Genomic DNA, 72,089 nt, shown 5'->3' on the forward strand with positions numbered 1-72,089 from the left:
AAGCATTTAATTAGGGCTGGCTTACAGTTCAGAGGTTTAGTCCATGGTCATCGTGGTGGTACACAGGCAGACAGAGTTCTGGAGAGGTGGCTGACAGTTCTACATCCTGATCGACAGGCAGCAGGAAGAGACACTGGGTCTGGCTTGAGCATATGAGACCTCAAAGCCTACCCTCAGGGACCACTTCCTCTAACAAGGCCACACCTATTCCAACAAGGCCACACCTCCTAATAGTGCCACTTCCTGTAATGAAAATGGAAGCCATTTTCATTCAAACCACCACAGCAGGGATGAGCTGGAGTAAGATGGCCACTGGAGGCATGCCTGCGAATGTTGTATCACAGTGCTGGGTTCTCAGTACTTGTCTTTGACTCCTGACTGACTACTTTCCTACACCACCGCCTTCTTCCATGATCTATTTACCTTGCCATGGGCTGAAAAGCAATGGAACCACTGACCATGGACTCAAACTTCCAAACCTGTGATCCCAAATCAATCTTTCTTCCCTTAAGCTTTTTCTGTATTTATTAGAGGGACAAAAAGTCCGATGGGCACATTTTCCTTTAATGAAAGAAGATGCAGTAATTCCATGCCTTTAAATATTGTACAAGCATGAGTCTGTATTTCTCTCTCCACCTTTCTCTTGAATATGGAGGTATCGTGAGGCATAAGGAATAAGTCCTAAGAAATAGAAGGAAAAAAAGGTAAAACTGGCACACAGATGAAGGCGTCATGCTACCAATTCAGACTATTCCCCTCTGTCCTGTTTCACTGGAGTGAGAAAAGTTCACATTTGAAAATAGCTTGACCATGGTTCTGGTTATCATTGCAAAGTCCTGCTTTGTGCCTGTTGTTCTGGAGTAACTACCATTGGCATTTTTTTTTCACATTCAAAATAAACTACATGCAAATCAGTGCATCAAGGCACCTCTTTATATCAGCAGTTTTGGTATCTTTGCAACAAATACAAGAATTGAATCTGTGCCTGGAGCCTGTGTTAACTCAACAGGACCTGGAGTCTGTGTTTTAAGTCATCATGGCCTGGAGCCTGTGTACGAACTCAACAGGGCCTGGGGCTTACATTGTAACTCAGCAGGACATGGAAACCATGTTCTCGGAAATGAGGTGAGAAATCTGGCCATGTTAAATATTGCTTAGCTTTGCTTTGCAATGAGTTAGCTTTGCTTTGATAAAATAATTATCACATATCTCAAAAGGCCACATGTACCTACCAAACCAAAAGCTATTGTGCCGGAATGTGAATTTGTGTGTTTTTGCATTGGTGGTGGTGGTGGTGGGGGTACTTGAATTCTTTAGGGCAACAACATAGAAGAAATCAAATCAATCGCGTTAGAAATATCTTCTTTGATTTTTCAAACATCAGTAGGTGAACACTCTCAGTTTCTCAGAGTCTTTCTCAAAGGCCCCCGTAAGCTAAAACAGACTAGATTTGGTTAAAAGTATAACTTCTGCACACAAATTCGAAGTTTAAGATTCCCTCAAAACAGGTACCTTTGAAATGGAAGAGAGAGTATATCCTAGAAGCCATTAAGAAGGTGGGCATAGGAAGTATTTATAGGAAGGGGTTCTGTGTGTGTGAGGAATGGAACTTCAGAATAACTAGAGAACAGCAACATACTATAAGGCTTCTACATTCTTGAAATTACAGACTTGTCAGACTAAGGCTCATAACGATTTGACCTTAAGTGAACATATGCAATATGTATGTATATGTAAAAATATATACACTATATGTATGTATTATATCATATATTGTATTCTCTCTCTCTTTCTCTCTCTCTCTCTCTCTCTCTCTCTCTCTCTCTCTCTCTCTCTCTCTCTCTCTCTCTCTCTCTCTCCAGTTCAGATATTGGCAGAGAAACATTGAGTGTTATGGTTAGTGTTAAATGTCAACTTGCCACAACTCAAAATCACTTGAGAAAATAATATTTTTTTTAATCACACTGGTCTGTGGCCATGTCTATGCCTTGATTGTTACTTGACAGATGAAGATGTAGCCCATTGTGAATGGCTTTATCTCCTAGGGAGGACGTTCAGAATTACATAGGGCAGGAGAAAGCTAGGTGAAGGCGTGTGTTTCTCTCTGCCCTTGACTATGGAGGTGCTGTGACTATTTGCTTGGGGTCCTGCCTTGACTCCCTGAAACAATAGACTGTAACTTGGAATTCTCAGCTAAATAAATTCTTTCCTTCCCTATGCTGCTCTTAGTCAGGATATCTTGTCACAGGAACAGAAATAGAATTAGAACACTGAGTCAGAAGGGGCTTTCTACAAAAGGCAAAACCAGGCATCTAGGAAGATATCAAGACAGATATTAGCAAAGGAAAACTGGTCCTGCTGTCGGGAACCAGTCAGAGACACACATCGGTCAAAGCAATGGATTAGTAATTCCTGGGGGTGAGCATCCTTCCTGGGTTTCATTTTTGTTCCCCTCTCTGCTCAGTTGAGATCTTTATTGACAGGCTGCTGTTCACACTCCACCATTGGGGGCTTGTGAACAGGGAAAGACATAGACAAGTGGACCAGATCAAGATAGCACCATCCAGGTGTGGATTGGACTTGCTTGACATATCTATAGCCATTTTAGTCCTAACTGACATTTTGTTTACCAGTAACCAAGGCATACATCTCCTATAAAGTCACTAAAATGGTTGGTCAAATTATGGAGTATCAGATTGTTTATTAGGTGATATTTAACAAGTAAATAGAATTTTTAGAAAGGCCGATCATAGTTCAGCTAGTAGCGGCCAGCTCAATGTTGCCTAGACTACCTGCTATGGAATATAGTCATCCTCGTCTTTTCTTCACCCAACATCTGTGACTGTCTGCAAGCCATGTGACTGTCTTCATGCCATAGTGGGTCCATCTCCCTCTTCTTTGGCCACTTGCTGCTGTCTGCCTTTGCTAGTTGGTTCTCATATACTGGAAAGCAGGCTTTTCAAAAATGAACACCTAGATTTTTGATATGGGTCCAGTATAGATAGGACTTAGGGTATTTCCAGTGTGGGGTGAGTTAATGTGTCCCAGTGGGGGATTTAATATTTGTGTGAGAAATGGAGGGGTCTGGATAAACATAGCAGTTATATATCAAATTCATTCCCTTTTTTTTTTCTTTACACATTTTACTGCACCCTGATTCATAACTGGCCTTTTAGGGACATTTCTGAGCTGCCTTTGCAGATGAGGACAGCCTCTGACTAAGATTCCTCTCCTGCAGGAACCAGAGTGGAAGTGACATTTATCAGATCAAGGCTTTCAAACAGAGTCTAAATAGCCCTTGAACTCTTCTCTCCCCAATGCTAGAGCCTCGGACTCATGTTATCCACAAACATGAGGATTTCCTGGCAGGATGGATGTGACCTTGCTCTTTGCAAGCTTGCATGACTCAGCTAGGTAAGAATGCTATAAGTGAGGAAGTTCAGAATTTTTATATCACGGTTTCAAAGGATTTACTTCTTATGTGCGCCAAGTCTTGCTAACCAGTCACAGTGATTTGTAAACTCAGTTCACCTATCTGTAAAGGTAAATTGATGTGTAGCGATCACCAACTGAATGTCAGACATGGGCCTAGATCGTTGGGCCACTGTGCCATGGCCACCAGCCAGTCATTGGTATTCCACCACTAGGTGTGGGCCATGTCCACTTGTAGTCTCTGGCCATCACTCAACTGGAAGTGGAACCCAAGGCCATCTCAATCTAGAATTGCTTGTCTTTCCATTTATCGATATTTAATGCCTGTATCTTGTAACTGATTTACTAACATACTAAAGTCTGTCTGGGATACAGGGTATGTGTCTGTGTGTTTGAGTGTGTAAACATACCAGATGTGTTTCTGTTGCCTTTCTTGTCATGCATTAAAGTTATTTTGCCCATACTTTGGGTGCTTGATGTTGTGTTGACATGAATAAAGGCAAGGATACTCATTTAATTTCCTTTGTTTAGGGACTATGAATTTTCTACATATTTTAAGTCCCAATTGGACTTTTGGTAAAGTGATGTATTAGAACTCTGGGTACCATGACAGAAATTAATACCAGGTATGTGGTATCTTTTCATGTCTTGGCATGTATTAATCTTGGTGAAGAAATTATAGTTTTAAGAAAAAGCACACTACTTGAGGAGTGTTCTTGGGTTCACCTTAGTAAATTCACTGAATCTCTTATGATGGGTTGTTTATTTATTTATGAAGAAAAAGCAACACATACTATAGAAGACATTTTACCTCACAATAGATGATGTCCCAAATTGCTTCCGGTGTTATTAACATCAGTCAGGAATGGAAGAAGAATTTACTAATTTTAAGGTATAAGAGCATGCTCTAGAAACATCCATTCACTTTTGCTTAGCTACTACCTACAGAGCAGGTATTATGTACCTGGCACTCTAGTTGATGCTAGGGTCAACAGCAGAAGGCCTGGAGCCTGCCTGTGGGTTACTCATAGACTAGTGCCTCTCTTCAATGCTGACCCTTGGGCTGGGACAAACAATAGCAAGAGAAACAGAGCAAGCCCTTGGTCTCAAATGCATAGAGATCTCCTTTGAAGGCACAGGCTCTAGGTTGCAAGCTGGGACACCGCAGGAGGAAGGGTGAGATTTTAGCTCTGAGCTCTGACCTCTTGGCTTTCTCTTTTACATTGTTTCTGTGTTTCTTATTTAATAAGATGGTTGGTTACATCTACACTAGGTTAAACAATTTCCTTTCTTGCATTATGGTTATCGTATTCCAGTGCCGGAAAACAAGCATCAAATTGTTCACTTTTGAGCTTTTCTCTTCAGACACACGTAGTGTATGCCACTCATTGTTCACTCTGCTCAGTGTTTGGATCTGAACTCTGTGCTACTTCCTTAGGGAAGGGTGTCCTAAACATGTTCTCTACCCTGTCTCTCTCTCCCTCCTTCCTTTTCCTTCCTTCCTTTCTCTTCCTTCCTTCCTTCCTTCCTTTCCTTCTTTCTTTCTTCTTTCTTTCTTCTTTCTTTCTCTCTTCCTTCCTTCCTTCCTTCCTTCCTCTTTCTTTCTTTCTTTCTTTCTTTCTTTCTTTCTTTCTTTCTTTCTTTCTTTCTTTCTTTCTTTCCTTCTAAGATAAAATTTCCTCATATATCCCAGGCTAGCCTTGAACTCTCAATCTTCCTGCCTCAACCTCTTGAGTATTGGGATTATAGGTATGAGCCACCGTGCCTCCTACATCAGAGCTGCAGAGATCCCTTTTTATTTATCTATTACAATAGTATTAAAAAGTGGCATCTTCATGTATATATAGTAGCTCAAAGTAAGTAAATGCCTTAAGAAATATCACATAGCTAATATAAAGGATATCCTAAATTACATTAAAGATTCCTAAATTAAAATAGTGGGAGACAATTAAAGAGGATTGGAAAGAACATGTTTTTAGTGTCTTCTTTCTCTTTATACTCTATTACTGTCCAGGTTAACTTCAGCTCCTTTTACAATTTTATTTGTATGTATTTCCTTGTTTATGTGTATGTGTGTGCCATCTATATGCAAGTGTCTCCAGAAGCCAGAAAAACATGTAGGACCCCTGGAGCTGGAGTTATAGACAGTTGTGGGCTGCCTGATATGGGTGCTGGGAACTTAACTCAGGCCTTCTGCAAAAGCAGTATGTGTTCCTAACCACTGAGCCATCCCTCCATCCCCAGTATCAGACTATTTGTGGGGTTATCCCCAATGATCTCTCTATTTGTGAACAAATCAGAATGGCTGCAGGTTATAAGGAGGACGAAAGTGTCTGCTGGTACAGCAGCTCTGACAGGTAAATTCAGAAACGAACAAACAAGCTAACCCCTCTGGGCTTCTATTTCTTCATCGTAAAATAATTCATAATGTATACATTAAAACCTAAAATAGGGACCGGGGAGATGATCTAGTTTGAAGAGTGCTTCCTAGCTATGCAGCCATGAGTTCAATCCCTAGCAGCCACGTGAAAAGCCAGTGCAGTGACGCAGACCTGTAATTCCAGTGCTGGGGGGGTGGGGACATGAAGATCCGTGGGGCTCAGTGGCTGTTACGTCTTCCCTAGTCAGTGAGCTCCAGATTTAGTGAGAAATTTTTCAAAACTAAGATGAAGAGTAATGGGGGAAGATACCTTACATCAACCTCTGGCCTCCATTCTCTCTCTCTCTCTCTCTCTCTCTCTCTCTCTCTCTCTCTCTCTCTCTCTCTCTCACACACACACACACACACACACACACCACCACCACCACCACCACCACCACCACCACCACCATTTTCCTTTATCCAAGTTTTGTTTTCAAGCACAATGACAATTGCATAATTATAATTGGCTTATTTTTAAGTTATTGTCATTTAATTGATCCATTTCTCAAATAGTTACTAAATCCTTATTGCATACCTATTGCTCTAAATGAATTGTAGATACAGAGGTGAACAAAGAGATCTGAAACTTGTCATCTGAGATCATAAAAATCTAGCTGAGGAGTCAGCCATTAACAAAAGTACAAGGAGAGATGTTTGCTTCATGGTTTTAACATTGGTGTGAAAGATAACTGATCTTGCACCATAAAGATACAGAGCAAACCATCTTAAATCAGATCTTCAAAAATATTGACAGTCTTCAGAAAGAAATTATACAGCAGTGTTCTTCGCTTGTATTGAACGGCTACTTTCAAAGAGTGTCAGAAAAAAAAAATAGAGATTTTTAGTTTAAAAGTCAACAGTACACCTTGCAATTGATTCATATAGTTTCAATTAGGGCTGGAGGAAATAGCTTTTTCTTGGTGTCATGAACACACTCTTTCCTCCCTTAGCATTAATGAACTCTTAGAGAGTATCCTAGCTGGAAAAGAAAAAGCACTTGATTTCTTTTTCCAGGAGTGCTGAGTTGTAGCTAAAGAGAGAGACAGACAGACACAGAGACACACAGAGATAGAGAGATGGAGAGAGAGAGAGAGAGAGAGAGAGAGAGAGAGAGAGAGAGAGAGAGAATATGAATCAGGAGAGTGACTCAGTTGTTCAGCTGAAAGCCATTCATGATGATTTACATTCCACCCTTTTCTATTTCTGCTGTTGCTTCAAAAGCCCTGAGTGTTTTCTGCTGATAAAACCAGTGAAACTGGAGCTAAAGAAATACTCCCACCTACATCTCAGAATCCTATAACCACAGCTAGTTCCCACAGCTGGGAAAGTATTGATAAATAATAGATAGAAGCGTCACAGCCTTTAATTGGATCCCATCTCTGAAATATACTTTTCATTTTCTGCAGGATTGAGGACCAGATGGCTCTTAGAAACCATTTCCAGTAAAATCAGCGATTACTTGGTGCTAATTCTTCAGCCTTGATCATCTTCCAAGCAGGATGAGATTTTGGTTACCGTGGGCATGAGCTGCTTATTTTGTTTGAAATTAAGGGACTAAATCTTTTTCATGTTTCCATCATGTTAATCTTGATGCATCAAACATCACTTAGTTTGCAGCTACAGGAAGAAAAAATATAAAAGAACAAAAACATCAGAAAAATGCTGCTAGGATTTTCCCATGCTTGAAATTACTGTGATACTAGTTTGCAAATGTTTTCTATTGGAGACATAACCACGTGGAATGGACAGAAAGCCCAATTCAAAGTGACTTGAAAAATGCCCATTAGCCTAACTTCATCTTGACATGTCAGGAAACGAAGACAACTCTGAGTTTCAAGTGCTATTTCATTAGCTTAAATCTGGTGAATCATCTAGCAGAGCTTCATTGAGAAACTGTTACTTCAAAGGGCTGGATTATTCTAACATGTATACCAGAGGACCATCTGTCCTGGGCCGTTATGTTACTGCCTCACTTGGAGATGGCATGGTTAGGGAAATACAAACTGTGATAAAGGAGTACTTAGAATTATATTATCTTTTTGTCAGTCCTGGTACTAAAAGAGAAAGTGACCCTCTCTCTGAGACTTAAAAATCTAAAGTTGAAGCATTTCGAGGACCTTAGGGTTGTGGTAAAATCTCAGTACCAATTCCCTACTAACCTGAAGTCTTGTCTCTTATACAATGATGATGTTCTTAACTTTTATTAAAGGGCTGGTTTCAAACATATTGAACATCTATATTACAGAACTTTCTGTTGACATCTAGAAATTCAGAAAATTCACTGCTTTATTTTCTGCTCAATTTTCCATTATGTGATTCTTCAGTTAGATATGCAAATACTTTTTTGTCATAATCTAAAGGATTTCATATTTTAGAGGCATTTTCCATAATAGCCAACCTATAATATTTTGGATAACAGAACTTCATATTTCAATAATATATCTTTATTATAATTATGAGAGGTCACAACTATCTCTAATCCCTTACATTCATGACTATACACCATTTACAAATATTATTTAAATATTCCTTAAAGGAACTTGACTTTAGACCCCTGGCATCATTGGGAGCATAATACATTTATGTCTTATTTAAATGTGGTCTGGATTTCCTCATTCTCATTCTGTAGCTTTGTGGTAGCTTGAATAAGAATGGCCCCCATAGGCTCATATATTTGAATGCTTGGTCACCAGGGAGTGCCACTATTTGAGAAGGATTAGGAAGTGTGGCTTTGCTGGAAGATGTGTACCACTTGGCAGTGGACTTTGAGGTTTCAAAAAGCCCACACTAAGCCCATGTCCTCTTCCTCTCTGCCTGTGGACCATGATGTAGCTCTCAGTTACTGCTCCAGTGCCATCCTGAATGCTAACATGCTCCCCACCATGATGATAATGAACTCTTCTCTTTCCTTATAAAACTTTACAGTAAAACTGCATGTTAGAGGAATGAGTAGTTGCTAAGAGCAAAATGGGTGATCCACATATTACATTTTAAAAGACTGTTTCTGGACATAGGTTCACAGAGAAAAAAAATAATCAGATGGTGTTGCTGGATTCTAATGGCTCCCTTGGGGGAAGGGGTGAGAAGGCAAGGCATCGACAGCACAGATATGAGGGGTCAGTTGAAGGCAAACAACAAACTCCTTTATTTAATAATGGGGAAGGCCTTATATACCCTCCTCCCAGCACCCAGTCTGTGTCCCAATCTGGTGCATTGCATGGTCATCCCTATTGGCTGGGCACAATCAGGAACTCTGAAAGTGCCTATTGCTAGGCCCTCAGGGAGACTCCAGGTTGGCTCATAAGGAAGTACATTATGTGCATGTCTTGGCAACTGGTTTGAGCCAATTTCCTCAACCCTATAGGCCTGTCCTACTGCAAGATGGTAGACTGAAAGTTTTTGAGATTTAACTGCTTAATGGTACAAACTTGGCTGACCTTGGGCTTCTGTCTTGAGCTCTTGGGTGGTTACTCTTACCTCTGATCATCCTGCGTAAGTACTACCTTAGTTGCATTTAGCATTTTAATTGGCCATCTGTCCCACTCATCAGTTCAAAGATATCACTCAGCTCTCTTTCCACATTTCTTTTTCTAATGAAGAAGTGTGATATTTAACAAGTTGTTCTCCATCAGTAAGTAAACTGTCTTTCCTCCCTCATTAGATTTTGAATTTTTAGTTTAATTTCCTGCAGTTTCAACATGAGTTAAGAAGCATGGACACATTCATCTTGTTCAGAATTAACTCACCATATCTCTCTAGTCTGAATAATCATGTTGTTACTCCTGGAAAATCCTCAACTAAGTACAAATTACTATATTTTATTCATTCTAGGACCCCACACTGACTAGAAGTTTTCAGTGGAATGAGAGGTATTTTATATATTATTGATGGCCATTCTCATGAATCTGATTTCCCTGAACCTTGTTTAGATACAAATTAGACATTTCCATTCATCCCCATTGTGTTTTAACTTCTCTAAACATTTTCATTTCAAACTTTACTGGCTTTATCTTAAAAGCCCTCCTCACATCTGTTGTCATAGATACTTCAAATGCCCCATCCCACCCCACCAAGCAGTACACCCATCCTCTGCTATCTCCTGACAGTTCCCTGTACTCCTCTCTAGTGGATTGTTCTTGAGTGACAGGAAACACTTGGTTGGGAAACACAGGTTAAGCCTGTCCTCTTACATGACCTAGCTGAAAATGACTGGCTAATGAGGTGGTAAAATCCCTCAGCTTGTTTGCCTCAAGGTAGGACAATTCTGTGATGCCATTCAAGATGACAAGGTCCCTTGAGGCTGGAACTGAAGCTCAACGCAACTGACATCTTTGTCTTGCTTGCTAGTTTCTCTCAAGTTTCTTGGTTCAGCACTCTGTCCCAGCTCACCTGCCAGGCAGCATCGCTGCCAGAGTCACCTGCTGTGGCTTTTTCTGATATCTCTTCCTGTGTATGTAATCACCTGTTTAACATGATTTTATTTTTTGTATATTAATATGATCTATTTCTTTCTATTCTTTACGTTCTATTGGTTACTTTTAAGAGCTATATGAATTTTTCACACATAATGTACTTCTAATATATTCTTTCTGTTATGCCTTTAGTCATTGTAAACATTTATAGTTTATTTCAGATGTTTTAAAAAATATGCTCAGTTCTTGGTATTAACTATCCTTTCTGTTGTCACTTCTTGCTTTTCCTGATAAATTTCTTCCCTCGAGTTCCCTGTAGTTTTTTTTTTTTTTTTTTTTTTTTTTTTTTTTTTTTTTTTTTTTCTTGGGGTGGGTGGGTGGGTGAGTAGGTGTGAATGTGGGTGGGTGTGGGCATGGGTGGTTATGGGTGGGTGTGGGTGTGGTTATTGTGTTCTCTTGCTGTGATGAGACACCATGACCAAGGAAACTCTCATAAAAGAAAAGATTTAATTGGAGGCTTGCTTACAGTTTCAGAAGTTTAATCCATTATCATCATGGCAGGGAGAATGGCAGCATGCAGGCAGGCTCTGGAGCAGTAGCTGAGAGCTGTAGCCTGATCCATAGGCAGAGGGAGAGAGAGAGACATTGAGCCTGGCTTGGTTTTTTTAAACCTCAAAACCCACCCTCAGGGACATACCTCCTCTAACAAGGCCACGCCTCCTAATCCTTCTTAAGTAGTGCCACTCGCTGATAACCAAGCATTCAAATATATGAGCCTATGGAGGCCATTCTTATTCTGACCACCACAGTGACCTCATTTTTGTTGGTGTTTATTTTTCTCTCTGTGAATACAATGTGTCTCTCAATGTGTCTTCTTGCTTAGTGCTCTCTGGATTACTTTACTGAGACCCTCAAACTTTCAGTGGTCTTAAGCATGACTTGTATGTTAATTTCTCACATCTCATCAAGTATAAATGTCATTTAAATTTGCAAACCATACTTGTACCTAACCTACGTTTATTGTGGGTAACTGTAATGTTAACCAAAATTCCAGTGAGACAGTAAAAACACCCTGGTGTGGTGGGTGTATAAATTGACCACATGACCACTCCATGGTATGGTTAAAGAGGAGGTTTGTACTGTAGGCATGAGAGAGAGAACAGCCAGAGGCATCTGGAGGAGTCCAGAGCAGAGAAAGCAGAAGACTGAACATAGGCAGCAGAGTAGTCATGGCCTTGAGAAAAGCATGAGCAGAGCAGAGAGAGAGAGAGAGGGAGGGAGAGAGAGAGGAAGGGAGGGAGGCAGGGAGAGAGAGGGAGGCCAAAATAGTAGAGTTATAAGTAGAACGAATAGTTGGGGGAGATGAGCTGGGGTGTTTAGCATAGGAGAGGAAGTGAGAAGGGGTAGGCTGCTAACATGGACTCTGAAATGTGTAACAGGTATTTGTGATACTGAGGGATCCTAGACATCAGCTTTGGTTTGCAAACAGTCACCATAAGTAGCCATTTTATCCTTTTGCAAATTGGGGACATGGAACTTCCTTGGGACATGGCAGTGGATAAGCACCTGGGGTGGTTTGAGTGAGAATGGCCTCCGCGTGCTCGTGTGCTTGGAAGTTTGGTTGGGGACTGCTTAGGAAGGATTAGGAGGCGTGGCTTTGGAGGAGGTGTGTCCCTGGAGCAATAGAACAGGAACAAAGGCAGAAATTGGTATGGGGATGGAGTCTTGCTGTAATAGGCCTGACCATGGTGTTTGTGGGAGAAATATGGAAGACTTTTGGAAGAGCAGCTGAATGCTTTAACCAGGGCTTAATGGATCATCCTACTAGGAGGATAGAAGAATAGTAGTAATGCAGAGAATAATGGGGACTGTGGAGAGCCAGTTCAGGGGGTTCAGAGGGGGATGATACTAGAGACAGTTATTACTGTATTTTGGTAAAGAAAAAAAAAAGTGGCTGCTTTCTGCTCTTGTCCAGAAAAAAAAAAAAAAATCTGCCAGAAGCTAGGTTAAATTGAAGAGTTTTGGACTATTGTCATGGGCAGAAGAGTTTTCAAGACAACCTAGTATTGACTGTGTCGTGTGGTTATTAGTGATGACTCTACAGACCTAAAACGATAGAAGAACAAGTAAGGGGAAAAGAAAGACAAAATGTACGGTGTTAGGAGAAAGAGAGCACCAGAGAGTGTAATGTGGGAGCCAAGTCCTGTGCTGTTTAAAGCAAGGCCTGATGCTAAATGGAGAAAAGAGAGAGGTGACCTCAGGGGAGGACCCCACCCCCACTAAACTTCCAGCTTGTGAAAAGCAAAGTTTATTCAACAAAGGAAATGTTCAACAAGTCAGAGCTTGTGTCAGGTTCCAGCCCCAGCAGGCAGCAGAACGTGGTAGCAGCTTTTCATTCCATTTTGGCAGAGATGACAGCTCTTCATTGCTGTTTTCATATAAAAATTTACTTTTACATTTTATATATTGCCAGGGGCGGGGAGATATGATTTCTTCATGTATTAGCATTAAATCTGGCATCCTTTGTTGTTTGAACACTGGGTTTTCGTTTTTTTTTTTTTTCTTTATTTTGAAATCATCTCTAACTTTCTTTCCTGTTCAGTTATATGTCTAAGGAAATTATTTTATCTCTTACCCAAAATCGGTGTCTATGCTTACTCATCCTTTGCTGGAACAGCAGGTTTTCTTTACAGCACCCCCAGGTTCATACCTCACTTCTAAAGCAAGTGTCTGGGAAAGATGCAGAAGGAACATGTCAAATCCAGTCTTTGACATCTTGTTATTTACACCTGCGATCTAGAGAATTCTGAATTGCCTGTCACAGTATCTTTGTGTGAAAAATCCTCTCAGTCCCTCAGCACCCTAAAAATGAAGCTTGTGAATACAAAAGTATTTGCAGAAGAATGAGAACTCTAATTACAAGAGTATTGGGCAGATTTGTGATATTTGAAGGAAGAGCTGAAGAGAGAAAGATCTTGGGATATGTACTGTTACACTCTATATACTCTTCGATCAGATCATATCTCTTTCATGCTCTCTCTCTCTCTCTCTCTCAGCTTCATTTTAATGCAGACAGAGGAAAGAACATTCAGCATCTGAATACTCAATGAGATGATGAATTAGTTATAACATGGTGCTATAAGGAGTAGGAACCCATGTCAGAGAGAGGAAAAATATATCTAGATAAGTGATTTAAAAAAAATCCATGAGACATTGTCCAATATAGATCTTTATACTGAATGTGTAGAAGTCACAGCTGAGCATAGTGTTATACATCTATAATCGTAGGACAAGGGAGGCTGAGGCAGGAGGATTTCCTAAAGTTACACAGGCCAGCCTATCTCAAAGCACCACCACAATGAATAAATAAATAAATGAGCAAACAAACAAACATGTTTTATTAAAATGATAAACAATGTAGATTTCTAGTGATAAAGTAACAAAAGATGGCACAGAATTTGAAGCCTAGCTGACCAAACTTTGTCCAGGTATACAATGATGACATGTGCTTTTTCGGTAAGTTATATTCATATATAACCTATTAAAAAGAAGGGGGTGGATTTTTAACCATATCCTCCAATTGTGGCATTCAGCTAGGAAAGCAATATAAGGAAGGCCATGGCCGACAAGAAAATTAATGCTCAACAACAATTTTGTCAGGTTCCCGACCTTTCAGCTCTTCCGGAATGGACCCATTATAGATTTTCTTCCTTTCTCTCTCACTGCATATTAAAAGTCAGGAGCTTTCCCAACCTGCCCTCTGGGACTCAATGACTCAGCAGCTACGTCATCACTAGGTGACAACCCTTTAAGAGGTCCCCACCATCTTCTTGTTTTCTTTCTGTCTTCTGGTCTCTCTGTCTGTCTCCATCTCACTCTCATGTCCCCACTCTGAGACAGCCTTTCACCCCTCCACCCCCACAAACTTCTTACATGAGATCTGTTGCATGGTGTGGTGTAGTGGATAGCCATTCCAGCTTGGATCTGGAAGTTCCAACCCCCATTGAGACTCTGGCAACTGTCATGCCTATGAGGCAGGGCCAGGGGAGGCGCCTGGAGACACCTGGATGGGCCAGCGCTCTCTCTGTGCCAGGACGCTGAATGGTGAAGGTGGACTGTGCAGAGCTCTGGAGAACACCGCTGGACTGCAATACACCTTCCCCAGACCCTGCGACCTACCCATTACTTAATTTGTGAGTTACACCATTAAATAAATATCCTTTTAACTACGTGGAGTGGCCAAAATAATTTCTCCAATAGTGTGACCTCTTTGCGGCACACCTTGGCCCCGACACACCAAGGTACCACCCCACCACTGAATCCTAACACTGCACAGTGCATGTTTTAGCCTCGCTTAAGCTTCTTGCAACAAAAGCTTCTCTCTATCCTCTTATCCTTGAACCAAAGTATAAGGAAACAGAAGAGGCTTTGGGTAAGATCAATTCTGTTCAATTTCTTCTTTTAGTTCTCCATCTTCTTTTATTTCAGTTGAGGCCAAGTATCAATAAAAGACAGTTATGATCAAATGTGCCTCAAGGGGATGAAACTAATAGGAGGTTTGGATGAAGGATTACTTACATCTATCAGGGGTTGAAGTAACACATTGAAACATGCTTTGAAGCAGAAATGTCTATCTTCTCCAGTTCCTTATGCAGATACAAGTAATTTACTTCCTTGCTCCTTGCTCAGAAGAGCCAATATGAATGGGTTGGCTAATAGAAAAGGGAAATTATTTTTTTTTTTTTATCAAGACTCTAGTACACCGGATACTTTCATGGGAATAAGCCCTAGATATCTTCATTTTCCTGAAAATAAATGAATAAAGTAAGTCAAGGTGGTAAATTTAGTCCAATAAGGTTAGCTGTGAAGGCAATTCTAAGACAAAATGGGTTTCGGCCCTGGTAACTAGATACCAGCCAAGTGCATTGTGTTTGAGATCTGCAGCTGAATATGGCTTTGAAGTGAGCAGACAAAGAGCAATGACAGATTGAAAAGAAGGAAGCTACTGTAAACAGAATGAGCACGAAGGGAGGCCAGGGGCTGCCTTTTTGTGCCATTGGCAAAGTCTCGAAAGTCTCCTTGGGATCTCTGCCTTTTAGAATTTGAACTGGCAGTTCATGTTTATACCTGAGAGTGTCCTTTCCTGTACAGTCTAAAATCCGCAACAAACATACAAATTTAATTAGCCAGACAGTCTGCCATAATTATTTCATTTCTATATAGCATAAAAAGCTAGTCACTTGCTTTGTAAGAGAAAAGGTTTATTTGTTTTTATTTTATGTGTATGGGTGCTTTGCCTCCATCTATGTCTGTGCCACATGTGTGCCTGGTGCCTGCAGAGGTCAGGAGAGGCCCTCATAGTCCCTGGAACTGGAATTATGGACAGTTATGAATTGCTTTATGAGTGTTGGGGATCAACCAGGGTCCTCTGGAAGAGCAGCCAGTGCTCCTAACCACTATTCTCAGAGGATCTGCCCTCTTCTGATATCTGGTGGCAATGCTTGCACGTGGTGTACATACATGCAAGCTAAAAACTCATATACATGGAATGAATAAATTTTTTAAAAGATTACTAACTGATGAAAGGCTTACTGATAAATAACAAGGACATACCATTGCCTCCTCCTGTAAGAGCCAATCTAAGTGGGCTTATCAGTCATCTGGGTAGGAAAACATCTATCTCTCAAAAAAAGTTGTCTGAGGCTTTAGAAATAGCATAGAACCTTCCTAAAATGTATACCAGCACAGAGATCTCTTTTACCTTTGTCCACTCATACCCAGTGAGTGTGCATTCCTCTGCTGTGTGGTGAACTCTGTCTGACTTCGACACAATAGCGTGTGTCTCATCTGAGCCCTCAGAATGAAGATCAGGACTGGGGAACTGAGGGATCCCAGCACAAGCTCCAGGTGACACACACATGGACTTAGATTATGTACAGCTCTTCTACTGAGGTGGGACAAAAAGACAGGGGAAACCCAAGGGACATGAGAAAGAGAAGAGCCTTGTACTCCATAGTCTACTTAAAGTTTGGGATGGTTAGTTTTTTTGTCAACTTGACACAAGCCTGAGTCATCTGGGTAGAGGAACCTAAATTGAGAAAATAACCCCACTATATTTCCCTCTAGGCAAGTCTGTGGGGCATTTTCTTGATTAATGATTGATGTGGGACAACCCAGGCCACTGTGGGCAGTGACACTCCTAGATAGGAGGTCTTGCGGTTTATAAGAAAGCCAGCCAAGCAAGACATGGAAAGAAAGCCAGTAAGTAGTATTCGCTGTTCCTTCATGGTCTCAGCTTCAGTTCCTGCCTCTAATGTTTTGCCTTGAGTTCCTGTCCTTAACTTCCTTGTGTGATGGACCATGGCTGTAAGATGACAACTAACTTTTGGCCATGGCATTTATCACAGCAACAGAATGCAAACTAGAACAAAGTCTTTCACAACCCAAAAGTCAGGCATTCTAGCACAAATTAAAACTCACCATGAAGTTTGCCTACATAGAGACAATAGTCCTTTATGCACAACTATTTCAATATGAATGTTAAACTAGCAATATTTAAGACTTAAGGCCACCGTGTATATGATCTTTGAGTTTAACCATAGTCTTTTCCTAATTGCAAACTCATAATTCTTAAAGTCTTACAAACTGTATTATAAATGTTAATTATATAAAAATGTATCTCTACTCTCATGTAGCCTAGTACAATATGGGTTCCTTAAATCCTAAGACCTGTATTTTTATCTTATCAGTCAGTGTGCCTGTGTAGTGTACTCAGGAACAGCCCTGTGATTTCATTAATAGGAGGAAAAAAGGATACCACAGAAATCTTTTAAATACACACACACACACACACACACACACACACACACACACACACACACACACACACACATGGCTACTCTAAAGGCCCTTAAGTGTAACACGGCCAACAAGAAAGTCCAACTACACTAAAGCCTGATTCTGTCTTGAAAAAGCTACACCTACATGTCTCACTCTCTGCACACTGTCCCGTTGTGCATCTCTTTGTTATTTGCCATCTTCTATAGGAAGGAGCTTCTCTGATGAGGACTGAGTGATGCACTGATATATGGGTAGAACAATATGTCATTAGGAGTCATTTTGTTGCTATGTTCCTTAAACAGAACAATAGTAGTAGGTTTTCCTTTAGGATCCATGACCTACCTTGTCTCAGGTCCTTGGCCACTGTAACAGGTTTTAGGTTCCATCTCAAGGAATGGACCTAAAAAAAAACAATCTTATGAAACCTCTGCCATTATTGCACCAGTAAATTTTGCAGGCAGTGTCTGTATCTGGGTGATATTGATGAGTGCTTTTCTCATCTGATAACATGCAAAGTACCTTCCAATACCATGAATGCTAGTCAGCAGTGGTGAAGTCTCTACTTGGGCATGAGATGTCTCTTTATTAAACTCCTCCCCACAGACCTCAGGGATCAATGCAGAAGAGGAGATGGGAAGACTGTAAGAGCCAGGGGTGTTGGTTGACTCCAAGGAAACAGCATTTTCCAGACACAACAGGACTAATACACATACAAACTCACAGCGACTGTGACAGCACACTCAAGACCCACACAGGTACAAACCAGTTAAAACCCCAGCACTGAGAAGAAGGAGACAAACGTCCCACCCCTCACCAAGAAGCTGTTTGCAATAGGTACCTCCTGGGAAAGGGAAAATCAGTTTTCTCCAATAGAGTGCCATTGAGTATATCAACCACATTCCCAGACAGGCCCCACACAAAATGGACTCTGGGTATGGGCATTTCTGTGCACTCTTTGTTTTCTTCTGTTTCACTTTGCTATTTGTGTTTTATTTTTCAATAGTTTGCTTGTTTTATTTTTAATTGTTTTGTTGTTGTTTTGAGAGAGAGAGCTAGAGAGAAAGAACATGAAGTTGAATGGGTAGGGAGGTAGGGAGGACCTGGGAGGAGTTGGGTAAAGGGGAAGAATATCACCAAAATCTATTATGTGAAAGAAAATTTAAAGTAATTAATTAAAAAGAATTCATATTTGCCTCAGTGAGGGTCTCTAAGAGAACTCCTCAGCTTGCTACAAGTGGCGGCATAAGACTGAAAATCCCTTCCACTGCCACTAACACTATTATTACCCTCTCTGATCCCTCCTCACCTTCTCTAGACTCCCCTCCTTTTCCTCAGTAGTGGTCAACTTTTTTGTGGTCTTTTCCCCCCTCTGGGTTCTACAGTATGGGAGAGAGAACATGTGGTCCCAGTCATTCTGCATCTGATTTATTTCACTGAATCTTATGAACTCCATTGACACATACTTTTCTGCAAGTGACATAACTTTATTCTTCTTTTTAGCCAATATTATACTCTAGCATCTGTATGCACCAAGGTTTCTTTATCCTGTCATGCATGAGTTGATGTTTAGGAAGATTTTATAACTTGGTAACCCAAGGTGGGCCGGTGTAATACACTGATGTTGACTCCTTTGGGTATATGCCTAGAAATGTTAGAGTAGGGTTATATAGTAGCTCTATTTAAAAATTTGTTTTTTAATCATAGAAGTCAAATTATCTTGGGAAAGTGGAGAGTAAATGATAAAATAATCAGATGTAGGGTTCTTTTATTGGCTTCTATACTTTGCTGTATTGAACAAAGTAGCCTATAAGAAAAGCCATTACATAGCAAACTGTCACATTATGTGAGATATTTAAAAAGAGACACATGGAGGAATCATAATCAGGACATAAAATGATGCTGATATATTTCATAAAGAGCTCTGCTATACCTAATACAATTTCTTTGATTCGTTTATCATTTAAAGAATAATTGAGAGACCCTGGCAACAAAAGTAGCTACTACAGTTAATCTTTCATTCTATTGGGCATAGTAAATTTAATTCAGTAGTTATTTACATCTCGATTGGCTTTGAAAAATATAAATTTATAAACTCAAGTTCCACTTGCTTTTGGGATACTATCTTACAAGGACTCCAATGTACAGTATAGCTCGATAAGGAAAGGAATGGCTCAGTTGCCTTTAGACTACTGGCTATGGGTGAGATAGGACCTCTGTTGGTCTTTTCTGTATCGAACACACAGATTGCAAGCCCAGTGCCACTTTGAAATCTTTGGCAGCAATTAACCATGCAGTTCACACACAATTGAGCCTGTATGATAATGAGTATTCAGAGACGGGTAATGCCTGGGGGGCACTCACCAACCTAAAACAGAGCACCTGTGTGGCCTGGGCAGGCGTCTCCATGACGGGTAAGGTGACCTTCTGACATCCCACCCAACCCAAGTCAGAAGCTCATTTTTTAGTAAAAGGGAGACCTTCAGGGCCCTGGGCCCCATTTTGGGTAACTGTTGCCTTGCTTGCGGACCTTGACCTTGATATCCTCCCTATGCTAATTCACTGCCGGGTTCCACCCTCCTGAATGCTAAAGGGAAGTTCCTTGCCTGTGTATCCTGAATAATGGGCATTAACAGCTTAGATGCAAGATTGTAAAACATCAGTAGCAAACTTCTGCCCTCCGGGGTTTTCCCATTGTGCTGTAAGCCTGTAATTAAGACCTCCTACCCCCTTCAAGAAATGACAATCAACATTTAAAATTTTATATATATATTTGAATGAATACTGCAAATGTAATCTATGAATACCATAAATGTGATTAATATCATGAGTGTAATTTAAAAAAGAAAGAAAGAAAGTAAGTAAGTAAGAAAGAAAGAAAAAGATTTATTTTATCAAGGCTGGAGAGGTGACTCAGTGGTTAAGAGCACTGGCTGCTCTTCCAGAGGACCTGGGTTCAATTCCCAGCAACCACATGGTGGCTCATAACTGTCTGTAACTCCAGTTCCAGGTTATCTGACACATTCACACCAATTCACATAAAATAAAGTTAAATATACTATTTTAAAAAAAGAATAATTGAATGGTTTACAGGTGTTTTGTTTCATGTGTGATAGCCAGGTTAACAACATTGAGGTTCTAAATGTTTATATGAGCTACCTAAGGCTTATGGATTTGGTAAATGATGGAATAAACATGACAATTAAAGTTTCAGGATGCCTAAATTATTCATGTCCGTCACTTTTGTGAACAACAGTCCTGTGCTTCCACCTGTGAACTGCAATTCCAACTGTGAGCACTAAAAATACTCTGAGTTTTCTAAGTTTGTGCAGCTTCTGCTGTGCTGAGAAAAGGATGTGGTGCTTTGTCAGGCTAAATACAGTCTGGTACCACATTGTGTTTCACCCAAAAAGGGACTTCATGTGTAACGGGAATCTCATAACATTAAAATAAAGTGGAAAAATTCCCATCACCGTAACTACCATAAATGTTGCCGTCATGAGGTCACGGTGCACTCCAGTGCTCACACATTGGTGGTGACAGTGTTGTAAACAAGCCTGGTTCCTTGCCAAATCATATAAAAGCATAGTGCATGCCTGTAGACATGTCAGGTAATTCTTGTTAGCGATAATAATAATAATAATAATAATAATAATAATAAATGTCTGCAATGGTTAATTCTGATGGTCAGTTTTGTCAACTTGATTTGATAAAAATGTCTGGGTTAGTGAAGCACCCTTCTGGGTGTTTCTAGAGTGGCATTTCCAATGACGATTAGATTGCAAGGGCTCCAACCAACTGAACGGATCAATCAATCCCTTTGTAGATTCACAGTAGGATGGCATTTTTGGTAGGTGGTGAAAAGAAGGAGGGAGAGCCCAACTGAGGGAAATGAGTCACAGCAAGTTGTAGCACGAATCTTAGAAGGTCTTATTAATAAAAACAAACCCAGAGCCAGGTATTGGGGTGAATGTTGAAAGATCAGAGGAACAGAACACACCACAGCTAACCTCACCTTGCCAATTTCTCAGCTGATCCTGTTTCCTCAGACTGAAGCCTCTGTGTCCTCATCCAAATGGATCTCAGCTGAATGGCTGCTCAAAGCTAAAAGCTTAGCAAAAAATGCCTCTAGTTCCTGGTTCTCATGCCTTATATACCTTTCTGCTTCCTGCCATCACTTCCTGGGATTAAAGGTGTGTGTCATCATACTTGGCTGTTTCCAGTGTAGCTTTGAACACATAGAGATCCAGATGGATCTCTGCTTCCTGAATGTTAGGATTAAAGGCGTGTGCTACCACTGCCTAAACCTATGTTTAATATAGTGGCTGGCTGTTCTTTTCTCTGACCCCCAGATAAGTTTATTGGGGTGCACAGTATATCAACCACAGCAAGTGTGTCCTCGGGGCTATATCTTGCTTTGGCCTACTCCTTTCAGATCTTCGTCCTACCTGACGTGAGTTGAGCAATCCATCACACCCACCACCACCCCACCATAGTCCAAATGTAGTGAGACCTCTGAAACCATGCACATAACTCTTTCTTCCCTTCAGTTATTTATATTAGGTATTTTGCCAAAGAAATAACAAAACAATAAAGACAACAGCTGTGTTACCAACATACATGTATATTTTGTTTTATTTTAAAGTATACTCTCATCTACAAAAAATGTTGAATGGAATGAGGGTGTGGCTCAGTAAGAAAGCACCCACCTAGCATGTACAAAGCTCTGACTTGAACCTCCAACACACTAGAAATGTTTCATTGTGAATTATTTTCCTGTGTGAATCAGAAAGAGCTCCATACACCCGTGTTTCAGGCTTCTCTTGACCGAATCCCTTTCTCTTATGCTTGATTCAGTTTCCTATTTTGTTCATCAAAACACCTGAGTGAACAAAATTCATGGTTCATGTTGAGTAGAGGCTACATCAGGTGATTAGCCTGGACACAATTGTTAATGACAGTGGGAAATCAATGATGGCCATTGCTTGACAGGCACACCTCACCACACCCCCACACCCCCATCCAGCAACAATTGTGAAGCTCAAGAGCAGCATGACAGAAGCAATGAAGGGTCTATTTCACTGAAGTCTATGAGACTGGCAAATATTTAAGAAAGGCCTCCCTCTTGAGATATGAAGAAACATCTAGTGATATGGATTATAGACACAGAAGTTTATCCCTCTCAGCACCCTAATGACCATAACCAAAATTTTCAAAAACAAATATAAAAATGAAAGGCTGTATCCAACTATAATATTGCATTTACTGCTAGGTCTGGGTAGTCTGAATAATTCAAGAATTACTATTCTTAACATAATGTGAGGAGTGAGTCTCCAAGTCCTGACATTAAGACAAATGAAAACATTTTGGAAACTCTAGATAAGCAGATTGTGTAGGGGAATTATTTGCTTGCGGATAAAAGCATCCCGTTCTGGAAATGGATGCCTGAAAAGGCTTTCATCTATAGAGGAAAGCTTATCAAGTCTTAATAAAGACAGAATAACACTCTTGCTTAGGGATCAGTCTCTCAGGCTACTAATTGAAGCCTTTTGTGATGTCTATCGTTGATAGACTGTATGCCTTCAAACTCAGTAATCATTGTGCACTGCATTCATTACCTGTTTAACACAGGAGCTATAAGAAGTCATAGATAACCTAGTTCCTCATCCCAGATGTTCCCTGAGTTACTATTCTGGAGAAATGGAGAAATGCTTCCAGGATTCTGCTCAATGTTGACAAGACTCCAGCATATCCTTTCCTGATTTGTGATGTCCAGCACGGATATGATTTTTACCTATTCAAAATCTACCCCTGCTTTTTGTGACAGAGTTTTTCTGTCTACCTCTGACTGTCCTATAGTTTACTATGTACACAAAACTGACGTTGAACTCACAGAGATCTGCCCGACTCTGCCTCCCAAGTGCTGGGGTTAAGAACATGTTCCACCATGTCTGGCCAAAAGCTCTTTCTTTGATCCAACCAATAAAAGAAGGAGTTACAGCAGCATTCCCATTACATGAGAAGGATCCTTACCTGGCTGTTGCTTCAACTAAAAAAGTTACTTCGATAGTATGGTACTAAAGATATTCTGGAAGGATTGTAATACCTGTGAGTGCAGCTCCTGGCTTGGCTTGGAAGTGATGTCACCAAGAATTACACAAAGTATGTCTAGAGCAAGAAGCTCAGCAAGTTCATCCATGACTTCAGTGAATCACTAAGCATGAGGAGGTTGAAGAAACCAACAAGGCTGTGCTGAAATGTCATACTTCCAAATGTGGATGTGGATAAGTATGCAACCAAGTAGCTCCTTGAAAGCAGAAGTTTCTGTCCTGCCAACAACTCCCAAATACCCAGCAGCCACTTCCCAAATAATTGACTCAGAGGTTTAATGTTATTGTAAATGCTCAGCTGGTAGCTCAGGCTTATTACTAACTACCTCTTACATTTAAATTAACCCATATTTCTTATCTATGCTTTGCCACATTGTTCATGGATTGTTACCTCATTTTTCTACACATCTTGCTTCCTCGGTAGCTGGCTGGAATCTCCTGACTCCACCCTCCTTCTTCATATCATTTTGTTTGGCTTTCCCACCTAATTTCGTACCCAGTTACCAGCCTGTCAGCTTTTTATTAACCAATAAGAGTAATACATATTCACAGCATATAGGACATTCCACAGCAGCTCCTAGTGGTGCTTCAGAGGAACTGACTGATGAGGAGTAACTGGCACACTACAGGGATATACAGATGTAGAAGAAGCAAGGGAAAGGAAGACTAAAATGAGCACCTCTCAAGAAAACTCAGTGACAGCTTTAGCCAGGGCTTTTGAAGACCTCAACAGATTCTCTAAGAAGTTTAAACATCAAAACATTTCTATCAATAGAAAAGAAGGTTCATGTTTTATTTTCTGCTTACAAGTAAATCTATGGCAAAGAAAAGAAAGAAAGGAAGAAACCAAGTCGGTCACCAAGGACACATTTCCAAAAGCCTCTGGAGGTGTTCTTGATGAAGCATCCTCATGACTGGGGATTACAGCTTCGTGTGCATGTTGTCTCTGCGTAAAGAATTGGAAGTGGTGGGACTGACAGTCTAGCACATGTAAGCTCAGAATGATGTATTTGAGCATGTCTTAGTTTTTAACACAAAGCAAAAAATCAATAGAAACATTTAAAAAAATCTTACACAGCAAGGTTATGAAGACAGGAAACAGGCAGGTTTGGGGGTAGATTGAGGTAAAACATTGCAAGTTCAATGCCTGCTTGGTTTACAGACATCATTCAAGGGCAGCATCAGCAGTCTCCTGAGACCCTATTTCAAAATGAAAAGTGAAAACAGCACAGGGGAGATATAGTACAATAGCAGAATTTTTTTTTTTTATCATGATTGAGGCTCTAGCTTTAATCCCAAGCAAGGGAAGAAAGGGAGGAAAGAAGGGAGAGAGGGAGGGAGGGAAGAACAGAGGAAGGAAGGGAGGAAGGGAGAGGAAAATAGAGAAAATATTTTGTACAAGACATTTGTAGTTTAAGCTAAGTATATTATTAAACTAAAAAAGCTGAACAACTTTAAAAGTTTATGCGGTAAATAATTACAGCAAATTAGTTATTTTATTATTGACAAAAGAATAAATGTTGCATAGCCCAAGTATTTATAATGTTCATGCTACCTGCAGTTGTGGACAGGGCATACCTTCCAATAAACTCACAAGGAAGATTATTAAAATAAAAATTTAAGGACATTTTATAACCCCAAAATTATTCTATGTGAACTGAGAGATATTTTAGATGGGTATAGAATTTTAAGTAGCCAGTCATTTCTCTCAGGACTTTAAAGACATTTTCACTTTGACTTCAGCTTTTAGTCTTGCTATGAAGAAGAATATTTCATTTTAATTTTTGATCCTTCATATAGAATATATGGTGTTTATTTTAAAAAATAATGAAATTTATGCCCCCAAATTTTCTGGAAGTCCTGAAGTATGAGCCTTCATACCACCAATCACATGCATTCATATCACACTTCCATTCTAGAAACCTAAACTTCCTAGAAACTAGTTCATGTCACACTTCCATTCTAGAAACTCAAACTTCCTTTGCATTATTTTGCAACGATTTTCTTCCTTTTGATTGTTTGTTTGTTTGTTTTTGTAGTCTTTCTTTATATCCTATTACACTGGATCCCAAGACTATATTTCCAATTTTATATTATAAATTTTCCTTTCTTGATGTTTTATTCAGCTTTTAAGATCATTTCTCCAACTTGATATTTAACTCCCACTGTTAAAAGACTTCCCATGTTTCTTGTATTTCTTGTGGCTGTTGGTTGTTGGTTGGTTGGTTATTATTACTGTTGTTGTTATGATGGGATCTCACTGTGTAGCCTAGACTGCCTTGAAATAATGTAGCCCATACTGACCTTGAACCAAAGCAGTCTTTTCCACTTCAGCCTCCCAGGTGGTGTGGATTATAGACCAGCACCATTAGACAGCATTTGTTCTTACTTCATGCATATAATATAATCAGCCTTCAACTGGTGTGGTGAAGGAGGCTTGGATAAAGGATCACACGAGCTGAAACCATGAAAAATAGTTGTAACAGGAAACGTTCTTTTCGTATTACTAAAAATTCTTATGGTATCAATTACAAATGTACAGGGAAATAGAATTCTTAAACTAATATTTAGTTGGTATGCTGTACTTTAAAACACTGAAAAATATTATGATTTCTTTCTTGGCACAGACTTGCTGCTCTTTCTTGATGTGACTTAGAATGTGTTTCTTTCCTATATTTTCGCAAATTATGGTACTAAGTTTGGGTCAGTTTCTAATCATCCATCTTTTGTGCCTTTAATTCTATGGAATGTTTCCAAGGGTCCTTTACTGTGCATCATTTTACCAGAATAGCATTCTCTGAGACATCTTTATACTTTTCATAAGAGCCATTTTATCCATATGGAATATTTTTTAAATATCACATCTTTGCCTATAGGATGATGGAATCAAGAAGGTCAGGAAGTTTTATGTCAGAAATATGAGTAATAAATCTATCTCTGTCTTTTTGAAGTAACTTAGTACTGTGTTATTAGGAATAGAAAATAGGCTAAGACTCCATGTAAAGGGAGAACTGCCTCTACATACCATTTCTCAAAGAACATCAGGGATAGTATATGAACTGTATATATATATATATATATACCCAATTTGATATTTTTTCTAACTCTTATTTGGCTGTTTATTTGTGATTTCTTCCTTTCTGTGCTTTTATATTAGATGTTTAATTACCCTATATATAAGTGGGACACTGAAAATTCATGCACAGAGCTTATTAAAGTGGAATTAAGCAGTAGATGTTCTAGACATAAAGTCTTCAAGTCTTATCTTTTGGAGATAGACCTAGTGTTACAAACCTATAATCCCAGCTACTCTGGAAGCTGAGAAAGAGAAGTTATAAGTTCAAGGCCAGTCTGTGCAATTTAGCAAGTGTACCATGTTCTAAGAGTCAGTCTACAGTAAAAAAATAAAATTAAATTTAAAAAAAGAGACCTGTCCCTTGAAACAGTCATGTTCCACAGAAAACATTCTTCAATCATCTTTTTGTAGAGTGAACATCCTGCTACCTGTCTCTTCCGTGCTGAATGGGGAAAGGAAGTCCTAGAAGTTGCATGCACATCCATTTCCCATTATCTCCAATGTTTATTCAGTTTGGTACCTTTTTATTCCCACCCATGTGTGTTCAAAGACCTTCTATTTCAGATCTCCGCAGAGGATAAAGCTTCAGCCTTCTACTTTAAGGGGCAGACAGTCAAACCACATGCTGTTCTTAAGGTGTGTGCATGAGTGTGTGTGTCTTGTTTTTTGTTTGGGAGACAAGGTCTCACTATGTAGCCCAAGCTAATCTGGAACTTACTAAGCAGCCAAATGCTGGCCTCAAATGTAGTCCTCCAGCCTGCCTCTTAAGGCTGGGATATTTGTGTTAATACACCTGAGTGTCACCTGCTGTGGTTTAGCCCCACCTTCACCCCCTCTTTCACAGGTCAAGTGTGACATCAATCAAAGACTTATGGGGTGTGGAGGGGCGGGGCTGGTAGCTGTAAATGTCATTGCTTCTTGGCTGCTGGCTGAGGGTCAGTGCTCTCAGAGTCCTCTAACCACCTGCCCATCTACTTCCTACCTTTCTAAATTTGGTTACTACTTTCTCTATTATTTTGTCCTTCTGCATAAAGATTTTCAAAGTAAAAACTTTGTGATCATTTTGGTGGGGTTTTGAAAGGGAGAAAATTTTGACTGTGTGTGATCAATTCACTATCTCCAGTCTAAAGCCTTTCATCTGATGTGTGTGTGTGTGTGTATACATATGTGTGTGCAGACATGCATATGCACACACACACATATATAAATAAATATTTTTCAATACTTGAAGTTCTTGACCAATCCAAACCTGTGTAGCTGATAAAGATATACTTTTTGGTTCTTTTCTCAGTTTTAGTACTTTTAGAAAGTAAAGTTTTTTTTCTGTTATGTTTTTTCTAGACCCTTTAATAAAGGCTTTAGTTCTCATTATTCATTTTTATGTTTTTGTATCAATACTGTATAAAATAAATCATAAACATTGTAAAGACCTTTTGTGTAAATGACTCATAACACTTTCTCGAGATGGCTTCTGTAGAGTTATCCACATGCATCTCTTGGCATTTTTTTTTTAAATAACCTTCTTAATATTTTCTGTCATCCCCATCTGTTTGGATTTCAGGTTGATTATCCAGACAAGCTGTGCTGCAAAGAGCCGCCTGATCACTTCAGGGTGTGTGATGCAGGTGTAAGACGCGTGGCATTTTCAGGGAGGAAACACAAAACTGCTCCCGTTAAATTATATCCACCTCTCCTAGGTAGGTGGATTGCCTAGAAAGCTGGAAAAATTAAGCATAGACAAACCCATGGAGAAATGTGTCGCTGCTTCTTTAAAGCAGCTCAATTTAACCTGGCACGGATTCCCTAATGGGCAATTCTCTGACTCTATCCCTAGGGAAAATATATTGAGCATAGCCAAAGGTTAAGGCAGAGGAGTGCAGTGAGACTAGGAAGCAGCCAATCAGACGAAGAGGGTCTAAAGATCCACCGCCTGCAGGCGAGCAGCACCAAGCCCAGCTGCTTAGTCTCCTTCAGTTGCGGATGAACATCGCACATATGTTGCAAAGGCTTCTCGTGTTGGCTGTAGGCGCCGAGCAGCCCCGTGTCTAAGAAGAGACGGGTAGATGCCCAAGCAACTCATTCTGCACAGCAGCCCCCAAGACAACGCTCCTGTGCTGGAATGTTCTCACTTGAAGGTACCGGTTCTTTTCCATTGAGCCCCTAGGATTTTTAAGAAGTGGACAGGCTGGTGCTGGGGAGGCTTTCTGCTTTCTAGTAATGCTTTGTTCCTTCTCCGGCTAATGCCTGCTTTAAAATGGTTAGCCTCTAGCTGAGCTGGGGCTAGGCAGAATAAAGGGACACTTGCCATTGCTTCAGCAGGCTGCGCTGTGCACAGACCCTTTATTAGGACAGCCCCTTTGTTAATGTTGCCATTGTTCTCAAGGTAAGCTGGTTAATAATGCTGCTTTCAATCATCACATTCTGCTACATTCATAACTAAGAACGCATGAGGGGAAGGATGGGGGCTATGTGCCTTCAAGGTTGTTGTGGTTTCTGTAATTATCTACCAGCCTTAGAGATAAAAAGCTCCAAACTGCTGATCAAACAGAGAGAAAGAATCCGGCTGGTAATTGGATTCCTCTGTGATTAAGATACAAGGTTTATTTCTTTTTTTTAAAAGCTACTTCTCAATCCTGCTTAATAATTAAAATACTCTAATTATTATCTGTTTCTGGCAGCTAATGCAATCATCTAAAAGTCATCAGCGTATGAGGGGGTCCTTGTTTTAGTTGCCAAGGTAATTGGAAGGATAATTCAATATGCTCCAGAGTAACAAAAGCGCTCTGAGAAACATATGCATTAGGTGAGGCACAGGATTGCTTCACGGAGCATTTATTTCTAAGAGTGTCTTTTGTCTTGTGTCCCACCAGTTACGTTAGCAAAAACAGATAACACAGGAACTTCCATGGTGTCCCCTGTATTTAAACTCACACAATTATTTGTCCTATATAGTACATGGTACTTAACTTATGCCTAAGATGTTAAATTATTGATCATATGGAAGGTTTCACTGGCTAAGATGTGTGTCATCCTCTGCGGGACATTTGAAGTCATACATCAGTGGGTTGTGAATGGTGGCCTGGGAGAAAGAAGTAGATAGAATCTGTTTTTGCAGAGACTGGACACCAACGCCAGGAATGCTATGCTGCTTTTTGTAGCTGTCCCCCAAAGTATGACACACAGACAATGTAATCTTCATAGCAAATTGCAAGTACTGACCTTTTTGTAAAAGCAGTGCAGATTATTTGTGCAGTTAATTTTAAAAGTTTTTGCTTTTAGATGTTAAAGCATTGATAGAGTTTCTAAATTTCCAAATCCAGTGGCATTTTGTCACTTTTTATTCATTTAATTATTGTTTGTGGAACTAAGTTTATTTACCTCTTTAATATTATCAATTATGTTACTATGACAGACTTTGGCATTTTGGGTTTCTCTATTCAAATATGAATGATTCTACTTATCGAGTATGACAATCAAGTGAAACCAGTATTTAGAGCCAATTTTTTAAAATCATTGCTTAATAATCATAAACAATACAATATATTAATGATAAGAACATAAAATTTAGACTCAATTTATAACATTCAAAAATCAGCTATAAAATAAATTAAGAGTATTTTTTCCTATGTGGGAAAAATCTTATTTCTCACTATTTTCAAAGGACATTGGTTTTGAGAAAGTAAACAATTAACTAGATGACCACATGGAGTCCACTAACAACTTCGATAAATGACAATGGAGTCTAGGACCTGGTATCTGGTAGCACATGAGATCACATAAGGACAGCATCTTGTACTTGACTATAAGTAAAGTTGTATTTAAGATGGTGTAAGTCTGTTTCTGCTAATGGGAAAATGGAAAAGAAAAGCAGGAGATAATCCTGGAGAAATAAAGTCGGTGTTGATGAAGTTTTCAGGGCAGCAGGAAACAGTATAAAAGCCAAGGACATGGCGTTTCCCAAGAGGCACTAGGGGTGTGGAACTAGAGGTCTGATCTTACCACCAGAAAATCCCACTTCTGGTGCAAACTAGGGGTATCAGGCCTACTTGACTGACTGACTTAGGAGAATTATAAGAAACCCACATAATAATACCTAGTTCTCGTAAACAAAATCAAGGCGTTATTATGAGGGTATGAGAGCAGGCTGATTGTCACTCACCGACACTGACAAATTCTTTCTTCGAAAACCCTCAAACTTCTCCTTCCATGTTAGAGTCGGAGAAATGATCTTCCCCAGGAAGGAGTACCCTAATTGGTTATCCGATACCCAGCAGTCAGCTGTGAGATCATATACATACAGGTAACATTGTGTGGACCGAGCAGGCTGTGTTTACATATTTAGGAGTCTATGCATCTGTGTATATGTATAGCAAAAGAGGCCGTGAGAGAGAGGCCTAAGGGGGTGCCCAGAAGGGGTTAGAGGGAGGGAGGAAAGAGAAAGAGGGAAATGATCTAATTTCATTACAATTTCAAAAACTAAAAAATTATCATAAAAGAACTCTCTTAGAAGAGGGGCTTATTCCAGTGGAAACCTTAGAAAGGCCTGTAGTGTCTCTGTATCTGTCTCCACGCTCCCCTAGTCTCTTGCATCTCTTATATAACACCAAACTTCTACCTTCTGAGAACATTATTTTCAGTTTGACGCCCTCAGGTCCTATCTCAATGCAAATCGCCTTGGGAAGAACACAGTACGTTGTTATTACCTGGTTCTGTTCTGGAAAGACCTGAGAGCAGGGGCCTAGGAAGCAATGCTGAGTAGGTGGCCACGTTTTAAGAAGGAACGGTGGGAACGCCAGGCCCAAAGGGTACTCTTGAAGAGAAGAGCTCACTGAAGAGTCGAGAGTGTGGGAAACACATTCCATGATGCTGAGATAACAATAAATGCCGGCAGAGGGACCTGCTTAACTCTCAGCATACTGTTGGGTTGAGGGTCCAAAATGACATCAAAATCCCAGGCAGGCAGCGGTGTTGGAGGGAATCGTGGCGTACACGTGTTTTGTTTTGTTTTTCCCTCTCGGTTACCTATAAGGATGTTTACCATAAGCAGTTACTTTCATGATGTTGGTAGCAGGAACTGACCACTTGCTTGAGAGGGAATAACAAAAGGGAAAAAAAACCCTCAACTTTAAGAAACAAAGCAAAATTTCAGTTTTGTTGTTATACCAACTTTTGTCAAAGGGTGTGTAAAGGAACACCATGAAGAACAGCATCCATGAAAATTAGCTCTGATCCTGTGTAAGCTAGACTCCAATTACAACAGAGAGCAAAATGGTCCCACAGCAAGGATGACCTTCAAACTTGGGTATCTCTCCACCTCTCCATTTTCAGGGTCACTCCTGTATGCCTCTTTGATAATATCCAACTTCAAACTAATTCTACTTACTCCCTCATCTTTGGGAGTAATCTGATTTAGAGAAGGTCTCATTCTGATTAGACAGTAAATCTCTAATACCACTGCAAAGCAAAGGACTTTGAATGAAAGAACACCATGAAAAACTATTAGCTTTTGTTCATCTAGCAGTGATGACAACCTGTCTACCTTACTTCCATAATTTTTTTTTTCAGTTTTTTGAGACAGGGTTTCTTTGTGTAGCTTTGCTCCTTTCCTGGAACTCACTTGGTAGACCAGGCTGGCCTCAAACTCACAGAGATCCTCCTGCCTCTGCCTCCCGAGTGCTGGGATTAAAGGCGTGCGCCACCACCGCCCGGCTTCTTCTATAATTTTTATTTCATTACCAGATTGGAGTTCTTCCAAGAAAAAGATGGCATATGCCTTCAAATCTACCACTGTGACTTAGGCTATACTATATTTTATTTAAGGCATTAACATCATTCCTTTCTCAGAATGCACACTGCTGCATTCACATTGAACTGCCACCTACCAAAGTAACATAAGGATAAAGGAACCTGACAATAAAGCATGTGAGTTTGAGCCAGGCATGCTGGTGTATGGCCATTTTCCCAGTACACAGAAAGCAGAGGCAGGAGGAAAGGGTTGCTAAGACCAGGTCAAAGGGATATCAGAGTGTTTGTTACCCCCTAAAAGGTGGAGGTTAGCTTTGAACAGTGATGGAGAGAACAGGCTGCAGCATTAGCTGGGCGGTAAGTTGGACCTCTGGAGTCAGATGAAGGGCCTCCAGCAGAAATCATGGTGATCAACCCTATTCAACACCAGAGAACATATAAAGGTCTTTGCAAGCTTTCTATGAGTAGCCCTTCCCCATCCCTTACAAGTACTTGAATCCACTTGTGTCTCCCCCTCAAATCTTTGCATAGACCGTGGACCAAGCCAAGTGAGTGCTCATCTAATATGTCCAAAGAGGTGACGTGATGCACATACCTGTGAAGAACCAGCAACAACCAGTTACAAAATCCCTTTCGGGCAGGTCATGGAAAACAATGAAGCTCTTCTCTTGGAGTGCTACCAAAGCTGGTCTTGTTTTGTTAAGGATGATGTCAGTGAGGGATCATTTGAAGGTAGAATCTGGGTTTATGACCTGTGAGTCAGTCAGTCCAGGACTCCTTCCTTTCCTCCCTGCTGTAAACACTATCAATGGTATCTCCCTCCCCACAGACACAAAGGAAATAACTCAATAGGTTCACCAGGTAGATGTTCAGCTTCTTTGTGGAGCATCTGGGACTCTGTTCCATTTATATTCAGTCCACAGAGACACTCACATTCCTGTTACCCAGCACCATAGAACAGAGATGGTCAGTCACCCACTGTTGACATGGGTCATGACGCAGCACTTCAAGTGTCTCTCAAAAGCCCGTTCAAGTTATTTTTAAAGAAAAAAATAGGCTATGTTAGTAAAAAAGACCCTCAACAAGTAAAGATATATATGAAAAAATAGAAGTATTGAGATCAGGAGACTGGCCTGTTTATAAACTCAGGTGTGAACACCTGAGTTCAATCAGCACAACATGCACACACACAGGACCTTGTCAGGGTGGAACATGCTTGCTGTAAAGTTAGCACTGAGAAGTAGGAACAGGTAGATCCCTGGAGCTCATTGTCCGGCCAGTCTAGCTGAATTTGAAACCCCAGGCCAACGACAGACATTGCCTCAGAAAACAAGGTGGGCAGCTCCTGATGAGTGACATCTAAGGCTATGCTCTGACCTCCATGTATACACACACACACACACAAACATACACATACATACATACACACACATATACACACACACACACACACACACACACACACATATATACACACACATAAACACACATACACACATACACACACACACACACACACACACACACACACACACACACACACACACAGTACCTCATAGAGATTTCTATTTATTCTGGCTCCAAATATGCATTTTCAAAAATGAATACTGCCCCTTCCCCACTTCTGAGAGGAGCTTCTTTGACACTCAAGCAGTAAATAGATATTTGAATGGACTCAACAGTCCCTTTAAAGTAACTTATAAAAAAGTTGCTTTACCATCTTCATCCTGTATAGGAATAGACTTCTGTCAGTCACTCTGGCTGCCCCTTTCACCACCTTTGACAAAGCCCTAACCTACTCCAGGCTCACTTCCATTTCATTCGTCAGAGCTGAGGTTACCTCCCAAGTCTCTATCAAAGTAGCTGTACAAACCTCATTCTCAAGATACTCTGGTCAGAACCAATTACCCTTTGTAGGAAAATGTCTGGATCCTTCCTCTCCCTTCTCTGGTCATCACAGAGCATGTCAGAATATAGACAACTCAGGTTACATGAGAAAAATGCCAGAGAGCATTTGATAAAGATAACATTGTTGGCCAGGCGGTGGTGGCACACGCCTTTAATCCCAGCACTTGGGAGGCAGAGGCAGGTGGATCTCTGTGAGTTCAAGGCCAGCCTGGTCTCCAAATCGAGTTCCAGGAAAGGTGCAAAGCTACACAGAGAAACCCTGTCTTGAAAATAAATAAATAAATAAATAAATAAATAAATAAATAAATAACATTGTCAATTCAATTCCCAAATGCGTCTCAAATCCAGCATCTTCTTTGAGGTTCCTATTGTCTTTGTTTAGACCCCCACATCCCTTGTCAGATGACTATGTATTATTTCTTTTGAAAGGAGGTCTTTTTGTATAGTCCTGGCTAGCCTTGAATTTACTATGTGTTCCAGGTGGGCCATGAACTCCCCCGTCTCAGCTTCTCATATTACGACTATAGGTGTGCACACCCATACCTGGCAGTGGTGTTCTTCATAAATGAAAAGAGCCTGTCCCATATGTGATAATACCATGTGTCAGGTAGGCTTGGTACATGTTACCTAATTAAATATTGAAAAATCGTTATGTGTGCATCACGGCATACCACCCATCTTCCCTCCTACATCTGGAACTATTGGAGGATAGAGAAATGTGGTTATCAGAGATGGAATGATGAATGAAGAATGAGTGAATTAATGGAAAAGACAGGGATGACAGACTAATGCATATTAACAACATGACACAGTTTCCTAACACAGAAACAATTTAAGGAGAGAACAAAGTCCATGAACTATAGAAAAAAATACTTTATAAGCAAAGAAAAACAGGGGCAGAGGGAAACCTTAAAAACCGTAATGCTCTAATGGAGACTGGACAAATTCAGACAAATATAGTCAGTCTGATAAGAAACATAAAATAACAGAAAAGCTACATTAAGGAACATATGTAGGAAGAGGCTAGAATGCATTGAGCATAAGCTTTAATTCCCTAGGAATCAGCTGAGGTGGACAAGAACAGCCTGAAGCATCATGCACAAGGGTTTGCATCGGGTCCTCTGCATATATGACATGGCTTCCAGTTTTGTGTTTTTATGGGATTCCTGAATGTGAAAACAAGTGGATCTCTGATTCTTGTCTTGCTCTACTTTGATGTGATAGTTTTTGTTTTATCTCATTGTATTTAATTATATATATGAAAACCTAGCCACTGGGGTAAAGGTTAACAACTGAGCCATCACTTATATCCACTGGCAGAGGGAAAATCAGTTTTCTCTAATAGAGTGACACTAGGTATATCAACCATATAATTGGATTCCACAGGTTTTTTTTTAAGGTACTTTTATTTAGTTATAATTAGGTGACTTTTATTTTGGTGGGGGGAATGTGGTTTTATTTTATTTTCTTGGTTTGGGGTTTTTTGTTGTTGTGTTGGCTTTTTTATTTCTTTTTTGAGAGACAACTTAAAGTTGGGTGGGTAGGTGGGGGAGAGGACCTGGAGGCCTTGGACGAGGGGAGGAATATATTCAAAATACATTCTGATTTGAAAATTGTTTTAAATAATGAAAACTATGATGATGATGGTGATGGTGATGATGATGATGATGATGATATAAAGAAGAGAAAAGAGCCATTCACACTCAAATTAACAATCATGTCTTTAGATAGAACTTGCTCTGTGCTGGGCCATGTTCTAAGTGTATTACACTCAATTAAACTTTTAAAAACTCAGAAGAAAGGGGTTTTGTGAATCCCATTCTGCAGATGAGCCATCAGAAGCAGCACACTTGGACTTGTTTCAGATCATATGGTTGGAACCTGAAATACCTGGCTAATAATGTCTATACCTTTTATCACTCTGCTGTGGTGTGCCTTTCTAGCCTGGGCAAGAAAAAGTTGAATATGTGACTTTGATAGAGAACTGTCTGATGTCACCTCCAGAGTTTGAAATTAGAGGCAAATTAAGAAATTCAAGAGCAAAGAAAATGGAAGAAATCTTTCCATTCCAGGTTAAGTGAACTGAGAACTGGGAGATTTCCTTACCTGTGGTCAGGGTTCTGAAGTATCCCATGACCACAGCAGGGGAGTTACTGTTCTTACTGAAATCTAACCGTATGCTCAGGTGGCATTGTTCAGGAGGAGGTGAGAGGGGAAAGGACAGAAACAGAGTTGAAAAAGGAGAAGCTATAAATGCTAAGACCATGACCCTAAGAGACAAAGGTCCCACCCCTCTTCACCCTTTGTCCAATACTTACCCTGGGTCTGTGGCATTTAAACATCAGAATGCCAAGTTACAAGCTCTCAGTCAGTCTGTCCAAGGCCCAGGGAGAAGGGTCTGACTTTTCCATTCAATACCAGTTATTTTGTAAAATTTTTTTAATTGGAATAGAATTTTATTACTTCTGCCCCACCCTTTCCTCCCTCCAGCCCCTCCCACTTGCCTTCCTTCACATCCATCCCATTACCCACTTTCAAGTTGAGAACCTTTTTCCTTTAGCTATATTTGCTATATACACCATATATATACATATATATGTATATGTACACACAGTTATATATATACATATACACATACATATATATAATCTATATTCTGCTGAGTCTGTTTTTGTTGTTTGTATGTTTATGATTACAAGGCTGACCACTGTGCATTGGACAAACATACAGTTATTGATAAAGGATTATTTCTAGACTTGAGGGCAAATCTAGCAAGCTATCATTTTCTATTTTATGTAATTAAAGTAAATGTGTCGTCCATTTCAAGAGATAATATGCTAACTGCAAGTTTTCTTGATATTCTAAATTTGAAAAGCCTATACTGTAACTAATATATGTCCTAGCTACAAAAGTTGGTTAAGACGTGCCAAGTGAATTTATTCCATTGATACATGTTTTGAAAGAATGAGTGTGTTATTTAAGAAGACATCCAGTGGCTAGGAAGATGCAACACTGTTCTATGTCTTTCTTTATTTTGATCTTTATTATATCCGCTTTGCTGATATTTTAATCAGAAAACCATCTACCAAATTAAAATGTTTTGAAACATAACTGCTCCAGGAATGCCATATAGCAATTCTTCTGTAGTCCATATCCATATCTAACTTAGATTTCAAGTTGTATGCCTTGTGTATTTTCAGATAACATATAGAAAAAATATGTGGGTTTATTGCTCTTTTCAACCCATTTTCCCCCAAAGTTTCCACTATGTGATGGGTTTTTTTGGTTGTAGATTTGATACACCTAGGAAAAATAACATCAATTGAGGGATTGCACCTGTTAGGTTGGCCTGTAGGCACATCTGTGAGCACTTTTATTATTATTATTATTGCTAATTGCTGGAGGTGATCCTAGCCTGCTATTGGAGGTAGCACTCTTGGGCAGGTAGGCTAGGAGCAGGAAGCAAGTCAGTAAGGAGTGTGCCTCGCCATCTCCACCTGTGGTCTCTCTCCATGATCTCTGCTTCAGTCCCAGCCTCCAGGTTCGTGCCTCAGCTCTCTTCTAGGATGGACTGTAACCTGTAAGCCAAATGAACCCTTTTCTCTTTTGGTCATGGTACTTACCACAACAGTGGGAAAATCATTGGGGCAATGTATTGTGCTTTGTTCTGTCATGGTTATAGCAATAACAGATCTCTAGGCCCGCCTCTGCCAGGGTCTACATAATACCAACTTTGAAGACACATTTAGTCATGTTAACAACTTTCCTAAATTTTGCTTAGATCACCTTATGTGCTCAGAACAGACTCCAATTCTCCTCATGGATGAATTTGTCTTTCTGGATTATCTCTCAATATAGAAGCTGGCTATTAGGTCTCTACACTCTTGTTCTATATTGTACATATTTTGAACTGCTTGAGCCGCCAAACATTTCCATCCCAAGCTCTTCTGAATGCTGTTGCGTCTAGTGGGAACATAAGCTTCCCTATCCCTCCAACAGGCCACTCACATTTGTCTCTTAACACTTTTTTCAACCAGGATTTACCCAATTGTTTCATTGTCAGAATGTTTACATCGTTATTTATTCATTCCCTTTTTAACCTACTAAATGGGTGTTATTTCTTGTAGCTTGAGCAGACATTGTTTACATATTTAGAAGAATGTATCCCAAGTGGGGCTGTTTGTGGCCTCACATCTGAAGGACCCATTCCATAATGCCAGCCTTCACTGGGGCCATGTCTGACTTTTGGTTAAGAACTATGAAGACCCTTCCATTATAAAGAAGACATCTTTTCTTTTCAAGCATCAGTTACTCCAAAGGGAGGAAATTTATCATTTTATGGAATATCATGTTCTAAATCACTATGAGGCTTGTCCACATTGTAAGCTTAAAAAATCCAGAGGGCCTCTCTAGCTACATCTGCTCTGGATGTGTTGAAGTGGTGGTCTCTGAGTGAAATAGTTCTCCTGGAAACAGCATAAGTGCTGCCCTGAACCTGAGAGGCAAGGGAGCAAGAGAGATGAAATGCTGATGCCTGGGAGACATCTGATACCTGCCACACACCCCAAGCTTCTTCCTGGGACCTCTGAATCATTAGTTGGGCTCTAAAACCTGTCAGGAAGCACGTGGATATTCTTTTGATAAAAGCAGTGACAAGGTAGTTTATATCCAGACACCTGGGTTCCAAGATGCAGAGGACAAGAACTTCAAACTGGAGTGCATAGTGCAGGAGAGGGAGAAGGAAGTGTCCTGCCAGGGACCAGGCCTAATGGAATCAGGTTCTCATGATGCAGGATAGACCTAATCTCATGCATTTGTTCCACACAGATAACTGGTGAAACACTGATCACTCTTACCAAGTGTTGAATTAAACCACTTACATTATAGAAAATACAAATGATGCCACACAGATTAATTGCTCAGTAGCCCTTCTCTTGTCCTGATTATTCAATATACAACATTCTGGTCATCATCTGGGGAATAAGTCACCTGTATTAGTTTCTGTCGCATGACTGTGACCAAATCACTTAGATTAAACAATATAGGGAGGGGAGATTTATTTGGGTTCCAAGTCTCAGGGGATTGGAGCCCATCAGGGTGGCATCAGGACGGTGGCAGGGGCGTATAGCAGATGCTGTTCACATAGAGATGGCCTGGAAGGTAGATGGCAAGGCCAGAACTGGGGCCTGGATGAAAATCACCAAGCTCCATCCTAACAACCCATTTCTACCAGGCAGGCCACAGCTCCTAAAGTCTCCGAGCTTCCCATCATAATGCCACCTGCTGAGGAAACAAGTATTCAAAATGGGAGCCTGGGAGGGATGTTTCACATTAAAACCACAGTCCCAGCCTTTTTTATCATCATCATCAGCATTATTATTATTATTATTATTATTATTATTATTATTACATTCCCAGAAACATAATGGGCAGTTTGAAGAACTGTGATGTTTTCCAGTAATTCTCTCCAGCAATAAACCAGGAAACCAGTTTGTATCACAATGGAAGATTCAAGATGAAAGCAAACAATATCTTTTCCCGTCTGTATCACAAATGAACTGAGGGAGAGAACCACCAACGTAATGTTGCGGGAACAAAGGAAGGGTCGTGAGTGGTGGCTAATACCTGTCGTCCTCACACTCTCATTCTAGTGCCGGAATTAGAGACAAGCCTGGAATACAGAATGAAACCCCAACTCAAAAGCAACACAACACACAAACAAGTCATCAAGGAGTTCTGACTCCACAAACAACAACAGGAAAGAGAAACTGTTGTATTTAAGAGATAAGAGAACCAGGACGCATTGGCCTGAGGGCTAGGAATGAAGAAACTATGAAATAGGGACTAGAGAGATGGCTCAGAGGTTGAGAGCCCTGGTGGCTTGTGTTGGATTGACCAAGAATGGCGTCATAGGCTCATATAGCTGTGGCCTTTTTGGAGTAGATGTGGCCTTGTTGGAGGAAGTATGTCACTGGAGGTGGGCTTTGAAGTTCAAAAAAAGGCATGCCAGGTCTAGGCTCTATCTCTGGCTTTCCTTTTGTCTCTTTATTGGTCTCTGTCTATTTGTCTGTCTTTGTCTCTATCTCTCTGTCTTTGTCTCTGTGTGTGTGTTTCTGTCTCTGTCTCTTTCTCTCTCTCTTTGTTTGCAGATCAGGCTGTAGATCTCATCTACTTCTCTAGCACCATGCCTGCCTGCCGCCATGCTCTCTGCCATGATGATAATGGACTAAGCCTCTGAAACTGTATGTAAGCCCCCAGTTAAATGCTTTCTTTTATAAAGGTTGACTTGGTCATTCTATTCACAGGAATAGAACAGTGACTAAGACATAGCTCTTCCAGAGGATCTAGTTTGGATCCCCAGCATACACATGGCAGCTCACAATTGTCTGTGACTCCAGTTTCAGGGTATCTGATGCCCTCTTCTTGCCTCTGTGTGTACTGCATGCACAAAATGCATATACATACATGCAAGCAAGGCACCCATCCAATCTACATAAAATAAATTTTAAAGAAATAAAGAAGATATGATATGGAGTGCTGGCCTAAGTGGAAGTTCTACACTAATTAAGGAAGAGACAAAAGGCTTACCTGAGTAAGGGATGGAGGGCTTTCTTCCCAAAGAAGTTCCACAAATTCTTTTTCCACTAGCATTATAATTAACATCATATGAAAATTCTCAAGATAAAATTGAATTTTTATGATTGTACTGCTTAGTTTATCTGAGTCTTCTTTTTCTCTGTTTAAAATGTATAACTGGATTTGGGCCTCCTAAAGGAGTTCTCTTTGAGAACTACACTGCAGATCTACGTACCTAAAATGTATGTAGGATTTGATGCCCGGGTGGCAAAGTGGTTCAGTTGTTCAAGTATTGATGAAAACATTAAGATGGACACACCAGACCTCGGAGAGGGTGGGCCAAGTCAGAGAGACAGAGAACAGAATGCCTCAGCAATAGAAAGGATGTCATTAATTGAAAGTGGGCTTTATATAAGAAAACCCTGCGAAGTGAGGCAGGGAAGACATGCAGAATGGTTCATTATTCAAGATTTTTTTTTGATAGCTTACACGTCTAGACAGAGAGGATAAAAGAGGGATAAACAACACCAACAAATCCACTCTCCTCATGGAGATTATACAGTAGCGAGGGAAGACAAATAATATATAGGAAAAATATAATTTCATGGGCCTATAATATAAGGGTGAAAGGAGCCGAGCCAGACAGTCTGGATTCAAATCACAGCCCTCCAGCATGACCCAGAGAAAGACACTTCACATTTTCGTGCCCCAGTGTTATCATTGTAACACAGAAAATAAGACCTTCCTCTTACTGTTGTAGACATGTGAAGGTTAATGACAGTAGCATATCTAAAAAACCTTGCACAGTGTATAATACATGTAAATCTGAAATAAATGTTAGTGCTTGCTGTGCTGGTCAGTGAAGAGATGGTAATAAAGCAGCCGTGCATGCCTCTCTGCGTCACTCCAATTGACATTTGTGGTGTCCAGATAAATCTTCCCTACGAGGGGCTGCTCTGTACGTCATAAATGTTTAGCAGTGTCTTTGGCCTCCATTCCCTAGTGCTAAACACACTTCTTGGTGATGATAACCCCAAATGACTCTAACCTTGTGAAAAGATCTGTTGGGATGAAAAAAAAAATTTCTCCTGCTTGAAAACTGCTAAGTTGGAAAGTAAAGAGATGCCACACTTCAGAGAGAGTTATGCAGAAAAGCCCTTTGAAGAGCAACAGGGAAGAGAACCCTGAGTGATAAAAATGATGCATTCAAGCAAAGCTACAAAGTGGTGGGTATTTTCGCAAAGGGAACAGCAGGATAAAGACCCCCCAGAGCAGGAACAGAATAGTGTCCTCGGCTTGGAGCAGAGTGAGGATGATGCTGAAGAAGTACCCTGGATCCGAGTGTAAAGGCCAGAAAGAGGTGCCATGGGGTGGGGATAGCTCATTTGCCACCATTCCTGAAGCCCACTTCTACCCCCAAGCACAAGGTAAATTGGGTGTGGTAGTATGTAACTGTAATCTCCTCATTCAGATGGTAGAAGCAGGAGGATGGAAAGTTCAAGATTATTCTTGACTATAGTTTGAGGCTAGCCTGGGGTACAGAAAACCCTGTCCAAAACAAACACACATCATGGTAATGAATTTGGGTTTTACTGGTTCTGTGCTGAAAAACTATTACAAGGTTTTAAGCAAGAGAATGGAATGTTTGCTTTTGGAGTTGTTTATTATTGTTATTATTATTATTATTATTATTATTGTTGTTGTTTTTTTTTTGAGACAGGGTTTCTCTGTGTAGTTTTGGTACCTGTCTTGGATATCACTCTATAGACCAGGCTGGCCTTGAACTCATAGAGATGCTCCTGGCTCTGCCTCCCGAGTGCTGGGATTAAAGGCATGCGCCACCACCACCTGGCTGGAGTTTATTATTTGAGAGTAAAGCATGGAAGTGAAGGAAATGCAATCAGAGAGGCACTGAGGCTATAAAGGCAAAGCTCAGAGAAGAATGAGAGGCTTGGGTAGAGGTGGTAAGGTCATGGCTGTAAATGTGGAAAGATGTAACGGGATTCTAATGTACTATGATGAAAGAGCCTGTAGACTAGACTGGATATGATGAGAAACGAAGTGCTGATGGGAGAGGAGCATGCTTAGGGAGGAGTTTCAAAGGTCAATAATTCTGTGGAGGCAAAAATCAATATTTCTGAGTAGGCACTACTAAGAGTCTCTTCTAGTCATTCAAGAGGTACGTTGTCCATTGACCACACCATTCTGGAGATGAGCTGAGAAGTAGGGACTGGAGATGTGTGTTCAGAAGTCCTTGTCCTTATACAGCATCTACACCATTGCATCCTTTGAGATCTCTCCACCGAAGGAGAGATCAGGTAAAAGGCCAAGGACCAGTGCTGAAGCCTTCCCACTTTCTAGCTAGAAGCAGAGAATGGGAAACCTGACGGGGAGATGCAATAAAATTCAGAGTCTGTGATGGCCTAAAAAAAATATTAGACAATTCAAAAAGAAACGTGGTCATCCAGGACAAAAGCCACCAAAAGGTCGAGTAAGGTCAGGGTTTTGAATATATATTTGGGTTGGATGAGGGAGAGGGTGGTGGTGGCTGTTGTTGAAGAATGTCTTCACTAGAATGATGGAGATGAAGGCCTCACTGGAGTTTATGTGTAGAGAAAGGAGGTAATAAAGTTGGAAGAGAAAACATAAACACTTCTTTAGAGTAACAGTGAGGGTGATATAAGCCAAGGAAGTCAAGCATGGCCATTGATGGTGTGGGAAATTACAGCTGTTTCAGTGCACACCTTCATGGTACAAGAGCCTGTCATTCTTTCAGTTGACGAATCCAGTGAAAAGAAAGAAACTTATCATCTGGGAGGGGGGGATTGTGAATCACTGCATGGGAGATTGAGTAGTAGAACAAGCAGACTATGAAGCAGACAATGACTCAGTTTACCTTCAGAGAGATAGTTAGATGAATGAAAAATTAGGAAAGAAAAATTTGGGTAAAGAGTTTATTTAGTAAAGAAAATGAAATAAAAATTTCCATAGTATTTCTATTTTCTTACAAAGAAAAACATAAAACAAAATCAGTTGATTGGTTGCAGATAGTCAGAAAGCATAAGTTGAAGGAAAAAAGATAAAAAGGCGTCAAGTGTGACGTGTCAGGAGGAAGGTGAACAAGAATGTTTATTAAGGGGTTGAGGAGATGGATCAGTGGTTAAGAGCACTGGCTGTTCTTCCAGAGGATCCAGATTCAATTCCCACCACATACACAGTGACTCACAACCTTTCACTCCTATCCCAAGGGATTTTATGCCCTCTTCTGGCTTCCAGAGCACCACACACGTGTGTGATGTATAGACGAATTTCTAAATGGTCTTATTAAATAAAAAACATGGAGCCAGATACAGGAGTGAAAGCCTTAGATCAGGGAAATAGGGGAAGACACCAGCCAACCTTACCTCACCAACTCTGCAGCTTCCAAATGTGAGTTACTTCCTGTCTACCCATACCTTTAATACCTTGCTGTTCTGCCCTCTCATTGGCTCTCTTAGCCCAGCTACCTCACTTCCTCTTCCTACACAGCTCTGTCACTTTCTGTCTGTCTGTACAGACCTCCAGGTCTCTATGGTTGGTACTGGGATTAAAGGCATGTGTCACCACGTTTGGCTCTGTTCCCTAGTGTGGCCTTGAACACACAGAGACCCTGCCTGCTAAAGGATTAAGGGCGTGTGCTGCCTGACTTCTTTGTTTACTTAAAATGGCTGGCCTTTTTGCCCTGATCTCCAGGCAAGCTTTATTTATTAACTCACAAGTAAAATATCACCACATTTCAGCACAAATAAAATATCAGCACAGTGATGCACAAACATAAATGCATATGCATAAAAATAAATAATTTTACAAAGACTATAATTGCCAAGTAATGTGAAATCTACTTGTAATGCATAGCCTCATACTTAACTGAGTTCCATCAGAAAATCTGCATGCTTTTAGGTCATATTTATGCCTTGAAGGGGGCATAGAGTGTCAGGCTAGTATATAAAGTGACAGATCAAGGAGCAGGACAAACAAGGGAAAATTGAAGACATGGCTGCACCAGGGTTATGGAATCCATGCAGCTGGGTAGAAAGGTAGTTCCTGGAGAGCTATGCTGATGGGCAGTGTTGATACACTGGAATGCTCAGGGAAATTAGAAGCAGCTGGAGTAAAAGTGCCAGGATACCTTGCCTAAGATAAGAGAATTATCAGAGCGGATATTTACAACAGGGATTTTAGAAATGGTCAGGTGTGTGGTAATAATGTCATTATACAGAAACCAGATCAAGAAATTTGAGTTAATTATATAACCTGGAATTCATACACAGAATTTGAGCTCTGAGGTAGAATAGAGTATTGAGAGAGAGAGGCAGAGAGGGAAGGACACGCGCGCGCGCGCGCACACACACACACACACACACAGAGATGTGTATATATATATATACACAGAGAATGATAGAAACACAGACAAAGAGAGAGAGAGAGACATACAGACAGACAGATAGACAGACAGACAGAGACAAAGAGACACAGAGAAAATGAGTCAGCATGGCAGATTCCCTCAGGTTTCTAACATTCTCACAGTATGTCACACTCCTTTGTTCTTCTCTCCCTGTGTCCCTATCTCTTCATTTCTCATTGAAATGAAGTGGTTGTCTATATTTTATGCTTTAGCTGGGCATCTCCAGGTGAGTTATTAAGTCAGGAGCCTATAGCAGAGTTTGAGCAATGGATAGTCCTCAATGCATCTCTTACATAGTTTGACTCAGGACAGACCTAGAAATACATTTTAACAAAGGAATTATTCTCTTAATTCTTGTCCTCAGGAGATATGACATTCTCTATTCCGGAAATTGATCACTGAAGTTTGAGATCATGGTCTTCTTGTTCCATCGATTTGGACCTGGGGTCAGGTAGGATGTCACAACAGTAGAAGCGTGTGGCTGAGGAGACTCTCCTCATCATGTGAGACATGATGCTGAAATGTAGAGAGAGGCTAAAAGACATAGCCCCCAGTAGTGTGCCCCCAGCTGACAACTTCTTCTAACATGGTCCTACCTCTGACCATGGTCCTACCACTTACCCATAATACCATCAAATTAGGAACCTATCAATAGGTTAACCCATTTATTAGACCACATCTCCATGTCTCAATCATGCCTCAATGATTAGACCTAAGCCTTCAACACCTGAACCATTCAAGGACTGCTTCATAGCTATCCTAAAACAGGGACCACCTCCAAACAATAGCTATCCATGTTTACTGTTCATAGTCTCCATCAGTGGGTTTGCTTTGATTTCCAGTTGTATCTTCATTTGACCTCTAGAGTCTCCAGAGAGTAAAATACGTTTTGACCATATCCCACATCTCAAACCTAGCTTACCTCATTAAATTTTAACTGGACTAATTCTCAATGATGATGGGGAAGGTGTGGAATGAACTCATCAATTCCCACAGTTAAAGTTGGTATGTCTAAGGAGGTAGCTTGGGTACTCACAATGGCTGTGCAATAATGCAATGGTGTCCTTTTCTGTTGGGGCTTGTTGTGGTGATCTGATGCCCTGACATCATCACCACACATGGAATAGGGCTGCTACACAATGGGCACAATTTATGTATTTGATAGCATTTCAGCATGTTGAAACTCAGATTTCAATAAATATAGGAGAGCAGAGTAAACTGGCAGAGTAAAATTCAAGGAAGCTCTGTTTTAAGATATTATCTGCCATATATTTTACTGTAGTTCTGCCTTATAGACATACGGTATTTAAACAGGGAATAATATGTTGAAAACTCTGCATTTGCCACAGAAACTCTGGCCCTTAGCAGTGGAACAGAAGCATGTGGAAATAATAGCTGCTTTGGATTAAATCCTTGTGGCTTTCTGACACAAACGCCTCTCCATTATTTAATTTGGCTTAGGTTTTATTCAGCCACCCACTGGGCAACTGATACATTCCTCATTAGTTTTGGTTGTTAGTCTATTTTGACATCTATAATTATTGGATTTGATATAGAGAGACAGAAACTATTTGATACATAAATGGCACTGCCAAGAACAAATAACACAAAAGTTGCTTGCCTTTGTAACAAACTGTCTGAAGGAGTCATGATCAAGGACCTTGTAGTTAGAGGAATCTAGAATGCATCTGGAGGACTATATAGATAGTCTTCAAGGAAAGGGGACCACATTTTGAGTGTATGGTCTGCATCGAACATTCCCAACTATTTTGCTTTCTCTCTTAAATATTGTGTGTGTGTGTGTGTGTGTGTGTGTGTGTGTGTGTGTGTGCGCGCGCATATAATCTTACATGGCTTTCAGAAGGACCACAATTTTTCTAAGTTAATGCAAATTGGACCTCTTTATTCTAGAAGAGTATCTTTGGTTGGCTCTACCAATACAATAGAAGTCGTTGGGTGGCTGAGAAAGTGCCAACATGTTTCTGTCCATAAGGGCTTATAAGGTTTACCTTGAGGACTAGTATTCAAGACTGCTTTTCCTATAGATTCTCAAGCAAACACTTCTAAGTTGCTAGTACATAAAGAGGTCATGAGGAAAGAGACACAAAAGCTAAAAGAGAAGTCAGCTCAGTCACCAGCTAGAAAAGGAGACTGAAAAGAACCCACTGGGAAAGGTTTGAGGATGCATCGTCCCTGCAGGGTTTTTTTTTTTTTTTTTTTCTTCTAGAAAGAAAAAGCTATAAAGAAAAGACTTTTGATTTAGAACAAAACTAGAATCTCTGGGAGGCATGTAGTCCATCAGGCCAAACACAGTAAGAGCTAAAAGCCAGTTTAAGGTCAACTCATGCAGCTAAGCTTCATTGTCTTTTCAGGCAGGATCCTAATTTCATATGACCTATTTTCACCAAAGTACCACTGCATTGGTTAAACTGTACCCACTACCTTCGAATGCATATTTTGAAATCCCAACCTTTAGTATCTCAGGGTGTGTTCTTTTTTAGAAACAGGCTATTGAGTTAATTAGTTTAGATGAGGTCATGGTGAAATAGGATGGACTTCTAGGCCATTACCAGTGACGACGTCCTTATAAACAAAGGGAATTTTGACAAACATGGGAAGAGCTCCTTGTGAAGATGAAGGCAGAGAATGGGGTGACATAGTTCCAAGTTAAAAAATGCCAAGCATGTTTGACAAACCATTAGAAAGCAGGGAGAGGCATGGATCAGATCTGCCCTCCTAACCACAGAAGGAAACCACCCTGCCACAGCCTTGCCCCTAACCTTCTGGCTTCCATACATATGAGATAATTTCCATTGCATAAGTCATTCATTTTGTGTTCTTTATTAAGGAAACACACAAACAAGCACACAAACTGATAGACTCACTAAGAGCATTTAAACACGGCCCTACGTTAAAGGCCCTGGTAAACAGAAACAGTTGATAATTCTACAATAATACCATTCAAATCCTGTAATGTTCAAGCAGACACAAGATCACTGGGTAGGTGGTGTTTCCATCAACACATGAGAATATAATTGCCCTGTTCTCTGCTCTGCCTTTGAAGTCACTGCTGGTGCGAGTCATTCTGATCTTCCTCCAGGAAACTGGTCCTTCGTGCACGCAGTGATGACAAGTCAATTTTGTCTCTGAAAGCTGCAAGTGCCCATTATAGCCTTGACTGCCTGAGAGCCAGTCAGTTTCTCCACGTTGTGGTGATACAAAGCTACCTTTTAACAGAGCGGGACACTTTCAGATGGATTTTTGAACCAGAAGGCTTTGATGAATTCTGTTTGTTTTTCTCTACAACTGTGGAACAGTTGGTTATGGAGAATCGAAAACATCATAGGTTAATTGACAACATGATACTGACAGCTGTATTTCCAGTGGGTGGTAGAAATCTAGATAATACTTTTATTAGTTTTTACGGTACGCTATGTGTCCTTCAGAGAACAAATCATGGTAAGACAGAATAACCAGGCAAGGTTTGGCCTCAGCTAATTTGGGGCTGGACCATACTTGTAGCTGTTGATAGAGGCTGGCTCAGAGGCTTGCCAACACTGACATCACATTCAGGTGACTCTGTTCTCTTCACACTTCACAATAAAAACCTGGCACTCTCTGGAGAAGAAAGCCCACACAGTTGGCCTGCTTCAGCAGGAGTTGATTGGAGATAGCTCTATTTTTAGCTTCATATTTTAATGCATTTGGGTTTTTACTTTTATTATTTTTTTAAATGGTGACAGTAGTCACTGGCCAAGGTCCATAGCCTCATCAAAATCCCCGAGAATAACAAGATGGTAGAATCAGTCAGTCCTGCTTGCTGGCAACTGGCCGAGCGACACTGAAAACCATGTGCAGGTCATTAAAAGCAGCTACGTCCCTGTCTGTAGCTGCTAATGTCTCTGAGATTTCTCCGGGTCCTCAGTAGTCAACCCTCTTTTTCTCTTTATCTGCTGCTGCCCCATAAGGTCCCCCTTCTTCGACTCTCTCTGCTAAGCTTAGGTTTTCAGCTGCTTTTAAGCAATTTCCTTTCTTTAGAACCTTTAGGCCCCTTTCCCCTGACAGTTGGTTTACAAAGGCATTGGGTGCTGGTTTCTTAACACTTAAGGGTATTTCCACACTAAGGCATACTGCGGGAGGGGGCAAGTTCATCTTACCATGTTTTCCACCATTTCTCCTTCATCTTAATTGTTATACACTTGGACTCTTCATCTAGACACCTTCTCCTTTATCTCTGTACTGACAAAGACTGTCTCTGGCCTGACTTGATCCAGGCATCGCTTGAGTCTCAGACCTTGAGTTCTGCCCTGGCACATTTAGTCAAAAATTCTGACAGCCAATAGAGTGAAAAATCTTCCGCTCTTGGTATCTAATCATCCTTACTATCAGACCAAGTTCCTCAAGGCCCACCCTTCATATCTTATCACTCTGGCCTGCCTATTGCAAGGTCCTTTTTCATTTTGTTTTGGTTTTAAATCATTCAGCAAAAAATCTGTTTAACCTTGATGTTTCCTCTTCCATTTTCTATCCACTGACCCCCTAACCCTGATGCCAATCTACAAAATTCTATTTGTGCATGTATTGGCATCGCATGTTTGACAAAGACACAGCTCTAGTTGTCCTCTGAATAAATTTGGCCTAATTGTCTTCAACAATTTTGGGAATAATTTTCGGCAGTAAAAGTTCACTCATCATAATAGACTATAAACTTTTCAGGATGAAACTTTCTTAGCTCTTTACATAGTGCTGAGTGTGAACCAGTTGCTCAGCAAACATTTAAGAGATTTTTTTCTTTTCTTAATAGGTCATAATACATTTTTCATTTTTATTTATTTATTTATTTTTCTATTATCAGCTTGATACAGTACAAATTCTTATCCTAATAGTGAAATGTTTCATTGAGGCTTGCCCAGTAATTGAGTAAAACCAAAACTTATTATAAGCCACAGTCATCCTAGGTTCCCTCCTGCTATATAGCCTCTCTGGTTCTGTGGGTTACAGTCTGATTGTTCTTTGCTTTATATCTAGTATCCACTTATAAGTGAGTACAAACCATGTCCTTCTGGGTTTGGGTTATCTCACTCAGGATGATATTTTCTAGTTCCATCCATTTTCCTGCAAACCTCATGATGTCATTGTTTTTCTCTACTGAGTAGTACTCCATTGTGTATATGTACCACATTTTCTTAATCCATTCTTTAGTTGACGGGCATCTAGGTTGTTTCCATGTTCTGGCTATTATGAAGTGTTGTTATGAACATAGTTGAGCATGTATCAACTTTTCTTTCTTTTCTTTTCTATCTCTTCTCCTTCAGTCTTTATTCCCCTCCCCAATCCCCATATTGAATAGGAATAAGAAATCCTCTTTACACATTCTTTAATGTAACCATAACATGTACAGTTATATATGGAATTATACTGTATAAAGTAAAGAAAATTGGCCGGGCGGTGGTGGCGCACACCTTTAATCCCAGCACTCGGGAGGCAGAGGCAGGCGGATCTCTGTGAGTTCGAGGCCAGCCTGGTCTCCAAAGCGAGTTCCAGGAAAGGCGCAAAGCTACACAGAGAAACCCTGTCTCGAAAAAACCAAAAAAAAAAAAAGAAAAAAAAAAAAAAAAAAAAGTAAAGAAAATTTTATCATTGTAAAGCATTTCTGTGCTAATTTTCATTTAGCCAGTATGTTTCTAACTTCACAAATTATGAAGTGATCTTTTCTATTACAAGACATAATATTACAGGAAGGCTTCACAGAGGCACAAATTTCACAGTTTTTGTAATTTTTAAAATATGTTAGACTAATAGATGAATTAAGAAAGGATAAAATTCAAAGAATTTTTGTATGTGTCTATGTTATCTTTTTCTCTCTGATGTCTGTCTATTTTTAAAAAGAATTTAGAAACTCTGATTTTTTTTTTCCAAAATTTGTTTTGGCAACCAAGGGTGCCATTCAGAAAATAGATCGAGTTTCATGAGTTGTGCACTCAGAATTGGGTGATGTGAGAGCAAGGAGAAACACTTTAATAGAGAGAATTCAAAAGATTTGAAATATTCCAGCGTAGAAGGAGCCTTGAGGGGTGCTGGCTTTCAAACACTAACATGACATAAACCACAGCTTCAGTTCCTTTCCTTGGGGGCTGCGTGGAAGATATTCAAAACACCCCCTAAGACAAGTACAAAATTATGTTTCCTAAGGCTTTAGCATACGGTGCGAGTTCTTATAGAAAAACAATGGCAATACCAGCAGGAAGTAGTTATTCTGCACCCTGTGTGCCAGGAAAAGGCAGTAAGTACTTTGCATACATTACCTGATTCCTCACAACCAGATCACCCACCCAGTCAGTTCTTTATGTCTCCATTTCACAGTGGCTGATGTGAGATTTGAAAGATAAAGCAAACCTCCAAAGTTTATCATCTTTTTTTAAAAAAAAATTTAAATATTTAAAGGTATATTCAACCATTTATTTGTGTGCATCTCTGTGTTAATGCTTTTAAAAATTTCTTCCAGATTTTCAATCAGGGTGTTGACCTATGGTAGAATATATTGATAAAATGTTTGAATGTACTTGACCTCAAACTCAATTTATAGAAGGTTTTGGAAATGGGAGACTGAGATGAATTAAAGGTTGAGCGCTTTTCCATCATGTAAGGTGGAATCCTTGAAGTACCACACATTTAAACTAATCATCTCTGAGTGTGACTGGTTAGAACAAATCCACCATGATTGATAAAACATGTAATTAAAAACTTGACACAAATGTTCCATTCTGATCTTGTTTATATTTAGTCTTAGAAGCTCCCCACCCCCAATGAACACACCACCACCACCACCACCACCACCACCACCACCACCACCACCACCACCAAGGGTCGATTGTTGAAGGCTTAGTCCTCTGTGCTATGCTCAGAAGTAGGACTTTGGGGGAAATTAGTGGATCATGAGGGCACTGATATAATGAGTGGAACAGATATATTCTTAATTGAATGGCATATTATTGGAAGGAGGTGGACATTAGAAGATGGGATTGGTTGGAGGAAATTAATCACTGGACACGTGCCTTGAAGGGAATATCTTGTGCTTGGTGGTAGCTGCTTCTCTTCCTCCTCCTTCTGCTTCTGCTTCACCACAACCCTCTTATTCCTGGCTGCCATGAGGTGAACAAGTTCCACTACCAAATGCTCATATCACTATGATATTCTGCCTCATCACAGCCCCACTGAGATGAATTAATCAACCATAGACTGAGCCCTCTGAATCTGTGAGCTGCAAGGAATCTTTCAACCCTAAAATTAATTTGCTCAGTTATTTTGTCAGTGAGAAAATGTAGGGTAGACATGTCAATTCCTGTGCTTAGAGGCTATCAGTGTTTTTTGACTATCCCAAATATGGCACATAGCTTGTTCCCCACCATCAAGCTCTACACTGTATTTGTGATTTGTTTAAAATATTGCTTGACAAGCTGGGCATGGTGATACATGCCTTTAATCCCAGCTCTTGGTTGACAGGAACAGGTGGGTGTGATGGGGAATGTCTTTCTGTATGCTGCGAATGTGTTGTTCTGACTGGTTGATAAATAAAGCCGTTTGGCCTATGGCAAGGCAGCTTAAAGGCAGGAGGGGAATTCAAAGAGATAGACAGAAAGAAGGTGGGGAGAGACAACAGTGAGCAGCCCAAGGAGCAACATGTAATGGGACGCAGATAAAGCCATGGAACATGTGGCAATACATAGATTAATAGTTATGGGCTAATTTAAGATATAAGAGCTAGCTAGCAAAAGGCTTGAACCATGGCCATGCAGTTACAATTAATATAAGCTTCTGTGTGTTTACTTGGAGGACGGGAGTGGGAGAGATTTGTCCCAACTGCTAGCAAGCCGGGACACAGGAAAACTTTCAGCTACAAGGGTACTTATCTATGAGTTCGAGGCCAGCTTGATCTTCATAGTGACTTCCAGGCCAGCTAGAGCTGCATAATGAGACCCTATCTCAATAACAATATTATCATTTGACTATAGTATCTGTCTTGTCCCTTAGATTATAATCTTGTGATGTTGGAGTCATGGCTGCTTTCTTTCCTGGCTATCCACGCCTAATCTACAGATATAGTCCTGAATCTTATACATTCATCACTCAACAAAGTATGAAAAATGTGAAAATAATATTGATGTTTATTAATTATAAAATATCATCAAAATATAGTTTTTAATATATACGTTAGCAAATACATATATTTATATATATATTTGAGTATATATATTATATATATATAAATATATATATATATATTTGAGAATGCACATAGTGATTTCTGGGTATTATATTGCATCCTATTCAGTACTCTTTGCTCTCTCACTGCAAGATGATGAGTATATTCATCTCAAATCTGAGTTAACATTCATGCATTTAAAGATGGCTAACTTTAGAGAAAGTGTTCATCCTTAAAACAGAACAATGACTTCTCGGAGATGAAATTTAGATGTGTCTGCAGCAAATCACAGAGCTTACCAGAAAAGTAAAGAATATGTCTATTGCATGTCACAGATGCAAGCAAAACTGTGCTTATATCATGATGAATTACTTCTGCCTTGCTTTCATCTTTCATACGAATTTAAACGTAACAGCTTTTTAGCATGACTGTGCTCATCATTGGCATGCTGTGTATATCCACTTCAGAGCGTCGTCAAACTCTATCTCTCCCATTGTTTTGCGAGACTCGTAAGAGATGAGCCTTCTCTGTCTGTTCACTGACCACGTCCATATTCACTAAAATTGTGTGCCCCTCTTTCCTTGAAGTCTGTCTCCTGAGCAAGATCCTTGAGGGCAGGCATGTGTCATCTGTACTTACCTGTTCTTACACATATAATATGCTCAACTCATCCATGTGTTCATGTCATAAATATTTGCTGGGACCTACTACATTCATACCCCTGCTTTAGATGATGGGGACAGAGCAAAACACACAGGAGACCCAATCTACATTGAGGAACTGTTGTTCTCCCCCAGTGTGGGTAACATGAATCACCAACAAATGCACTAATATATGTTCATTTGCTGATTGAGATTTCGTTGGAAGATCTTGTGCTGAGAATCAACTGCTTTTAAGATTTGGGAAGGTTTCTAAGAAGATGGGAAAACTTTTTTTCTTTCTCCTTTTTAGTTCTTTTAGGCATATTTTAGAGTCGTTTTTTTAATTTACAAAGTTAATTTTAGGACCCCAATGCCATATCTAAGATAGTGGGCATCACCATTGTGTGTGTGTGTGTGTGTGTGTGTGTGTGTGTGTGTGTGTGTGTGTGTGTGTTTAATTTATAAATGTAGTATATTCTTTTTGCTTTGTTTTTTCAATATAGACTCTCACTATGTAGCTCTGGCTGTCCTGGAACTCACTATGTAGAACAGCCTGGCTTCAAACTTAAAGAAATCCATGTGCTTCTGCCTTCCAAGTGCTGGGATTAAAGGCATGCTTCACTCCACCTGGCAAAATGTAGTGTATGCTAAACCTCTGTTCACTAATCACCATAGGAATGAGTACTCATTGCCAATAAGGTTTCAACTGAGTCCCATAAGCACATAAAAGGCTTACAGAAAGAGGTATTCTGATTGACACAGGAGAAAAAGTTATTCCAGAAAAAGAGGCGGGCTTGTGACCAGCAAAAGTAACACAGATCCAAGGTTCATGTAGAAGAAGATGGGAGAACAGTATCTAATCATAATCTGCCAGACTCTGTCAACCTTCCAACTTGAAGATTATCACCCTCCCTCTTCAAACCTCACAGAGCACTCACATTAGCATTACCATTCCACGAGGGTGAAAACTGAAGCTCAGAGAGATGAAATGATTTTCTCAACGTCCCGAGAGAAAGCTTCAGCCAGAGTTTACAACTCGCTTCCAACTAACCTCTGGCAGTAAAAGTCTAAAGGCCATGGATTCTCAAAGTGTTAAGGAATATATGACTACTTTTTCTTATTTCATTTTATTTTATTTATGTTTTTAAGAACTAGAATCATTGCTTTGGATTCTAGAATGCTTACAAATTATCTCACATTAAGTATTCATTCAAAATAGCAGCTAGCTTGGTGTCTGGCTGATAGAACTGTATTCTGGCAAAGAGAAGACAGTGGCCTATGAACTCCAGATCTTTACAAACCTGTGTCTTCCCACGGATTTCCTTCTATTTCTTACACATGCCAACTAAAATACCTCAAACTCTCAATCACAATCCCCCACACACACCCTTATCACGGTACACTCTCTCCCAAAACAGGATCCATGTTTCTGATGCAACCATCTCGCAAGCTTCAAGTTGCCCTTCTTTGCTTCTATAAGCAAGTTCCCATCGGGGAGTCGTTAACTTGCACAGCTCCATCGAATTTGTTTGGAAGTGGCATTGTGTATTTTTAAGGCCTGCCATAACTCTCAGGTCCTTGCAGACACGCTCAGCCAAACCTCGTGGTATTGCTATTATCCTCAAGTGGGCGTGGGCGTGGGGGTGGGGAGATGAAAGCTGCAAAGGGAGAGATAAACAGAGCCGTCTAGTGTCTATGAGAACAAGAGCCATGGAAAATTGAAAAGCACACATAATACAAAGTACAGGCATAGCAGAGGTCTATCAGGCTTCCTTCCTTTATCTGTTGTGACCTTCTGTTCGCTCACTGAAGAAGTTAGGCTGGTAATTGCCAAGGAAGGTAACATTTGTCTCTAATCCATCTGTCTCTCCCACAGAGGGGCTTTTGTCAAAGGATCAGCCCATAGCTTCCTTTTGTACTTAATATTCAGACCCTAGTGACAGGGAATCCCATGAAGGGATCTCCCTGTGTAGCACCTGATAATCTTATCTTCATGGCCACTACGTTCTGTGAATTCATGGAAATGTTTCTGTTGTTTTATTAGAAAGAGACTAGCAACATGGCCTCCCACCTTTCCTTCAGAGACGTAGACTTAATTTTGTGTCAATATTGAAGTGTTCAATCTGTACTTTCCCAACTTCTTGAGTGAATCTACTAAAGCCTCACAGATATTTTCTTAGAAACTGCCTTCAAGTTGCCAGTTTTCTTTAAAAAAAAAAAAAAAAAAAAAAAACCACTGAAGATTTAAATTACAGCCCATTTGGGGCATGTTGAGTGGTCAGACCCACTCTGATACACACACACTCCATTCTATTCCAGTTTTCGTACTTTCCATCACTCAGGCACTTCTGAGGAGGACAGGATGGGGGCACTTTGTGCGGCAGCTCTGGAGGCAGAAGGGATCTGTTACAAGTCCCCCGGCTGAAAAAGTACACTTCTTTCAGCACCATTGTGTATTAGCTGTCTCCAGTTACAGGCAAAGTAGGTGTGTAGTATATGACTGGACTGGCTACAAACGCAGGTACACAAGTCCCAGCACAGAGACACCTTGTGCTGCCGTAAACCGATCTGCCTCCGGCTTCCCTCAGGTCAGCCAGCATACAGAATGCGAGCTCACATCAGAGATGTGGGAACTGGCTGGGGCTCTGATTTTTATCCGGCCATTCAAGAACCAGAGAAAGAGTGAATTTAAAAGTCCCGTTTTGTGGCAACCATGAAGACCATTTAAACACCCTTAGCCTTCTCAATTCAGAACTATAACTCTAAGACTACGCTAATATTTAAAACAATTCATTATTATAATCTAATCTGCTAAACCTATATAAACTGATTTTCTAATGTTTTTTTCCTTAGAATTATTAGTATCTGATGGAAATGACAGTAGTTCGTGTATTTTTTTCCTTACATATCACCATTAATATTGAGTAAGATTAATGAAAAAATGATGTGCTGGGGCTAAGTCACATCCTTGTATGATAGTCCACAATAGCCCCAGATTTTTTGAATGTTATAGTATAACCCAAATCATTTACTGTGTTTTTCTAAGTTAATATGAGTCTGAGGGGAATAACATGTATCTTATTAAGGTATTTGCAGTTCCTCTGGAAACTTTGTGATGTAGGTAGGAGATGTCGTTGGAACAGTAGAAGCATAAGAAGACACAGAGAAAGCAAAGCCAGGGCCTCACATGTATCCTTCAGCATGTACTTCTCATTAAGGACCCAATGTGCATTGTCTCGGGCAGATCGACCAGACATACATATTATGTAAAGATGGAAACAAAGGAGTAAGATGCCATGGAAATAAAGACCTCCAGTAAACACTGGAGCACACCCACTCTACCAGCTGTCATATTTATGTCAGCCCAAGTCATTGTGAAGTAGCGTCATATGAAATGACGTCTTTTATGATGCCTTTTATTTTTCTCATTGTAACCGTTCTTGCAGGGGAGAAAGTAGGAGAGAAGGGAAGGAGGAGAGAGGTCGAGATGATACATTGTGTCCTTCAATTGTCACCAAATGCCTCAAATCTCCTCCTCAGATCCTGAAGCTCAGGCACGGAAATCTTAAGGGGTTTACTCATAGCCGTGGATGTAGTGAGCAGCCTCAATGATGTTTGGGGCTGTTTGTCTTGATGAGGAGCCATGACACAGAGATACTTAACTATGAATTCCACACAGCCGCAGCTGTGTGTCTGCAGGGTCTGTATCCATGGATTAAAAGTTTGCAAGAAAAATAGCTAAATCTGTCTTGAACATGTATTGAAATTTTTCTGTCACTATTCCCTAAATGAAACAGTCTAACAAGCATTCACATTGCATCAGGCATCATAAATCACCGAGAGAGGGTCTGAAATATGTGAGATAATGTGTGTAGGGTATATATAGATTCTATTCCATTTTATGGGACGGTCTTGAACGCAGTACCCCACAGATGCTGAGGGGTGATGGTACTGTATCCTGTGACTATGGAAATAGGATGGTTTAGGACTGATTTCTGTACAGAACATAGAATAAAATATCTGAGTGATATCTTTTAATTTCTAATTAGGTAGGAGATTGAATTAAACAATAATGAATTGATGTTTGAGGAGATGGGTTAACTCATAAAACAGAGGGTTTTGGTTGCAATAAAGATTGAGTTCTTCATTAGTCTCCCTATATCCCTTGTTGTAATATAGCTGTGTAAATACTTCACTGACATCAAGAAATACCTATTATCTAGGCAGTTACGATTTATCAGTCTTATGCTTTGATTTCATGAAGACTCTTAGGTACCAAGGCTACTTCTGTTGATTCATCCAAACTGGCATAGAGGTACACATCGTTGGTATACCAACTGCAAGATACTTTGTGATCAAATATGCAATCTTTATCAATCCTTAGGAATATGTAAGCCATAACAATGTAAGTTGTAGTCATCAGATTACTAGCAGAAAACAATTAAGTTGAATATATTAGCGAGAGCTGGGAACAAGACTATTTTCAATGGCATAGCCATATTATAAATTAAAATGCAAAGGACATTGTCATATGGTGGGGTTTGTTTCTAATCTGAGGTGAATGCTGAAAAACAAAGAGTTGGTGAGAAGGACTAAAATGAATTATGCGGGATGCTACCAGACTTCTGCGACCACTCAGGGGAAATAATGACCCCATACACATACCTTATTTTCCCTTTTCACCTCTTATTGTCTGACGCCCCTTGAGGCCAGAAAGTAGAAGTGTATGTTGGAACAGATATGAACCCATGAACACTGTACAAAGATAAAGCGGATCCAGTGACAGCAGCAAAACCTATCCAGCATGGAGGCATAACAATATTACCTAAAATCAGAATGGAAACTGGAATTCTAAATGCTATAAGGCCATAAACTCACTTTACCATACATAATGTAATTTTTCTCCAGCTTTAAATGTACAAAGAATATGAATTGCATTATCAGCTAATAGGATCAAATAGCATGCCATGTTTGAAAAATGGCAAATACAGTCTCCAAAGAAATGCTTTACAAAACTGTTTGCAGTGAAAGAAATATTACAAATTAATAAATCTGCAAAAACACAAAAGCATACCATGCATTGTCTTGTTCTCTACCAAGCATTTCTATTTGAGTTCACACTTTGTAAATACCCAAGACATTGCAAATGACCTATGTTGTTAACATATGTCAACTTACTTCCTTTTAAAATGTTTCTCATTTCATTTCCATGACAGAGATAAGGATTTTGTTTTGTCTGCCATGTCATGATAAATGGAAATCTTATCAGCCTGTTTTGAAAAGTCAATGTTTCCCAACCTTGGCACTTTGAACACTTGGAACCAGATCATTCTTTGCTGCCGGGAGGGGCTGCTATGTTCATCAAAGGATGTTCAGCAGCTTCACTGTCTTCTGCCCAGTAAATGCCAGCAGCTCTCACCTCCTGAGTTGTGATGATCAAAAATGTCTCTAGATATGGAAAATCTCCCCCAGGAAGTACAGCTGCCACCAGTGAGAACCACCATTGACAATGAAATGAGAACCACCATTGACCATGAAATGTACCGAGAGTGTCAGATCTTAGACATCAGATTCCTCACTGCCATACTGAGCTTCTCTGCCTAGCAAATTACTTTAATAGCCTGTGAGAAGAGCAGTTACATCACATGGTCTAACTTGATCAATTCAATGACAATTGTTAATAATGCCTCCCTGAGCAAGTGGCTGCCTGGATTTAACTCAAAGGTGAAGTTTGGCAGGATGAGCAGAGAAACTCACATGGTCACAGTCACAGGAAGCCATTCTCCTCACTGTGATTTCCAGTGACTGCCTGGAGGGGTTCCACTGCTACAGACTGTCTAGCTGGAAATGGACCAAGAGTATCACAATGTCCCCATTTTTCTAATTTATTTACACATCTTTTTCCATAAAAGTCTACCTTCTTCAGTCTAGACTCTGAAATGACCTCCTAATCTAGATTCCTTGCATCTATTCTTTTTTTCTTCTGGTCTATGATTCATACTTCAGTCTTAATAGCTCTTTAAAAATGAAAACACAATCCTGTCACACTAATTTAAAAGTTTTCAGTAACTTCGCAGCCCAAAACACCCCCTACTTATCCAAACTCTCTGAAACCACCTGCCCTCCAGTTCTCTGCTTTCTTGCCATATATGTTCACATAAACCCTTGACCAAGGGCCTTGTGTATGCCATTTCCTCCTTCAGATCCCTTCCCTGTAGTTACTTTGCATTCTTCAGATTCCAGAACGCATGGTCCTCCCCATCCAAGCTTCCCAGATTGTAAGATGTCAAACCTTCAACACAATCGATCCAAGTTGAGTTCCTTTGTTTGTTTAACCCCTTTAAGGGGCTGTGTTCCTTTCGCTCACAGCATTTATCTCTCTTTGCAATGACACATCCTTAAAGTAACGATTTGATTAATGTCACTCTTTCATTCAACCTAGTGCCCCTGAGAGGCATGACTTGTTACATTCTTTTTCCCGCCAGCACATAGGAAATATACTCTAGAAGGAAGAGAACAGGCAAAAGAGATAGAAGTAGGAAAGAAAATGGGAGAAATATGGAAAAACAACCCCTCCCCCCAAAAAAACAAATATCAAACGTTAGTGTGTAACTACAGCCAAATCTGCTTATTTTTTCTCATCTGAAGCCTAATTTCACAGTTGGCTTTCTTCCCCATGACAATAACTTTCCCATGCTGTTATAGTGTTCTTTAAGCTGATCATCACTAGGCTTCTTACCAAAGGCAAAACATCCCCAAGGTTCATACTGTGTGAGAATGTGTAGCAGGAATCTTAAAAGTTCTTATTGATAAAATCAAACCCGGAGCCAGGTATTGGGGTGAACTGGAAGATCAGAGAACAAGCCACAGCTAACCTTACCTGGTCAACTTCTCAGCTGGTCTTGTTTCCTCAGACTGGAAGCTTCTGTGTCCTCATCCCAATGGCTCTCAGCTGAACTGCTGCTCGAAAGCCTGAAGCTTAACCAACCAAATGCTTAACCAGCCAAATGCTTCTAGTTTCTGGTCCTCACGCCTTATATACCTTTCTGCTTTCTACCATCACTCCCTAGGATTAAAGGCTCGCTTTCTGGGATTAAAGGCATGAGTCACCATGCCTGGCTGTTTCCAATGTGGCCTTGAACTCACAGAGATCCCAGATGGATTTCTGCCTCTGGAATGCTAGGATTAAAGGCGTGTGCTATCACTGCCTAACTAGTGGCTTTTCTGTTCTCTGACACCAGATAAGTTTATTAAGGTACACAATATTTTGGGGAACACAATACCACCACAAGAATGCTTTCTGGGGTGTCAGATAAACCATGGGTGAGGTTATGGTAATACAGAGCAAATATGCCTTCCAAACAAATGCTCCATTCAAGTCTATTAAAGTCACCGATCACTTCATTACATAAGAAGGTTGTTGAAACCTGTATAAAGGATGGGGGTGAGGGGTGGTGAGAGTTTTATTTTATTATTTTTCCCAAAGACACAAGAGAGAACATGACTGTATTTCAATGAATAATTTATGTACAATCTGATGATAAAACAAGGTAGATAGAAAACACATAGTATTTCATCTGCCACGCATGATGATCAACTGAAAGGTAATGTCTATGACCTTGGTCCACAGGGCATCCTGTCCTTCCATATGACAATCTTTTGTTTTCCGTAACTATTCTTCCCATCAGTCTTTGGAGCCATAATCTATTACACAGCCTGTCTTCCTTTACAATCCATTTGCCACACACCACCACTGAAGGATACTGGAAAATCTCCATTAGACACTTAGACACATTGTAGGCTTTCCCCTACCAGTAAAGATTGTCAAACAGCCCCTTGAAGGTCATTTCCTATTCATTACAAAGTGATTGTGGATAAACACTTTATACTATATTTCAAATGATAATCAACCAGTCAGGATCAATTACAGAGGTTAGATAATAATGGTGAGACAGAAAGAGGGGAAGGGAGGGGCAGGAAAAATGAAACAAAGATGCCTGATAGTTGAGTTCTGTGGTATTATTCATAAACATCAGTTGGGACTGAATGATGGATGAGTTTCAGAAACCTCAAAACCCCAAGAACGCATAATGTTAACTTAATAGATTCTCTCAGGCCTAGGTTTCCACAGTATTTACAGTAACCTTATGTCCATGGTAATAGCATAATAGTGCCTTTCAGGTCTAAATCTCAGTCGCACATTTAGAGGCTACCAATTTCTGAACCAGCTGGCTAATAATACTTTGGCATGTGCCTGTATAACTTATTACAAAACAACATGCTTAGGTGATTTTTCAACATTAACGGTGCACAGCGGTAATTCTGTAGACTGGATTATAAAGGTGTACTTTCAAGAAAGGAGGAAGTAAAAATCATGCAAATTATGCTGGTGTGGTCAAACGATCCTTGAACAAACTATTCAGCTGAGGTATATTGAAGCCATGATGAATACATTGGTACACGTAGTAGCTTCCATTTCAGAAGTTGGAAGTATAGAATAATACATGTGTGTTTATAATTTTCCTAGTGTAAAATGGATACTTCAGTGAGGTATTTTATAGCCAGTTTTCACATTTACTTGCTAGTAGCTGGATGCCGTAACTTTGACCTATTATTGTCTACAATACAAAAAAAAAAAAAAATTATATAACCACAGGAGCTCAGGCTGGAGAATCTACAGTATATCCTTACTTTGTTCTGTAGAGTCTTTATTTTTTAATCTCCAACATTTGCATGTCAACAATTGTACATATTTAATGTTTCTATGCTGTAAATGTTAAGAAATGTATATAGATTTATGAGAGACTGTTACAATGAAATTCTGTGTGATTTAGAGTTAACCATTTTCTCATAGCAGTGTGTACAAAGGTGAAGTTGTTTTCTATATGAGCACGGTGTTATTTGGATCTTCAAAGCTCAAAATAAAGTGTTAGTGGGAAGAAATTCAAAGTAAACCATGGCCATGAGTGAGTCTTTGAAAACTCACCTGTATGCTCTAAATCCCAGAATAACAGCCTACCACAGTTTTGCTGTTAATAAATTACTACATTTTTCTAACTACTGGCTTGTTGAAAATGACCATCTACTTGCCATGTTCTTTAAACTCCCATTTAATCAGAACCTCAAAAGGAAAAACAACATGGGAAAAATTATTAGTGGTAAATGACTTCTTAAGACTTACTTTTAACATAATGATTGAAAACACAGAAGAACAGAGTCCAAGCTCATGTCGAATTCTTTGTGAGCCACATTGGTTTCAACTTGACTTAAAAGAATTATTTACTGGGAGCTGGAGAAATGGCTTTAGCGGTTTAGAGCACTGGCTGCTCTTCCAAAGGACCTTGGTTTGGTTCCCAGTACCCACAGGATGGCTCACAACCATCTGTTACTCCAGTTCCAGGGATCCGAAAGCCTCTGTTGGCACCAGGCATCCATGTTGGGCACCGACATACATGTAGGCAAAACACCCACAAACATACAATAGTACATTTTAAAAAGTTTAAAGTATCATTAAGTGAATCCTTAGGGAAAATTGTAGCATAGACTTTTAAAAAAGTTACTGTATGTCTCTTAGGTGAGTGTACATCAAGGTACAATAATATTTTTAAGTTCTGAGTAGAATGAGCCTTATTTGTAATGCTTTATTGGATGCCATCTTAGGAAGCCTGGCTTTATTCATTCCGTAATTTGATGTGGTAATGATGGCTTTGTTTTATATAACAGTTGCTTATGTAATAGGACATAACTGTAGAATGGGTCCCAGGAACACTATTTTATTTGTTTGCTTCTGTTTTTTTCCAATTAGACAGCATGAGTAAAACATCTTTGTACATTTTTAAAGTTCATCTTGGTTTTTGTGTCACTGTTCAAACAGCATCCATTTCAACACAGCAAGATGTTTCTAAATTCAATGCTGCGGCACTTTAGCAAATGAAAACTTCATTTTCCATGAGTCATTGTTTGAATTACAAGGTGTCATCACCCAGAAGGGCTCACTGTGTCCATAAAACAAAAGGGGCACAATCATAGGTGTTAATGTAAACAATCCCAGCAGCTCATTAAGTAGCATTCAGCCCAAGTTAGTGTGTGCCTGGTGTTTTTATTTGTTATGTAACATTTTAAGATGTTCATAATGTTAAAATGCTTAGGAATCAAATTTGTTTTCTTAACAGCCTCCAGGGCAAAACATACATAGATACACACACATAGATGTGTTTTGTTTATTATGAGCATGGTGAATTGCAGGGTTTTGAAAAAGTGAAGCTCCTGAGATACCAAAGGTAATCATGTTTTTTTAGCTAAAGACTGCCTCTTGCTTTGTACACCTTTCCATTTCCTTCTACAGTGGTTGCTAGGAATGCTTATAGATGCAGGGGCTTCATCTCTAGGGACCATACGAATGTATCAGCTGAACACTTGCGAACACTTACTCAGGGTCTACACGGTCCTTGACTGTTAGGATATCTGAGCAGGGATTACATTTCCACATTCTATTTTCACATAGCCTAGAGGTTTTTGTCCTATTTAAATCAATCTTCTCCATACTACCAGTTGAAACAAAAGAAATGTAAAGTATTTCTATGCCACATATGAAAGGACTGCCCATTTCCCAACATGATGCACTCAAGTTTGTAATAAATCAAAATCAGTTATTCATAAAAACAACACAGATTTTCCCCCAAAAGTAAGAGGGTAAGTGTATATCACTAATGTCAAATTGTACATTCTTATTAATCTGCTTTTTTCTCACAAAGAGATTAAAGGAAAAGTACCAAAAAAAAGTACACATTGAATTTTTTTTTTTTTTTTTTTTTTTTTTTTTACCATTTTCTTTTTGGATCAAAACCTGTGCATTTCATTTTCCTCATTTATTTAGGGCAAATAATCTACCATATAGATATTCTGAGACCAGCAACATACAAGTAAGTGAAATGCTTTCAATAATAAAAATATGATACTCTCTTAGTGATACCTTAAACCAAAGAGAAAGCATGTCAACTACTCACCATGATGAGCAATAGAAAATCCAGACTCTTTATCTTTTAATACAAAATAACTTATTTTATGTGTATGAGTGTTTTACTTTCACGTATGTCTGTGTACCATATGTGTGTCTGGCTCCTGCACCAGGTCAGAAGAGAGCATTAGATCCCCTAGAACCAGAGTTATAGACAATTGCAAGCTGCCCTGTGGGTACTTGGAATCCAGCCTGTGTCCCCTGTAAGAGCAACACATGTCTTAGCAGCTGAGTCATCTCCAGCCCCAGGCTATTTGACTTTCAGGTATCTTTGGAATATGGTTAACATAATTACATAGCTTAAGATGTTAAGCTAAGAGTTAATTTTGTATAGGCTTCCGAGTGGTAGAAAAAAAAATTAAAAATCAAGTTTGTGGAAAAAAGATGTAAACAACCCTTCAATTGAACCATCTCAGTAGGAATATTAAACAACTGAGGAAAAACATGTCAAGGATGCTAATTTTCAGACCACTCAAGCATAAAATCTAATCAGAGTTTTTTTTCTAATAAGTGTCAAAAATAAAAACATTTGGAGGGAAGCATAGAAAAATGTGTCAGTCAATGCATTAAATATACATATTTGAGAGTGTTTAAGGCAGGAAAAGAACATTCATTTGCACTGGCAAGTAAACAGTGGGTTAATGCTAAGCAAGACCAGAGGTGAGAGAAGAATTGAGCAGGTGGCCAACTTGGAGAGGAGCAGGTTCACAGAACCACAGCTTCAGGAATGTATAAAATGGTCAAAATATGCAAATAGAGTGACCACAAAATATCACCCACATATAGACAGACACTTTTGAGAATTAAAACAGTATCCTAGGATATCAAGTATACACCAGACTGGCGGAAATAATTAGGACCCTACTTAGGACAGAATGGGCTGTTTTCAACATCAGTGGAACATGTTAATAAACTATAGGAAGGATGTGTTTTCAGAAAAGAAAGAGATGATTAATCAGATTTAAAAGTGTATATTATGGTGATACAGATATATTATAGAGTAATAATATAGGATTATAAAGCAGTCATCCTAACCTTCACCAAGAGCCTCTAACACTTAAGAGCTAATGCAGATGGGGCTTTATGGAACCAGCTGTAATGTATAAGCATGTTATGACCATTTCAAAGGCAGTAAATACATGTGGGTGGTGTAACATTCTACTCCTTAATTCATGATAAATAGCCTCCGACCATGTGATAAGACTGAACTAGACACTCAGCATCAGCAATGGGCAGAATGAATAATATCACCTAAGATCATTACCCTAACATTATTCTTTACTTTGTTGGAGAACCACAAAAATAACCAACCTCACAGAATTATCACACCAATCATAAGGATATGGTCCAACAATGTAGACATTAGATTCTAGAGTGGATTTATTATAGACATCTCAGGGAGAAATAACCTTGAGCTTGGCCCATAGATAATAAAAATTATTCTGTTTCCATCTCAAAGTTACAAAGAATTGGGTTACTGAAAAGTGGGACTATTTCCTACTGGCTGCTAGAAAATCTGGTCTACGGTGATAACCAGTCCCCAGCACCACTGGGAACATCACAGTGTGCACTCCATTGGTTTTGTTCTTGGTTCCATTTTATTCTTAGATTTGGCTTGCTTGTTGGTTAGATTTTCCTTCTCCTTAAGTGCATCTCTATTTCATGCCACTGTGACATGTTTTTAATGTACAAAGATTTTTTTAATCTAAAATGGAGCTTATTCTGTAGAATTGTTAACATTTTTCACAGAAAAAATTGCAGTAAGAGATTATTTATATTGCACATAATAAAAATATATTATTATAATATCTCAAGACAATTAAAGAGAAAAATTACTTAGTAGAATGGCTAATAAATACTACAGCAAATCACCTATATAAAAACAAATAATTAGTCCCATATTTTACATAGCTTACCAATATAATGTTTAAATTCATGAGATAAACCAAAACTTAATTGATCAAGCCTTGTAAGATAGAAGAAACCACAAAGGCAGTTAAGTTTATAACTTCTCTGCTGTGAGAATATAAGCAAAATATAGAAAATATTTATAGAATAATTAATTTTTCAATTTAGATAGATGTATATATATGTAGTGAAGAGGTGAGAGGAGATGGAGAAACCACAGTTTGTGTCTATATTATAATATGTCTTCATCTATATCCACACATTGCCCTACTAGAAAAACAGGATAGCTTAACCACCAAGACACAGAAACTAAAGTCATATACTATGAAAATATAAAATATGATATTATGTAAAATACCAACTATCAAGAAACAAACTAAGAATAGACTGAAACTAAAACTCTCCAAGGGGGAAAAAAGTACCAAACATAAACATTCAGGCCATAAAATTTGCTTTAAAATAACCAAAGCTAATGAAATCATAACAATTACCTTATAAAAACTGTAACCAATTACCCTCCAGAGAAAGCTGAGTCTTCCTACATCCAGCTTTAAAATGAGGCTGTTAAACAGAATTTTATACTAAGGTATCCTAGATTAGCTAATGGATATATATGGGTGAACACATACACACACACACACACACACACACACACACACACACACATATATATTAGATATATAATTTATTATGAGTTTTACCATGTTCATTTGTATTACATCCATGCATCTAGCCAAGAAATGTATGCAATTTTATCAAGAATAGTCATTGATTTTTAAAGAATAAACTTTATTTAAAAACTTACAAATGCACAAAACTGTCATCCACCCAAATTAACAAGACCTAAAGTCTATACAACTCATTGAAGTTCTATGCAGTAAGAGAAATCATTGAGAACTGAAACTATGGAGCTTCACATTAAATTTTATACTTTCTGTACTGAGTATATTTATGTACTTACCCATCACCAAAACCCAAAGTTCCGTGACAGAACTATAGAAACAATGAGCTTTATATCCTCTTTCATAGCTCATGTCCATAACCTTCATTCAGTCTTTCCTCACCCCTTAATATTTAGCCTTTCTTGTTTTCTTTTCTTCCTGTTATCTTCCACGTGTATATTTGTTTACATATTTACCTATATTATTGGCTAGATTCTGCACATGAGAAAGAACATGCAGTTTTTTTTCTTTCTAAAAGAATTGTAATCTCCCTTAATATTATAGATTCTGTCTATCCACTTTCTTGCAAAAATTTTAACCCCATTTTTCTTTAGAGCCAAATAGTATTCCATTTTGTATGCATACCAAATTTTCATTTTCAAATAATACATTCATTTATTTGTTGATAGCTTTTTGTAGAACATTAAGTATTTTTCTTAAGCCATACTTTATGAATGACAGTTTTATAAGTAACTTCAATGAATGTTCAGTTCATGTCAAAATAATCCTTTTTAAGATGATTGAATAGCTTTTTTTGTCTGAATCCAAACATTTTAGCAAATGATCTCATTAACTTTCCACAGTTTGAAAAGTGTTCATGCAAAGAAACTTTTGATAAATAAATAATAAAACATCCTACTTTTGCAAGCAGGGGCATATTAAATCTAGAGATGTAGAAAATAACTCATTGCTCATAAAAATAAGTAGAAATCATTTTTCAACATCTGTATGGCTGATACAGAGTGCGGGTTCTTTGTGTGAACACTGCACATAAGCCAAGGTGAATCTTTCCTTCTACCCATGATGCCTGCTACCTCCATTGTGTTTGCCTGAGCCTGACACCAATGCTCAACGACACACCTGTCTCCAGTTCAGGGTCCAGCACTTCACTCCATCTTCCACAGACCTTACTGACCTTTAGAGGTTTAGTTTCAGTTATTTTCCCCAGCTTTCTTCTAAAACAACTTTGATACATAGTTTCCCCTGCTTAGTCAAAGTAGATTAGTGAGAACAACGTGGTTTGTAGCAAAGAGCTACAATAGTTCAAATATTCTTACCAGAGTCCAGATTGTCCCCTGAGACTCCAACTGAATATGAGAAAGAACCCTAAAATCCTAACCTCTCTGTGGAGCTCAGAACAGACGGTGGCCTTCTTGGGACAGCAAAAAAGAAATTCATTTTTGGTTGAAATACTCTACCTAGTCTGTTTGTCTTGTAGGGTCTTTAACTTGGAAAGTTATATAAGGTCATCATTAGTATATTTATACAAAAAAGGGATAATTAAGACCTAATTCAAATTCAAGGACTGATGAATTTGACAGTGTCTTTACACTTCAGAAAAGGCTTATTATTGGTATCATGAATGCAATATTTTATGGCTGGAGAGATGGCCTACTGGTTAAGAGTATTGACTATGAATTTTCAGAGTACCTGGGTTTGATTCCTAGCACCGACACAGTGGCTCACAAACATTTCACAACTCATATATATGATGCACAAACATATATACAGGCAAAACAGTATACATAAAGGATGGAATATTCCTTTGTTCTAGACTCTAGCATTTTTGCATTAAAAGCATTTTTTTTTCAGAGTAAAAACATGTAGCTTGCTGGGCAGTCGTGGCACACACCTTTAATCCCAGCACTCGGGAGGCAGAGGCAGGCAGATCTCTGTGAGTTCAAGGCCAGCCTGGTCTATGGAGTGAGTTCCAGGAAAGGCACAAAGCTCACAGAGAAACTCTGTCTTGAAAAACCAAAAAAAAAAAAAAACAAAAAACAAAAAACAACACACACACACACACAAAAAAAAAAAAAAAAAAAACACCATATAGCTGGCCTTTGTATGAATATAATACAACTTTCAGCACCTCTTAAGTGTGAAAACATTTATAATTGTATGTATGTTTATATGACTGAATAAAATAACACTGAAAGAAACTTCATCTTAAAGATTATTTTATGGACTTTTTGAGTTTACTTCCTAGTTCTCCATTGGTTTGAATCTCTAAGATTTGGGTCAGCTAGTCCACTGGGAAGATACAGTCTATTTTAAAACATCCATCACATTCTTGAAATTTCTTTATCCTTTGGATGGCTGCACTTTTTCTTTGGTTGAGTTTCTATAAAAGACCTGAACTTTTCTAGGACTCTCTGAAAAAAAAATAAATTCTTATTATGTTTATACTTTTTTTTTTTTTTTTTTTTTTTTTTTTGCTTCTTGGTTGCTGGAACTTGGAGTCCTCTTTACAATGCGAAGGGCAGACTTGAAGTTGCCTTTCCCAACACTTGATGGCTCTGTTCCTGACTTTCTGCATCAGACAGCATTGAAGTCAATAACCACCGAAAATTGCCAAGTTGGAGGGAATGTTTTCACTTCTTACTATTTTGGGGTCATTATATGTAGATAGAGAATCATATAAGGCAAGTGTCTCGCCATAGGCCTAAGTTTAGAAAAAAAAAAAAAAAAAAAAAAAAAAACCACTGTCACCATACAATACTCTTCCTGGCTCTTCAGCTCACTCAACACCACTGGACTAAGGAGGGACACACTTCAGTGAGCTTGTACAACCTCTTCCTCATGGCTAAGCACAAAAAAAAAATGTACTCCAAGTCCAGTGTCAACAGTTCCTTCATGGAGACTAGGACCCTGCTGATGTTATATTGGGGGACAGTAGATATTTACACTGGTCTTTTCTTTCTATAAATGGTATTCACTTTAATTAATAAGACTCTAATGCACTAAGATTAAATTAAGAAAATTGAGGTCACAATAAGAGGCCACGGTTCTCAAGTAAATAAAATTTCCATTTTCAAGTAGTTTTACGTGGATGTGTGGTACTTTCTAGATTTTTTTAAAAAAATACATGATTTTATGGTCAAGGGAATACATTTTCTTGAAGTTATCCTGGAGGCAAAAATCACACAGGCTAGCAGTTTTCTACAAGTGTGATCTTGAAAGTACAACATTGTAATTATCTGCTTGCTGTCTACACACCTAGTGAGTTTACTACTCTTGGTACCTCCCATGGAGTTATCCCTTCAACCCAATTCCTTTATAACCAGAGCCAGCTTCATTAGTTTCAAGGTTGTGGTGGAATATGAGAAGCTGTGAGAAAGATCTGGGTCCTCACCACCACAAATGCAGGACATGCTAGCATTATCTTTGTTTCATGAATTATCAGTCACTGTTAAATTTAGCATGAAAAGCACATAGAGAATGGAATTATTTTAGTTCTTTTATTTATACCTTTCCCAAACTGTGCTAGACCAAGGGGGAAGGAAGGCCAGCAGCTATGTAGGGGTAGCTACTCTTGAGGGGGGTAAAGGAAATTTAAAGGGTATGCACTGGCCAGAAATTTGGCCTTCTCCACAATATTGTCCTGGATGACCATGAATAACTTCTGTGTGTCCAGCCAAAAGTGAATAGGAAATAATTTGGACCATCCTGGCAACAGGAATCATAGAACATCATACCATACACCATCAGACACAGCGTTGCACGATAGCATTTGGTTTCTGCAAAGTCCACAATAATCTAGAGGATCCGAATGTTTCTCCTCTGGAGATTAAGGATTTCTAATTCAAAATTCAGAAATGCCAAATAATTTCCTATCTCATATCTCTCAAAAATCACTACAAAATAAGCTATGTGCATTTAGTTCCTTTGGCTCTTTAGTATAGCATGGTGGCTGACATTTGTCTCATATATACAGAATGTTCCAGGCAGGCATCTCACTGAGGACCTTCAGTTGGTTTGGTACTCGTGTAGTTCTCCAAGGAATGGGATTTTCACAAATGAACAACTGGAGACTTGGAGAAATTACATAATTTCTGTAAAAGCATACAGCTAGCAGATGCCAAAGGCAGATTCCAATTCAGCCATAATGGCTTTAGAAAAGAGCTTTGCATCATTTTGCCATAGAATGAATGTCACAGCTGGGAATATCTCATGAACCTAACTAAACCATTTGCTCTGAACAGCAGTAAATTGAAATACATATAAAGTCAATAAGAGAAACTTCAGAAAATATCTGGGCTTGAAAATGCACAGTGCTTTTCAATAAAGATTTTACTTTTATTTGTGGATGTCTGTGTGTATGCTTATGTGTTCATGCACATATGTGCTTGGGGTGCCTAAGGACATGAGAAGAGGGCATTGTATCCTCTAGAACAAGTGATCCTTCCTCTGCACTATCTCTCTAGTCCAATGTCACTGATCCTATCTTTAATTTATACCTGGATACTTTGCAGTTCCCCTACATAACCACTATCATCTCCCAGGACTAGTCACAGGCACTTTTAGTTGGCACACAGTTTTTTTTTATTTGTGAGGATACAATGTAATATACATATATATATATATATATATATATATATATATATATATGGTAGTGATGTATTCACCATGAAGAAAT

Source organism: Peromyscus leucopus, chromosome 17, assembly GCF_004664715.2.
Source record: "Peromyscus leucopus breed LL Stock chromosome 17, UCI_PerLeu_2.1, whole genome shotgun sequence".
Taxonomy (NCBI): Eukaryota; Metazoa; Chordata; class Mammalia; order Rodentia; family Cricetidae; genus Peromyscus; species Peromyscus leucopus.